The 72,089-nt window shown below is 42.4% G+C and overlaps 3 long non-coding RNA genes and 2 pseudogenes across 4 annotated transcripts; 2 read left to right on the forward strand and 3 right to left on the reverse strand.

The window, feature by feature from the left end:
- The first annotated feature begins 4,105 nt into the window (after window positions 1–4,105).
- LOC134011218 (uncharacterized) lies at window positions 4,106–5,545 on the forward strand. The gene is made up of 2 exons (XR_009928393.1): window positions 4,106–4,406; window positions 4,909–5,545. It is a non-coding gene; the product is annotated as an uncharacterized LOC134011218 (long non-coding RNA).
- Window positions 5,546–7,178: 1,633 nt separating this feature from the next.
- Window positions 7,179–8,765, reverse strand: LOC134011225 (uncharacterized). The gene is made up of 2 exons (XR_009928397.1): window positions 8,318–8,765; window positions 7,179–7,815 (listed from the first exon to the last, which is right to left on the reverse strand). It is a non-coding gene; the product is annotated as an uncharacterized LOC134011225 (long non-coding RNA).
- A 9,960-nt stretch (window positions 8,766–18,725) lies between these two features.
- LOC134011126 (C-X-C chemokine receptor type 4-like) lies at window positions 18,726–22,315 on the reverse strand (annotated as a pseudogene).
- A 2,566-nt stretch (window positions 22,316–24,881) lies between these two features.
- Window positions 24,882–26,291, forward strand: LOC134011382 (putative nuclease HARBI1; annotated as a pseudogene).
- Window positions 26,292–27,032: 741 nt separating this feature from the next.
- LOC134011320 (uncharacterized) lies at window positions 27,033–28,321 on the reverse strand. Of its 2 annotated transcripts, none has more exons than XR_009928410.1 (6): window positions 28,084–28,321; window positions 27,833–27,894; window positions 27,692–27,745; window positions 27,456–27,524; window positions 27,239–27,359; window positions 27,033–27,162 (listed from the first exon to the last, which is right to left on the reverse strand). It is a non-coding gene; the product is annotated as an uncharacterized LOC134011320 (long non-coding RNA). The 2 variants fall into 2 exon arrangements; XR_009928409.1 differs by lacking the exon at window positions 28,084–28,321 and adding an exon at window positions 27,983–28,055.
- Window positions 28,322–72,089: the final 43,768 nt, after the last annotated feature.

Consider the following 72,089-nt stretch of genomic DNA (forward strand, 5'->3'; position numbering starts at 1 on the left):
CACCCTTTTTGGAGTCTCTGGGGGGGGTGCTGGAAAGCGCTCCTCCCGGAGATGCCCTCGTCCTCCTGGGGGACTTCAATGCTCATGTGGGCAATGACAGTGAAACCAGGAGGGTCCGTCGGATTGTCGAACCTCGGATTCAGGAGGAACAATGTGGTTTTCGTCCTGGCCGTGGAACTGTGGATCAGCTGTACACCCTCGGCAGGGTCCTGGAGGGTGCATGGGAGTTCGCCCAACCAGTCTACACATGTTTTGTGGATTTGGAAAAGGCGTTCGACCGTGTCCCTCGGGGGCTCATGTGGGGGGTGCTCCGGGAGTACGGGGTACCGGATTCCCTGATCGGGGCTGTTCGGTCCCTGTACGACCGGTGCCAGAGTTTGGTCCGCATTGCCGGTAGTAAGACGAACTTGTTTCCGGTGAGGGTTGGACTCCGCCAGGGCTGCCCTTTGTCACCGATTATGTTCATAACTTATATGGACAGAATTTCTAGGCGCAGCCGGGGCGTTGAGGGGGTCCGGTTTGGTGACCTCAGGATCGGGTCGCTGCTTTTTGCAGATGATGTGGTCCTGTTGGCTTCATTGGGCCGTGACTTTCAGCTCTCACTGGAGCGGTTCGCAACCGAATGCGAAGCGGCTGGGATTGGAATCAGCACCTCCAAATCTGAGGCCATGGTTATCGACCGGAAAAGGGTGGAGTGCAATCTCCGGGTCGGGGAGGAGATCTTGTCCCAAGCGGAGGAGTTCAAGTATCTCGGGGTCTTGTTCACGAGCGAGGGAAGGATGGAGCGCGAGATCGGCAGGCGGATCGGTGCGGCGTCCGCAGTGATGCGGGCTCTGCATCGGTCCGTCGTGGTGAAGAAGGAGCTGAGTCAAAAGGCGAAGCTCTCTATTTACCAATCGATCTACGTTCCTACCCTCACCTATGGTCACGAACTGTGGGTCGTGACCGAAAGAACGAGATCGCGAATACAAGCGGCCAAAATGAGTTTTCTCCGCAGAGTGTCCGGGCTCTCCCTTAGAGATAGGGTGAGAAGCTCGGTCATCCGGGAGGGGCTCAGAGTAGAACCTCTGCTCCTCCGCGTCGAGAGGGGCCAGTTGAGGTGGCTCTGGCATCTGATAAGGATGCCTCCTGGACGCCTCCCTGGTGAGGTGTTCTGAGCACGTCCCAATGGGAAGAGGCCCCGGGGAAGACCCAGGACACGCTGGAGGGACTATGTCTCTCGGCTGGCCTAGGAACGCATCGGGGTCCCCCAGGAAGAGCTGGTGGAAGTGGCCGGGGAGAGGGAAGTCTGGGCCTCCCTGCTTAGGTTGCTGCCCCCGCGACCCGACCCCCAGAAAATCGGCAGATGATGGATGGATGGATGGACTATAAGGGGAAAACTTAAGGGATGCAGGATTTCTCAATTTCTTTGTTCACCATTCCCTCTTGCACTAAGGGAAATGAAGAGAGCCTTTTCATTCTACACTTCACTCTTAGTATTCTGAAGTGTAAATGAGCAGCAACAAATGTTTTTTAATCCATAATATCTTCATAAATTATGAGAATGGAATGGATGTACATGGGTAAGCACTCCCTGCCTTCACTGCAGCATGACATGAGGCAGAGAGCAACAAGTTAAATCCCCCACGGGGAGTACAGACAGACAACATGGGGGAGAAGGGGACGGTGGTGGGTGGGTACAATTGTGACCGACCATAAAACATACTTTTCACCCACTTTTACTTGAATTTTTTTTTGTATGATTTCAAAGGGTTACTAATGACACATGATTTGGATATTTTCATGTCTGGAAAGAAATCAGGATTACATGGGTTAAATGGATTCCCGTCATCATTTCACCAAGTTTCATGTCTCCCATTGGAGCACTCTAGCGCCACCAGCAGGTAAATTTGGAGGTGTGTTTACACACGTAACTTTTGAACCGTATGCATCATTTGGATCAACACAAGTTCAATGCAGTCCATGGCGTCATTTCCGGTTGTACAGATTTTCCGCCATTTTGAATTTTAAGTAAAAAGGTTTTTTCGCTACTCCTCTTACAATTTTCATCCGATCTTCCCCAGAATTTGCAGACATGATCTTCAGATCAAGCCTCACAAAAGTTATGAATGGATTTTATTTTCGTAATCGTTTGTCAGTTAAAGACAATCAAATTCAGCAACTAAGCCGCCATAAAAGAAGTGAGTCATATATCTCAGCACATCTTTGCTGCATTGACAACAAAATTGGTACATGGACTCGGGACTCTGTATGATTTATCTTCAGACCACAATCAACTTGATATGGCAAATATGTCTGAATGACAGCTGTTTAAACTTAGGCCAAATCTGGCAACTGCTTGCCACAAGTGAAACTACATAGTAACACAGCAATTATCAGCACTGAGAAGAGCTAACTAGGATAAGACGGTGTCCTGACAAGTGAAAGTTCAGAGGTTCAAATCCAGCCACAGCCATCGAGCTTGTCATGATGCTGATTATCTGTTTAGCGAGACTAAGCCACTGCAAAGGAAGCCAGGTACACCACAGTGGCTGTCTAGCTGTAAATAGTAAAAAAATTCTCACACAAATCATCAAAGGATTTTTTATTCTCGAAACCGTTTGTCTGGTACAGCCAATCGAAATCGACAGCAGATCCGGCAAACAGAAACTTGTGTCTTATCTCAACAAATCTTTGATGGATTCCCACCGAACATCCTACGTGTATTCGGAACCCTATTCGGAGGATGTCTAAAGTGTTGTTAGGGTCACTTTACCTGCTTGGCCACCTCATTGCTGATTGCAGCTATATTTTCACATATTTTTATTTTGTTTTGCAATAGGATGTTGTCAAGGAAGATTTGAAGATGCTGTGTGCTTGAATAGTCAAGATGCCGGATTAATACAAGTTATTTATTATGTACGGTACATTACCAAACATTATAAACATTATAAGTTTAAGAAAATCAATTGTGCTAATTATGCAAAACACAGTGAAAACATGAATCCTCACTGATTTGTATAATTATAAGCACACACACACACATATATATACAACCCCAATTCCAAAACAGTTGTGCAGGACATTTTGTAAAATTAAATTAAAAACAGAATACAATGATTTACAAATCTCAGAAACCCATTATGTTATTCACAATAGAACATATAAAACATGTCAAATGTTTAAACTGATGAAATGTACCATTGTAAGAAAATAATAAGGTAATTTTGAATTTGATGGCAGCAACACGTCTCCAAAAAGTTGGGTCGGCGGCTGGAAAAAGTAATTGGAACAGCTGGAGGAACATTTTGCAACTAACTAGGTTAATTGCAAACAGGTCAGTAACATGATTGGGTATAAAAAGAGGATCTTATCAATCCTCCGGTTGTAAAACAAAGCAATGAGTGTTTATTTGAGCCCATCACAACATTACAATCATCTGTTTAGCGAGACTGTGTAAACCACTGCAAAACAATCCAGGTTCACCCAGGGCCAGATTAACCATTAGGGCAACTGGGCACTTGCCCAGGGGCACATGACATCTAAGGGGCCCTGGACAATGTCAACTAAAATGTCATATCACGTTATGAACGCAGTCCTGACTTTCCTTAATGTGAGTACTTTATTGCAACTCGTTCGATCAAAATGTTATGTTAAATCACGTCAAAAACAGTGTTTGTGTTGTCTAGTAGCCAGTGCCGCCGCTCCCATAACGCTCACTACGCGCTGTGCGTAGGGCACCAACTCCTGTATGGAGGACCAAACCTGCCAAAATAAAAAATAAATAAATAAATAAATGTATAAATAAATGTATTTATACATAAAAAAATGTAAATATATGAAAATAAATGTATGAAAACATCTTAATTACGTATTTATTTATTTACATGGCCATTTATTTCTGTATTTATTTATTTTTGTATTTATTTATTTCTGTGTACATTTATTTCTGTATTTATTTATTTCTGTGTACATTTATTTCTGTATTTCCTTGTCCTTAAGCTAATGAGGTAAGCTGTCAATCAATGTATGTCACGGTGTCACCTTAACCCCATTGGTTGATCGGTATCAGAGTGCGAAGATGGACTTTCCATGCCTGGGGTTGCTATGACTACCTTAGTAAACAAAAGACTGCACACACGCAATAGATAGCGAGATATGAGAGTTTTGGCTAGCTAACCTTGCTAAAAAAAGTGCTAGTCAAGATGTTTAACTTTTTCGCGTTGAGGCTCTGGATACCAATTTGTACCATTTAGCTGCCTGCAGAGTCATAAAGAGAAAGAGTTGCGTCAATTGCCTTTACGTTCATGGTACTGTACTGTACTGTAGGCTAGTTAGAACTAGAGCGAGCTAGCATCAGTTTCAAACACAGCAGCATCGTCGTTGAGGAACAGTTGTACTGTACTGTATGATGGAGTTGTGCCAAGGTAAGAGTGTGGAAGTTCTTGGCTCATTTTCTGGCATCTAGTACATTTAACATTTCAGTATCTTAAAGTGCCGAGATTTTTTGATGCTAGCTAGACATGTAGAAGCCAGAACGTAGCAAAAACAATGTGCTACGAAGTGAGTGATGACCTGTTTATGTAATGATCAGTGTAGCTAGATAATTTAGTGCACTATTTATATTTATTGAGAAACTAATGCCTACAAACAAGTTTGTGTGAGAGGAAAGCTGTATTTAATTATTAATCCTAACTGTGGTCGCTTATTTGCACCATAGTCTGGGGGTTGGTACAGTAAGAAATTGGATGATATTATACAGTGTCAAGGAACCATCAAAGAACATAGTACAACATGGTTAATCTATTCATAAAGTGAATGTTTACTAAGCAAACTATGAGTTAGAGACCATTGTAACATTCAGTCCATCATGTGATTATCATTACAGTTTACTGTCTGTTTATGTGTGTGTGTCTATGGCCCTTGCAGTCTGGCATTGCTACTGATGTTGATGTGAGCTGAAAAGGAGGCCCAGTGCCTTGGAGGTGGATGTCAGACCACTGGACGAAGGAGCGCTGGATGGGAGACCACTAGTTGAAGGAGCGCTGGATGGGAGACCACTGGATGAGAGATTTCTGGATGAGGGAAAATGTGATGGAGTGGGCTGTCTTATATTTAAACCACAGTATTTTTGTCATTACTATGCTTTTAATTGTGGTCGTTATTGAGTTATATTGAGTTTGCTCCTGTAGACTTTAGCAAACCACCTCTTTCTCCTCTCACTATCAGCTGGGAAGCCGTAGCCTACATCACGACTCCCTATTTGGAGCATGCAATACATCCCCATGCATCACACCCAACCATTATGAAATCCAAGATGCTAGGTGCAAGACCAAGACAGCGCAGTGTAGACAAAAGCGTTACCTTTATTGTGTCACCCTTTACACTCTTTTCATAGCAGAGACTAAAATAACATGTGTACATATTTGAATAGTCATGTTGACTATCATGTAGTTGTACTGTAGCCTTTCACAACCAAGTCCTTGAGGTTTAATCATTGTGCACTACACATGCATAAAATGATACTATATAGTAGGGAAAGATTAAATAAAGATGCAGAACAAACTACTTGTTTCCAAGTTACATTTAATGACAACACATGAAGGGTATGAAGAGATTTTTAAAGAGATTCTTGAAGACATTCTTAAATTGGAATACAGCTGATTAGAGTAGGACATCATGAGTCTACAATATTTAACTTTTTTAAAGACTCATGATGTCCTACTCTAATCAGCTGATTATCTCCTGTAACGGTTTCCTAAGCCTTTAAATGGTCTCTAAGTCTGGTTCAGTAGGCTACACAGTCATGGGGAAGACTGCTGTCCTGAAGACAATCATTGACACCCTCCACAAGGAGGGTAATCCACTAAAGGTCATTGCTAAAGACGCTGGCTGTTCCCAAAGTGCTGTATCCAAGCATATTAATAGAAAGTTGAGTGGAAGGGAAAATTGTGGTAGAAAAAGGTGCACAAGCAACAGGGATAACTGCAGCCTTGAGAGGATTGTGAAGCAACGGTCATTCAATAATTTGGGGGAAATTCACAAGGAGTGGACTGAGGCTGGAGTCAGTGCATCAAAAGCCACCACGCACAGATGTATCCAGGACATGGGCTACAACTGTCGCATTCCTCGTGTCAAGCCACTCCAGAACCGGAGAAAAGGGAAAGGACTTTGTGCTCTGTGGTCCAAGATCCTCTTTTCAGATTAAAGTAAATGTTGCATTTCACTTGGAAATAAAAGTCCCAGAGTCTGGAGGAAAAGTGGAGAGGCACAGAATCCAAGTTGCTTGAAGTCCAGTTTGAAGTTTCCAAGTGATGATTTGCAGAGCCATGTAATCTGCTGGTAGGTCCACAATTTTATCAAGTCCAAAGTCAATGCAGCCGTCTACCAGGACATTTTAGAGCACTTCATGCTTCCTTCCATTGACAAGCTTTATGGAGATGCTGATTTCATTTTCCAGCACGACTTGGCACCTGCCCACACTGCCAGAAGTAACAGAACCTGGTTTAATGACCATGGTATCACTTGATTGGTCAGCAAACTTGCCTGACCTGAACCCATAGACTCTATGAGTATTGTCAAGAGGAAGATGAGAGACACCAGACCCAACAGTGCAGACGAGCTGAAGGCCGCTATCAAAGCAACCTGGGCTTCCATAACACATCAGCAGTGCCACAGGCTGATCGCCTCCATGCCATATTGATGCAATTATTCATGCAAAAGGAACCCAGACCAAGTATTGAATGCCTATATGAACATACTTTCCAGTCGGCTGACATTTCTGTATTAAAAATCCTTAGGTTTATTGGTCTTGTGTAATATTCTAATTTTCTGAGATACTGAATTTTGGGATTTCATTAGATGAAAGTCAGAATCATCAAAATTAAAATGAACGCTTGAAGTATTTCACTGTGTGTGTAATGCATCTGTATAATATATGAGTTTCAACTTTTGAATTTACTAATCAAAATAAACAAACTTTTCCACAATATTCTAATTTACTGAGGTACACCGATACTCATAGTTCAAGCAGTGCATTTGTAAGGGAGCGTGCTGCACATGTCATTATCAACAGGATTTTGAAAATCAACCGATGCAATAGGAGCTGTATTCCAATTTAAGAATGTCTTCAAGAATCTCTTTAAGAATCTCTTCATACCCTTCATGTGTTGTCATTAAATGTAACTTGGAAACAAGTAGTTTGTTCTGCATCTTTATTTAATCTTTCCCTACTATATAGTATCATTTTATGCATGTGTAGTGCACAATGATTAAACCTCAAGGACTTGGTTGTGAAAGGCTACAGTACAACTACATGATAGTCAACATGACTATTCAAATATGTACACATGTTATTTTAGTCTCTGCTATGAAAAGAGTGTAAAGGGTGACACAATAAAGGTAACGCTTTTGTCTACACCGCGCTGTCTTGGTCTTGCACCTAGCATCTTGGATTTCATAATGGTTGGGTGTGATGCATGGGGATGTATTGCATGCTCCAAATAGGGAGTCGTGATGTAGGCTACGGCTTCCCAGCTGATAGTGAGAGGAGAAAGAGGTGGTTTGCTAAAGTCTACAGGAGCAAACTCAATATAACTCAATAACGACCACAATTAAAAGCATAGTAATGACAAAAATACTGTGGTTTAAATATAAGACAGCCCACTCCATCACATTTTCCCTCATCCAGAAATCTCTCATCCAGTGGTCTCCCATCCAGCGCTCCTTCAACTAGTGGTCTCCCATCCAGCGCTCCTTCGTCCAGTGGTCTGACATCCACCTCCAAGGCACTGGGCCTCCTTTTCAGCTCACATCAACATCAGTAGCAATGCCAGACTGCAAGGGCCATAGACACACACACATAAACAGACAGTAAGCTGTAATGATAATCACATGATGGACTGAATGTTACAATGGTCTCTAACTCATAGTTTGCTTAGTAAACATTCACTTTATGAATAGATTAACCATGTTGTACTATGTTCTTTGATGGTTCCTTGACACTGTATAATATCATCCAATTTCTTACTGTACCAACCCCCAGACTATGGTGCAAATAAGCGACCACAGTTAGGATTAATAATTAAATACAGCTTTCCTCTCACACAAACTTGTTTGTAGGCATTAGTTTCTCAATAAATATAAATAGTGCACTAAATTATCTAGCTACACTGATCATTACATAAACAGGTCATCACTCACTTCGTAGCACATTGTTTTTGCTACGTTCTGGCTTCTACATGTCTAGCTAGCATCAAAAAATCTCGGCACTTTAAGATACTGAAATGTTAAATGTACTAGATGCCAGAAAATGGGCCAAGAACTTCCACATTCTTACCTTGGCACAACTCCATCATACAGTACAGTACAACTGTTCCTCAACGACGATGCTGCTGTGTTTGAAACTGATGCTAGCTCGCTCTAGTTCTAACTAGCCTACAGTACAGTACAGTACCATGAACGTAAAGGCAATTGACGCAACTCTTTCTCTTTATGACTCTGCAGGCAGCTAAATGGTACAAATTGGTATCCAGAGCCTCAACGCGAAAAAGTTAAACATCTTGACTAGCACTTTTTTTAGCAAGGTTAGCTAGCCAAAACTCTCATATCTCGCTATCTATTGCGTGTGTGCAGTCTTTTGTTTACTAAGGTAGTCATAGCAACCCCAGGCATGGAAAGTCCATCTTCGCACTCTGATACCGATCAACCAATGGGGTTAAGGTGACACCGTGACATACATTGATTGACAGCTTACCTCATTAGCTTAAGGACAAGGAAATACAGAAATAAATGTACACAGAAATAAATAAATACAGAAATAAATAAATACAGAAATAAATGTACACAGAAATAAATAAATAAAAAAATAAATAAATACAGAAATAAATGGCCATGTAAATAAATAAATACGTAATTAAGATGTTTTCATACATTTATTTGTATATATTTACATTTTTTTTATGTATAAATACATTTATTTATACATTTATTTATTTATTTTAAATTTTGGCAGGTTTGGTCCTCCATACTCCTGAGGGGGCACCAAAAAATAGCCAACTGAAAAATCATCATAGTTATAATACTTATAATACCGATATTATTTTAGTATAGAAATATTAGACACGTATATTACAAAACAGGCAGAACAAGAGATGTATTTAAATGCTCACAAAAAGTTACGATGGGTTAGGGGATGGGTGCCCCCAAACAAAACAAATAGGCTACACACTCAATTTCCCAAGCTCGCTGTGGGTGCCCTTCCCTCTGTGGGCTGACGAACTTTGACAGTAGGCTAGGTCAACTTTTCTAAAATGGGCTTAAAACGATAACAGGAGTCAGGGGAAGGAAAAAAGAAAGAAAGAGACTGCGAGATGGTGCCCGTGCATCACTTTCAGGTAAGTTTAATCATTGTTAAATAGGGGAAATGTGTTGCTAATTTAATGGTTAGCCTATGCATACACCTCAAACTTGCTGACGTTATTGCTAATGTTAGCACACTCAAATGTTTTAACTTAGTTAGGTGCAAGCTAGATTGAGATTTTACTGTTAAACATTATCTATGCATTTTACAAGTAACTGACGCCAGCTAGCTGTTACTTTCTTACCTACTGTCTGACAAGATTTTACCAATTGAAAAGCGGCTTGTAAAATGTTTATTTTACATAAAGATCAAAAAACTATTATGCGCTCAAATAAAGGCCCCAAAAAATCGGTCGCATTAATTTTTGAAATCCGTAACTAGCATCACATCAAACACGGGGGGGTTGGGGGGGGGGGGCTTAAGCCTTGTTGCCCAGGGCACAGAGAATTGTTAATCCGGCCCTGGGTTCACCACAGTAGCTAGCTACTTGTAGTCTATGCATGGTAGTATCAGATTCACAACCGAGTTAGCTCTAATGAAGTATATTGATTATTCAGGTGGATCCTTTGCCTGTTGCGCAAATTCATTGCAGTAACCTAAGGATTTGAATTTCCCTTCCATGACAAATTATGGCAACCCAAACAACCTTTTTAATGCACTATGAGTAACCTATTCTTTACAGCAGCAACCCAGTCATCCCAATGGGCCTCATAAACCAATATCTTCCTAAGTGATTTCTTACATTTGTTCTTAAGAAATGTCGGAGAAATTTAGAATGTAAGGTTATATTCTGAAAATACTGGTGCTAGCATTCCTTTGTCAGTAGAGAGCAGTCTCCCCACATGACCTATAGATGACACTAGGCTTACGTAAACAAACTGACCTAGGTTGACCATTATCATACTAGAGGTGCAATAAACCTTATCTGTGTTGAGTGAATCATATGGTCAAGCCTTGGGTCGGAGAACTCTGTAAGTTTCCACGTGCACGCGCACTCTGTCTCTGGGATCGATCATATTGACAGCTGATATGCAGGGGAGGAGACTTCTCACCAATAAATGGTCTTACCTGAAGACTTGTGAACCAGACAAACTTTGTAGCACAATGGCGTGTGATGTTTTTGTCTCCTTGTGGGCCGGCCGCAAGCAATAAAGCTTTCTTCCAGGAGGCATCCTTATCAGATGCCCGAGCCACCTCAACTGGCCCCTCTCGACGCGGAGGAGCAGCGGTTCTACTCTGAGCCCCTCCCGGATGACCGAGCTTCTCACCCTATCTCTAAGGGAGAGCCCGGACACTCTGCGGAGAAAACTCATTTCGGCCGCTTGTATTCGCGATCTCGTTCTTTTGGTCACTACCCACAGTTCGTGACCATAGGTGAGGGTAGGAACGTAGATCGACTGGTAAATAGAGAGCTTCGCCTTTCGACTCAGCTCCTTCTTCACCACGACGGGCCGATGCAGAGCCCGCATCACTGCGGACGCCGCACCGATCCGCCTGTCGATCTCACGCTCCATCCTTCCCTCACTCGTGAACAAGACCCCGAGATACTTGAACTCCTCCGCTTGGGACAAGATCTCCTCCCCGACCCGGAGATTGCACTCCACCCTTTTCCGGTCGATAACCATGGCCTCAGATTTGGAGGTGCTGATTCCCATCCCAGCCGCTTCGCATTCGGTTGCGAACCGCTCCAGTGAGAGCTAAAGGTCACGGCCCGATGAAGCCAACAGGACCACATCATCTGCAAAAAGCAACGACCTGATCCTGAGGTCACCAAACCGGACCCCCTCAACGCCCCGGCTGCGCCTAGAAATTCTGTCCATATAAGTTATGAACAGAATCGGTGACAAAGGGCAGCCCTGGCGGAGTCCAACCCTCACCGGGAATAAGTTTGACTTACTACCGGCAATGCGGACCAAACTCTGGCACCGGTCGTACAGGGACCGAACAGCCCCGATCAGGGAGTCCGGTACCCCGTACTCCCGGAGCACCCCCCACATGAGCCCCCGAGGGACACGGTCGAACGCCTTTTCCAAATCCACAAAACATGTGTAGACTGGTTGGGCTAACTCCCATGCACCCTCCAGAACCCTGCCGAGGGTATAGAGCTGGTCCACAGTTCCACGGCCAGGACGAAAACCACATTGCTCCTCCTGAATCCGAGGTTCGACAATCCGACGGACCCTCCTCTCCAGAACCCCTGAATAGACTTTCCCAGGGAGGCTGAGAAGTGTGATCCCCCTAAAGTTGGAGCACACCCTCCGGTCCCCCTTTTTAAAGAGGGGAACCACCACCCCGGTCTGCCAGTCCAGAGGCACTGTCCCCGATGTCCACGCGATGTTGCAGAGTCGTGTCAACCAAGACAGCCCTACAACATCCAGAGCCTTAAGGAACTCCGGGCGGACCTCATCCACCCCAGGGGCCCTGCCACCGCGGAGCTTTTCAACCACCTCGGCGACCTCAGCCCCAGAGATAGAAGGGCCCCCCCAATGTTCCCAGACTCTGCCTCCACATCGGAACGCGTGTTGGTGGGATTAAGGAGGTCTTCAAAGTATTCCTTCCACCGATCCAGGACGTCCCCCATCGAGATCAGCAGCGCACCATCCCCACCATATACAGCGTTGACAGTGCACTGCTTCCCCCTCCTGAGTCGCCGGATGGTGGTCCAGAACCTTTTCGAAGCCGTTCGGAAGTCATTCTCCATGGCCTCGCCGAACTCCTCCCACGCCCGGGTTTTTGCCTCCGCGACCGCCAAAGCGTCATTCCGCTTGGCCTGCCGGTACACATTAGCTGCCTCTGGAGTCCTACTAGCCAACAAAGTCCGATAGGCCTCCTTTTTCAGCTTGACGGCTTCCCTCACCTCCGGCGTCCACCACCGGGTCCGAGGGTTACCGCCGCGACATGCACCGACCGCTTTGCGTCCGCAGCTCCGGTCAGCCGCCTCAACAGTGGAGGCCCGGAACATGGCCCATTCGGACACAATGTCCCCGGCCTCCCCCGAGACATGATCAAAGCTCTCCCGGAGGTGGGAGTTGAAGCTGCGTCTTCCCCCACCATCGTAGCCAAATTACCACCAGGTGGTGATCAGTTGACAGCTCCGCCCCTCTCCTCACCCGAGTGTCCAAGACATTCGGCCTCAGATCCGAGGAGTGTGATCCCCCTAAAGTTGGAGCACACCCTCCGGGCAGGGGCCATTGTTTGTTTTCTTCATGGTAGGTTTTTGAGCCACGCTTTGTCTGTTCCTTCGCCTGGAACCTGTTTGCCTTGGCTGACCCTACCAGGGGCATAAAGCCCCTGACAACATAGCTTCCAGGATCACTAGGACACGCAAACCCCTCCACCGCGGTAAGGTGGTGACTCAGGGAGGGGTTGCATAACCTGCTTTCTGAAATACCCCCCAGGATGAAACCTATTGTTATTGTTAGTATTATTAGGATTCCTCCGTCAGGAGGAAACCTATTGTTATTGGGTGTGCTTTGCCTTCGGCAAGGGCACAACCTTTGTTCTCTCACATATATATTATTATTATTATTCTTTTTGCCCCCCTAAAACTTAGTCAATATTTGGCCTACATAGACAACCTAGGTGTCAAAAGTTTCGTCTTGGTGGCAATTGAGTTGCTTCTATTGGGATTTACGTTCCGTTGCATGGTTTAAGTAGAAATTGCGTTTTTGTGGTGAAAAGTGAAGCTAACGGTGGCTAATTTGCTAGCCACAGTTACTGACGTTACTAACGTCCCTACGTCACTAACGTCACGAAAACACGCGTGACTACCTGTAGCAGAACATTCGTTTCGCATCTGTTAACTTGGGGGATAGCTAGGCTAACTATAGCTTTACTTGCAAGGCAGCTGCAGAAACGCCACAAGCAAAGAGGCCAGGGTGATAACTATTTACTCATTTTACTTTGTGATGTGAAACACAATTGTGAAATGTAATGTACAATATTAGCTGATATTATTAAGGAAGTAGGCCCACATCTACTTTCGGAAACGGTAGTCTACTATTTCACTGAAGTATTAGCATCATGACATTAGCCTCTGTTGCCCGGGCAACACATACTACAGTGGTCTATGATGCATCTGGTTTCAATCGTTAAAATAAACATTCCTCACAAATACATTTTCGTTGTAGGATTTATTATGACATTACATTACAAGTAAACGATTTGTGGGTGAAATTATCATTACCTGTGGTTTCAAACCAGTGTTGCTCACTGCAACGCTGTAGCCTACCCGAGACACTACAAAAACATCTACACAGCTGTAGGAAGTCAAACGGCAACAGAACATGTTCGGCACTCCCCTTACTTAAATCAAAAGTCTATCTAACTACTAACCTGAACTTCATTGCCACAGCCTAATCTTTGTCAATCTGTTCATGAAAATAATTAATTTGAGCCTAAACCGTACAACGAAACGTTAAATCGAATTCAACCAACGCAATCGCTACCAAGACGAACACAGCAGTAGTCTAGTACTGTAATGTAGTAGTACAATTTACCGGGGCAGCTTCTCCACACAGGGCTATATCGCATTTTGCGTTGTTACTGACAATGATCGCTACCAGTGAGCTTTTTATGAATTAGCGATTTTCCACTAAATAAATGTCAAGCTTATTTATGTTTTTGGGGGCATATTTTCAGTTAGCAGATGGTACTGTTTGAATCGCGATTCCATCTTCTACTGCCGCTAACGTCGTAGAATAATCTTCAAACGGGGTTCTTTATTAATGAATGAATGCAATAAGAGTAGGCTAAATGCCTGAAAATATCACGAGAAGGGAAAACTTAAAAGGACGTTTAAGTCATAGAGATTAGGTCAATTTTTAGACCGGTCTGCCAAATTTATTCGTTTTGATTCAGCTATGAGGCTGCTTCTTGCAGGGGAAATGACAAGACATCATATTTCATTCTACACTTTACTCGTGTTTTGAGTTGTAACTGAGCAGCAAAATCTATGTAATCTCTAAAAATAATAAGTAGGCCCTATGCATTTTTATATAAAATATACAGAAATATCAGTTGTAAAAATGTCATTCAAAAACGGACCCCTGTGCAACCGACGCAAGCAAGCACACCCTACAATTTCCCCAGAAATTGTACCCTCTCTAGTTGTTAGTATTATTATTAGGATTCCTCCGTCAGGAAAAAACCTATTGTTATTATTAGTATTATTGGGTGTGCTTTGCATTCGGCAAGGGCGCAACCTTTGTTCTCTCACATATTCTTATTCTTTCTTTTCCCACCCCTAAGCCTCAGTCAATATTTGGACTACATAGACAGCGTATGTGTCAAAAGTTTCGTCTTGGTAGCGATTGAGTTGCATATTTTTATTTACGTTCCGTTGCATGGTTTAAGTTTAAATTAAGTTTTTGTGGCAAAAAAGTGCCTTATGTCAACGAACGGGTACTCAACGTCACAACGTCGGCACACGTTAGCAACGACGCATTAGATACGACGTGCATATAGACTGTTGCACAGCAAGTATCGTATTGTGCCTTGGTGTACTAGCAGCATTATACATTTAAGCAATTCAAGACTTGCATGTACAGTAAGTAATGTCACATTAAAGAATGTATTTAAACTCAAGCTTGTGTGGTGCATCGCTGTCTTCAATGCCACAGCCTAAACTTTATGTCAAAAGAAAGTTTTTAATTTCCGTCGCATTCAAACAATCCCCTCAGTGTAGTTTGGCTAGCAACAGCAGCTAGCACTAGGATACAGTAGCTTGCTCGTAGCACAATTCAGTTTCTCCAGGCAGGGCTCTAGACTGAGACCAAAAAGTCGCTTTTGGCTTTGTTACTGACAATGATCGCTTCCAGCAAACTTTTTTTTAATTAGCCATTCCCCCTAAATAAATATCAAGCTTATTTACGTGTTTGGGGGAATATTTTCAGTCAGCAGATGGTACTAGTACTGTTTGAATCGCGATTCCATCTGAAAAATACTGCCGGTGACAACGTGGTTAGAATAGCTTGTTTCAAAGGGGGTTCAGCTTGTTTATTAAATGGACCCATCTGCAACCGACGCAAGCAAGCACACCCTACAATTTCCCCAGAAATTGTATCCTCTCTAGTTATTATTATTTTTCCTCTTCTCCGTGAAATGGCTCAATAGCTCAAAAAGTCCTCAACCCGATTTTTTCAAATCACGCTGTCGGAGCACAGCTAGATTATCAGCGTCAGCGTTCTTGGGTACCCAGCATTCAGTGCGGCATGTCAAAAAGCGACTTTTTGACATGCCGCATAAGACTTGTGGAAAATAGTTCGGTTACAACAGCCATACGGAGATTTCAGTTGTTGTGTTTGTTCAGTTAGATGTTTGTAATGTTATTGTTTGTTCGTTAATATAATCTTGTTGGTCACCCTGAGTGTGCATGTTGTGTAGTTTAATCGGAACAGAAAGTCTGCAACTTTACTATCACAGGCCATACTCGTAAGGAGCTAAACGTGGGCTGGGCCGTAGCCCTGTTGCCTACGAGGCTATCTTGATTGTGGATTGGCTGAGATTCTGGAAAGAGATCTACTTAAGAAGAGAGTCAATATCTGCGGTTTTTAAGTCGTCTTTGAGAATGTTTGAAAACAATATTGCGGTTAATATGTTTGATTGTGGGAGGCAATTTCTTTACTACATCTAAACCTCATGCGGCTGCTGCAGCATTTCTGCTTTGGCGTGACATGCGCTGGGAGAGAGGGAAACAGCATGGATGGGCATAGTGTGCGGGCAGATGTGTCTTTTATATAGGGTGAAATGGAATGAGAAATGCAATACAAAATGGCTGAAAGGGGTTTATTTATGTAAATGTCCACATTGCTTCAATATCTTTGTGTCAATAAATCAAATATAATTTTCACTGATGGTTTTTCAAACCTTATTGGCTTCAAGGTGACATCATTCTGATTTACCATGCGCAATTTCATGCAATTTTACCTTGAAATGTCAACCGTTTCTTAACCTTTGTCTCAAAGCTGACCAAAGCTAATACTCTTCCCTTTCTATTAATAAAATCTCACCAGTTGGTGTGTTGCAGAGAGGATAGAGAGGATGACTTGTAACCAGGGCCGGTCCTTCCTATAGGCGACATAGGCAGCCGCCTAGGGCGGCATGAAGAGGGGGGCGGCATTTTCCGAAGTGAATCCATTAATTAACCCTCCCGCATTACCAGCAAAGGGCACCAACCGCGCCGCGCCAAATTTGCTAGGACGGGTACTGCTTATAACCTTAAGCTCATGAGTTCAAATCCCCATTCAGCCTATTGTTGTTGGCCAAACATGAAGTAGTTTTGCTCTCTTGTTGTCCAACTCTCGATCTTCTACAGTGTACATGTTTATAATATTTTGCCAGTTTGCGGAGGAACCCGCATCGCTGCTTGCAGCTATATTTATATGGGTTCCTCCGGTAGGAGGGAACCTATTGTTTTTGTTAGTATTCTTATTATTATTAGGGTTCCTCCGGTAGGAGGGAACCTATTGTTTTTGTTAGTATTACAATGCTGGTTCCATGGGAGTCAATGGCAGCCCCTAGACCAGAACTGTTAAAAGTTTTGAAATTTGGCACGTTGAAACTGCAGACCATTACCAAACATGGGTCACTTTAGACAATAGGTGGCGCTACAGGCCACGCCCCAATATGTCAATTTTAAAAGTGATGCCATTTGCAGGCCATAAGTCCCAAAATTCTGAAATTCATTACATATGCCTTATTTCTCATGAGGAACAAAAAAGTCTTAAGAACCTATAACGGCCGCCATATTGGATTTTTCTGTACAATAAAGATTAAGGAAACACGTTTTTTCGCTACTCCTCCTACATATTTGGTCAAATTTTCTTCAAAATTGCCAGAGATTATCTCCAAACTGAGCCTCACAAAAGGCATCCTAGGGATTTCTGATTTTCTATTCTGATTCTGAAAACCGTTTGTCCGGTACAGCAAATCAAAATCGGCAGCAAAGCAACCAAACAGGAAGTTGGATCATATTTCAGCAAATCTTTGAGATATTAACACCAAACTTGGTATGTCACGAGGAAGACACTACCACATGTTACCATGTGCAAAGGCAACTTCATATCTCCAAAAATGATTGAAATAAAGGTAATTGAATTTATCGCTGACGCTAAAATAATGCTTTACACATCCGCCGGTCAAAAAGTGATACTTTGATTCAGTCACAAGTTCAAATGAAGACTCTTCAGAATGCTTAGTACACAAATCTGAGAAAAAGTTGAATGTAAGATGAAAAGTAGATTTATTGTGAATATTTCAAATATGCATGCTTGGCTAATTGCTAGGGCTTTTCCCCCAAATCCTCCCTCTGCTCCTCTGCGTGCGTGCTCCAAATTCTCACACACACAAGGGGCCAGAGCCCTTGACACACGCGCGAGCTTGGGGAGACGCACACACAACATTTCAGGACATTGTGGGCTGACCAAGCCCCCACCTTCACTCCTTGGCCTAATAGCCATTCTAGACTCCACTAAGCAGTGGTGCCCAGAAAAGTTTCATAGGAGTGGCGAAAAAGAGAAGCAGAACAGTGGAACACCATCCCTCTACCATTATCTCTTATTCACTCTCATTTGATTTTATATTAGATTGTATCAAGGCCAATTGGAGAAGAGGCCAAAGGATATTTACAATAGTTTGAACCACAGCTATGTTGTGACAACTTTTCATAATAAAAAATAAAGTGAAACATTTTCTTTATCCTTCGCGCGGTATCAGGGTTGTTTTGACCCACAGCTATGTTGTGACAACTTTTCATGATAAAAAAATAAAGTTAAACATTTTCTTTATCCTTCGCGCTGTCTCAGGGTCCTTGTGACCCCCCTGCCATGTCTGCGTTGTGTATTACAACACCGCCACTAATGTGGCATTGTAATAATGTGTTTTGCTCCTTGTATATTCTAATATAATGAGAAGGAGGAAGCATACACCTGGTCCAAGCCACTAGTCTGAAACCTAGTTTCTTTTTCAATATAATGTTTCAATGCTTTTGACATGCGTTTGTTCAGAAACCATCATGAGTCAAAGTTGAGTCATAGTTGGTGTGTGATGATGATGACAGTCATGTAGACACATCCAAGACTACCACAGCACTAACTGAGGAGGGAAGGGTGAACACCTCCAAAATAAACTAACACACACACACACACAGACAACTCTGAGAGACAGGAAGAGTAACACAAAAAGTGAGAACATTTAATTCGAAATTTTATTGTATATAAACAAACTTAAAAACAACAACATCAGTGACCCACAAACCCTATTTACAGAAAAGTTTATCTTTCAGACAAGGGACAAAGTCATGGATCAGCAGACTACCCTCTTCTCATATCAGACAAAGCATTTACACCCTCATCCAACCCACACCTACATTCACACCCATATTCTGTTAGCTGGAGTGTAGACTAAATGACTCACACTCTACTGTGGTAGTAGAGGTTCCTGGGCGTCTAGGACAGGCGTCGGCAACCCAAAATGTTGAAAGAGCCATATTGGACCAAAAAATAAAATAAAAAAATGTGTGGAGCCGCAAAAAATTAAAAGCCTTATATATGCCTTATAATGAAGGCAACACATGCTGTAAGTGTCTATAGACCAATTATTTGTTTGTAAACATTCGGGATGCGCGCGCAATGTGGCTGCAGAAAACCGGGAAAGGATAGCCTTTATAATGGCTAGAGAAGTACACAGATTATACAACTAGTTCGATTTAAAAAGACCAAAAAGGTCGAGAAGGACAGCCTTTAAGAGAAAAGTCGATTCCCCATTGATCTGTCACATCAGAATTTTGATTTGGGTTACGGAAGACTTGAAATTTGAGTGAGAATGTCGCCCGGCAGACCGCATCTTATGCGGCAGCTATGTCTTCACATCACAAAGTTCATAATTTTACAGTTTTACAGTCAATTATACACCTTAAAAGTCAAGCAGGGCAGCTTTAAAGAGATATGGGAATTCTGCTTTTAGCCAGCTGGTCCGATTATTTTTGTGATTTGTGTAAAACTGGCAATCTGAGTGAGACTGCGTCCCCGTTACACTGTTTTGACGTCGTTAGCCTCAGTCAGACTCGGGTCGCTCACTGGCAGTGTGCACAATGTTGTATTTCACTCCATTCCCCACTATAAACGTCAGGGAGGACTGCATTTTGTAGATACAAGCCTGCTGAAGATAGCCAGCATCTCGGATTTATTTAACCGAGCCTGTTTCATTTGCCTGAGAAAGTGACCTCCGTTAGCCAGGCTAGTTTTGCCCTATCACTTGGTCAGGCTATTTATAGGTATCGGCGGTCAAGTGACTTTTGTGCATGGACAAATGAAACGTAAATGTATTTGTCCAAAGGACAAGTGCCTCAAAAAGTTAATGTCAAGCTCTGAAATCCAGTGGCCAGAGATATATGATGACCTGATCCAAGTGTATACCTGGGAGAAGTCCGTCCTTTGCAGCCGACATGCGCAGTTGAGCATGCTTGACAGTGGTGTGACGTAGGGTGATAATTGGTCTATATTAGCTATATTACTATCAAAAGGATAAGTAGGCTACAAATACATAATGAGCATTCATGCAATCGCACTTTTTCTCTCACTCCCAACTGGGTACTCAGCTGCAAATGTAGCATGCCTTCCCTGGAAATGTCTTTCCACGTTACTCTTTTTGTTATTTGACAACTTTTCATTACAAAGCAAACATGCAGGCAATCCTTCCCCATTGGCAATGAAAGCAAATGATTCGGTCCAAAAACTTTTTATTTTTCCCTTTGGGATCCATGGCCCATATGACACACCCGCCGGTTTGTTTGCAACAGCCACCTGTCTGGCACTACGCCGAGCTGAAAGAAACGTGTGTCGCAGGCTATGACGTAAATCTTTGTTGACAGAAATGTTGAAATAAAATATTTATTATACACATGCACATTTTGCTGTAAAAATGTGTATATTAAATATTTTTTCAACATTTCTGTTTTAATAATTAAAACAAAACATATGTTCACACCATCTTTTTCCATTTTCATATTTTTGAAAAAGCTCCAGGGAGCCACTAGGGCGGCGCTAAAGAGCCGCATGCGGCTCTAGAGCCGCGGGTTGCCGACCCCTGGTCTAGGAGGTGGAATCTTCAGACTGGAGACGATGCGACCGAGTGTTGAGTCCTCCCGTCTGGCGGACCTCTTGAAGTCCGCCCCCAGGAAGGCATACAGCAGCGGGTTTAGACATCAGTGGGCAAATGCCATTGGTTCAGCCACCGCCAGCCACACACCCAGCACCACCTCCAGACTGCAGTCCCTGTGAAGGACCTCTAGGCGCATGAGGGCATCCACAGTGATGCCAGCATCATATGGGAGCCAACACAGGAAGAAGTAGAGGATCAATGCCACAGTGGTACTGACAGCTCTGCGCTTCTGTCTCTGCCCCTGCAGAGGGCCGCTGCGGGTCAGCCTGGACACGATGACACAGTAACACACCAGTAAAACTAGGCCCGGTACCACCAAGCCCACCAACACCAGCTGCAGGTGGAACACTTACACCCAGAGAGGAGCGTTGTCAGCTGGGTATAAGCGCTGGCACACAATCATCCCATCTCCTGCTTCCCAAGTCCTGGCAAACACTGTCTGACACTGCCAAGAGAGGCAACCATGCTCCTGGAAAAGGAGAGGGGTTAGGGAGACAAAGAGGAGATTTGGTGGTTAGATCAGGAGATGGAGAATACAAGTGAAGATGTACCTCTGTACATCTGAGGCGTGGGCACGTTGTGAGAGAGAGAGAGATAAGGGATTATGCTAGAGACCTAGCTCACCTACAAACACCAGTCTCCATGCCAGTACCTGTCTCGTGCGTGAGGTGTGCGCGTCTGTTGCTTTGACCACGGCTAGGTAGCGGTCCAGACTGATGAAGGCCAGGATGAGCACACTCCCATACAGGTTCACCGTGTAGATGACGTGCACGGCCACACAGGTGCCTAATCCAAAACGCCAGTCCGTCAGTGCAGCATCCGCTGCCCAGAACGGGAGCGTCAGCACAAAGAGAAGATCGGCAGCAGAGAGGTGCAGCTGGTAGCGGTCTGTCAGACTCAATTTTGACCTGGGGACAATCAGATAAAACCCTCTGTGTGTCATCTTCTAAATCAGAATCAGAATTTGTTTTATCCGCCATGTAATGTGTTCACATAAACAAGGAATTTACTGTGACAGGTAGGTGCATACAATAAACGAATGTATGGATCTTAATTTTTTTATGATTAAAATGTACAAAGTAACTAACTAAACTTACTAATGAACTAAACTAATATCATCTTTGTCACCGTCTTCATCATCCATCTTTATTCTCACCTGCGCTGGCAGCCAAGCACCATCACCACCAGGCCGTTCCCAGTGATGCCCAGGACAAAGATGAAGTCGTAGACCACAGGGAGGAACACTCTGGAGGTCAGGGGTTATAACTTGATCCAGGTCACACGGATCCTCCAGGGCCACCCCCAAGTCGCCAGAACCAGTGTAGTTTATGTCATAGTCAAACACAATATGCTGTAGGGAGAGAGAGACAGAGAGACAGATAGGAGGGGGGGGGGAGAGATGGCAACAGTCATGAGATACATAGAAAGACACTAGTAGATTAAGTGAGAGAGAATAAGCTGTTTCACAAGCCACCATAACTTGCCTTGGTAAAAAAGGATGACATGATGACTGGTCAAAACTGAAAAGATTCTTGACCAAACATATATTTTTCAAGTTGCACAATCATCTTTCTATTTGCTGAGACCAACTTTCCAGACTATAATGATCCTTTATCCTTTTTATAAATATCCTTTATCTAAAGATAGATTTCAAAGACCCAAAAGAACTAGACAGACCTGCCACATTGTGACTGTGGGACCTTCCATTGGGGAGCAGTTGTAAAATGACCTTCAATGTACACCTACAAATCATAGATACGTAAATACAACAACAAAGCTGAATAAGACCTTGCCGCATACCTCATAGTAGGACATGATTGAGCGGAGCCTGGGTCTCTGTCTCCTCTGCTGAGCGGAGCTGAGTACACTTCTCCCTTCAGTGGAGTTTAATATCTCTCACATTCACCCCCAGAGCCCATACAAGTCTTGGTAGGAGGACTACACTTCCTCTCTCAGTTGGAGAAATACACTGCCTCGTCTCTGTTGGAGAAATGCACTTCCTAATCCCGGTTGGAAGAATAGACTTCCTCATCTCGGTCGGACAAATGAGCGCCTTCCCCCCCATCGTCTCTGTTGGAGAAATGCACTTCCTCATCCCGGTTGGAAGAATAGACTTCCTCATCTCGGTCGGACAAATGAGTTCCCTTCCCCCCATCGTCTCTGTTAGAGAAATGCACTTCCTCATCACGGTTGGAAGAATAGACTTCTTCATCTCGGTCGGACAAATGAGTTCTCTTCCCCCCTCGTCTCTGTTGGAGACATGCACTTCCTCATCCCGGTTGGAAGAATAGACTTCCTCATCTCGGTCGGACAAATGAGCGCCCTTCCCCCCTCGTCTCTGTTGGAGAAATGCACTTCCTCATCCCGGTTGGAAGAATAGACTTCCTCATCTCGGTCGGACAAATGAGCTCCCTTCCCCCCCTCGTCTCTGTTGGAGAAATGCACTTCCTCATCCCGGTTGGAAGAATAAACGTCCTCATCTCGGTCGGACAAATGAGCGCCCTTCCCCCCATTGTCTCTGTCGGAGGAAATGAGCGGCCTTCCCCCTCCCTGCAACTAGGTTGGACGAAATGAACGCCCTTCCCCCCATCGTCTCTGTCGGAGAAAATGAGCGCCCATCCCCCCTGCAACTAAGTTGGACAAATGAGCGCCCTTCCCCCTCCCTGCAACTAGGTTGGACGGAATGAGCGCCCTTCCCCCCCTGCAACTAGGTTGGACGAAATGAGCGCCCATCCCCCCTGCAACTAAGTTGGACAAATGAGCGCCCTTCCCCCTCCCTGCAATTAGGTTGGACGAAATGAGCGCCCTTCCCCCCTGCAACTTGGTTGGACTAAATGAGCGCCTTCCCCCCATCATCTCTGTCGGAGGAAATGAGCGCCCTTCCCCCTCCCTGCAACTTGGTTGGACGAAATGAGCGCCCTTCCCCCCATCGTCTCTGTCGGAGGAAATGAGCGCCCTTTCCCCCCTGCAACTAGGTTGGATGAATTGAGCGCCCTTCCCCACTGCAACTAGGTTGGACGAAATGAGCACCCTTCCCCCCTCATCTAGGTTGGACGAATGAGAGCCCTTCCCCCCCTCGTCTCAGTCGGAGGAATGAGGAAAGAGGAATGTTGTCTGCGTTGTCTATTACACCACTCTTTTGCTGTATCCGCGTTGTCTGCTTGGACACTGAGTGCTTGGACGTTTCAGAGGAGGTGGGATACTGAGAGCTTGGACACTGAGCGCTTGGACATTTCAGAGGAGGTGGGATACTGAGCGCTTGGACACCGAGCGCTTGGACGTTTCAGAGGAGGTGGGATACTGAGCGCTTGGACACCGAGTGCTTGGACGTCTCAGAGTAGGTGGGATACTGAGCGCTTGGACACTGAGGGCTTGGACGTTTCAGAGGAGGTTGTCTGGGGAAGTGCTCCTACTTACATACATTCAGTGGGTTAGGGTCAGGCCAGCAGCCGTTGTCTAGAGTCACGCAGCTATGGCTGACAGCAGATGTTTGCAAATGTCGAGCAGGGTGACTCTGAAGAGGAGGCCGAGGATGTGTCAGAAGAAGAAGACGGGGAAGAGCGCAATGCAGAGAATGTGTCAGAAGAAGAAGGCGAGGAAGAGCGCAACGCAGAGAATGTGTCAGAAGAAGAAGAAGGCGGAGAAGAGCGCAACGCAGACCGCCGCAACCTGTCGGCGCCCGAAGAAGACAAAGCCGACAATGATCCTCATGAGGACCAAGTCCCAGATACTTTCGTGTTGAAAAACGGCTCGGTCTCCGGGTCGTTGTGAAGCAGTCATGGCACATGGTGTGACCACTTTTCATAATACAAAAATAAAGTGAAACATTTTCTTTTATTCCTTGCGTTGTCTACCTAGTCTGTTACACCACTCTCGTGCTGTATCGTGTTCGTTGAGACTCACCGATCCTGGTCTGTTTCACAACTCTCGTGCTGTATCCAAGTCGTTGTGAGTCAAAGTCATGTTGTGAAAACTTTTCACAATAAAAAAATTAAGTGAAATATTTGTATTCCTCGCGTTGTCTACCTGGTCTGTTACATGACTCTCGTGCTGTTTTCAAGTTGTTGAGACTCACCGCACCTAGTCTATTACACCACTCTCGTGCTGTATCGGGTTCGTTGTGACTCGCCGCACCTAGTCTGTTACACAACTCTCGTGCTGTATCCAAGTCATTGTGAGTCACAGTCATGTTGTGAAAACTTTTCACAATAAAAAAATAAAGTGAAATATTTGTATTCCTCGCGTTGTCTACCTGGGGCCTGTACTACGAATCAAGATTTGGCATTAGCGAGGTAACTTCAGGTTCAACCCAGGGTTTTCTGTACTACGACGGAGGATCACTTGTTACCGGGGTAGATCGCCATGGTAACACATGCTGAACGGCTAACCTGGTCGGGAGCAGGTTAAGTTGGAGATCAGAGATCAACCGGTATAAAAACCCCGCCCACAAACTCATTCTTGAGAGGATAATGGCGTCACCGTTCGTGGAAGACTCCGTGGAGCTTGGTGCGCGGATAGTGAGAGGTGCGCTCAGAAGAGCCAGAACTTTTAGAGACCGGCAAAACCCGTTGGCATTCCATGATGACCATCTTTATGAAAGATATAGATTTTCAGCTGAGGGAATGACCTATCTTTGCCAGCTTCTTGAGCCGTATGTTGCAAATGCGACACATCGAAGCCGTGCGCTCACAGTCCCACAGACTGTATGCGTAGCGTTGCGGTATTTCGCAACGGTACATGTACAGTGTGGGTGATGCGGAGAACCTTAGTAAAAACACGGTCTGCCGCGCTATTCGCAAGGTGATGCTTGCTCTAACGGCACACGTGGACACATTTGTTGTGTTCCCAGGGCACCTGCCCACGCAGACAATAAAAGAGGGCTTTTATGAAATAGCAGGTAAATATTCCCTTAAATTTTAACTTCATCTATAAATAATCTTGCATATGAAATATATATATATAATAATATTGAAATTCATCAAACTCTTTAGGCTTCCCAAGGGTGATTGGGGCAATCGATTGCACCCATATCCCCATTGCTGCATCGCTGGGGGAGAATGTAAATCGCAGGTCATTCCACAGCATCAACGTTCAGGTAAAGCATAAAGGACAGGCTACACATGTTTGGTCATACTGGTAAAGGAGGAGTCCTTCTAATGCACATTGATGTTTCCCTCACGTTAATGCTGTTATGTGGATGGATTCTAACACAAGATTATTTTGCAGATGACTTGTGACCAGTGATCAGTGCTTGGTGACCAGCATTGAGGCAAAGTGGCCTGGGTCAGTGCATGACTCCCAGATATTTAGGGAGTCTGCACTGTGCCACAGACTAGAGCAAGGTATGGCAATTGTAACTAACATTTTGTATTGCATTTTGTTATACCTATTATGCTAATATTAATTTTCTTCTTCAGGGCTCTTCAGTGGATTGCTGGTAGGGGACCGAGGGTACGCCTGCCAGACCTTTTTGATGACCCCCTATCCGGACCCCAACACACGGCCACAGAATTCCTTTAACGTGGCCGTCAACCGAACAAGGGTCAAGATAGAGATGACCTTTGGGATCCTGAAAGCACGCTTCAACTGCCTGCGTGGCCTCCGAGTGGCCCCAGACCGGGCTTGTCAAGTGGTGACAGCCTGTGTCGTGCTCCACAATGTGGCCTCCATAAGAAGGGAGAGAGCCCCACCTGTCAGCCAGCAACCCCCAGATGTGGTAGACCCCATCACCCTCGACTACCCTACTGGCAGGGCCGTGAGAGACGCTATAACGCGGCAGTTTTTTGTTTAAGGGGAGACAGGCTAAGCCATTTTTCTTTAGCCATTTTTCTTTACATTTAGTCATGTAGCGGCATTCTTTACCTTTTACTCTTCAGTTGGGCTATTTTGGTTCCATAGCATTTGAGCTATGTACTTGCCCTGGGGGAATGTCCCTGTACTTACTGTAAGTCGCTCTGGATAAGAGCGTCTGCTAAATGACTAAATATAAATGTATTTAATGTTGCCACCATATTCGGATTACGGAGTGATGAAAGATATCCAGAGTGCCCTCTGTAGAAACTCTGTAGAAATCTTAATATGGTGACAAAATGAAACAAGGATTTGCATTCTGTCTTCATCCAATGTTCTGATTTCCGTGCTGGAAATGTATGCAAATTATATTATATTTTACAACTTAATGCATCATTTGCTCATTGAAACATACATTTAGAGGAAACTAGTATTGAAAACAATATTTGACCTAATATTAGTTATCAACTGGGGAGGTTTCATGTTGATATGTTATCCCTATTCACTGGGGTGTCTCCCCTTAACCCTTTTGTATTTGGGTTGCTTTGACCCATTTTCTAATAATTTCCATATCAGAAATTGGGGTTTCTTTCAACCAAAACATTTCAAACCAAAAAGAACGTGTATGGTACCATGCAATGCTCTTCACAAGTTAAATAAATGATTTCACTACTTTCATTGAATTTTGATGTTTTTTTACATTTATTTCAATTTTCACAAACAATAAATAAAACATTGAAAGAAAGAAATGTTGAAAACCCCCTCAAAGGACTATGGCACAAAAGAACTCTTTGGGGACAAGCCACAAAAAAGGTATAAAAAGTCAAAAACATAGAAAACAAAATGCATCCTCCTCATGCGTTCTCCCTTTCCTAGGAACACAGAAAAAGAATGTCAGTGTAACTGTAAGTTGATTGTAAGTCATTCATACATTCAGTCATGTACTACCTTCTTCTCATACTGAAGTTTCTCAATCTCCAGCCTTGTTTTTTTTTATTAATAGAGTCTTATGCTCAATATAGAGCTCCAGGGTCCTCTTGTAGAGGGCCCTCACATTGTCTGCTCCAACCTAAAACAAATAAAGAGCATTGTCCCTTTGCAAGGCACACTTGGAGAAAGTTGAAGGTGTCCATTTGACTACTGTGTTTCAAGGTTCATTGCTTACCCCATGTCTTTGGCTTGACCTTGAGGTGGAGGCCCTAGGCTCAGGGGGAGGAAGAAGTTCCTCTTCCTGCTGAGTTTAACACCAAAGCAATTTAATCAATTGAGTCATATTTTAAATGAGCAATTTAAGGACTTGTGTCTCATGTTCTGACCACCACCATTAGCAAGTCATCACAGCCACACGTTCACACACTCTCAGCATCTGTGTTGGAAGTGGTAAAAATCTGAAAAGCGTACCCCCAAAGCGTTCTCTGAGCAGGCAGACAGAGTTTCCTCATCTAGGGCCTCCACCTGAGAAAGTGAATGGCATATTTGATCAATATTCAGCAACCACATATGGCATACATACTGGCGTATGACTATTAGTTTCACTGTTACCTCTGTATGGCACCGTGGGATGACAGTGGGTGGTGGCAGCAACACCACTGTATTTCCTTTCACTACAGAGAACAGTAATACATTTCACTCCTACAATATTCATAAATAATTGTTGAATGAACATGGTCACATAGATTACTTGAAACATACCCTGTACATATGCCTGGGTGTCATGTAACAGAACAGTTGAGACTCACCGCACCTAGTCTATTACACCACTCTCGTGCTGTATCGGGTTCGTTGAGACTCACCTCACCTAGTCTGTTACACAACTCTCGTGCTGTATCCAAGTGGGGTTTGTTGTGACTCGCCGCACCTAGTCTGTTACACAACTCTCGTGCTGCTTCGGGGTCGTGGTGAGTCACAGTAATGTTATGAAAACTTTTCACAATAAAAAAATAAAGTGAAATATTTGTATTCCTTGCCTTGTCTACCTTGTCTGTTACGTGACCCTCGTGCTGTTTCCAAGTTGTTGAGACTCACCGCACCTAGTCTATTACACCTCTCTCGTGCTGTATAGGGTTTGTTGAGACTCACCTCACCTAGTCTGTTACACAACTCTCCTGCTGTATCCAAGTCGGGTTTGTTGTGACTCGCCGCACCTAGTCTGTTTCACAACTCTTGTGCTGTATCCAAGTCATTGTGAGTCATGTTGTGAAAACTTTTCAAGATAAAAAAAATAAAGTGAAATATTTGTATTCCTCGCGTTGTCTACCTGGGGCCCGTTCTCCGTACGTCGCTAACTCAGTTAGCTGGATTTGATTGTTGACGATTTGTCATTATCTTGGATTGTTCGGTTCTTCGAAGCGCATCCTGGACTTGCTGTCATAGCAACAGGTCCGTAAGCTTAAACCTGCTCGGGAGCAGGTTTATTTTATGTAAACACGATTAGATTGAGGCTTTACAAGCAGAGGTGATACAGGAAGTCTGTCACAGACATGTCTTGTCCGTTTTTACTACAGGAACCTGTTGCAGAAGGTGCAAGAATAATTAGCAGAATTTAACATGAAACCGAATTAATTGCTCATTGCGTGATAGATAGGCTCCTTAAGCACAGCGCGATATTATGCTAGCCTATACTTTTTGAGAGGATAGCCTATAGTTTTTTTGTGAGGGTGTCATTTACATAATACATTTGTTGAAACCACATCATATGACATTAAAGATGATAAATGAAAATATGAAAGTATGAAAAAAAAAAAAACATAGGCCTAGCTTACTGTAATAAGCGATAAAACGCGTCACTCCTCTACATTTAATTTGGTCTGCTACTTTTTGCCAGCCCTCTTTCTTGGATTTTGCAGACTTTGAGGTGTTCCCTGGCGTTCTGATAAAATCTTCAAATTCGGAGTAACCTTCGAGCAAGCTGTTGCTCTGTTGCGGAAAAAACAGGGCGCTCATTTTGGCCACGGTGAGCAGCCATAGACTTATGTGAGCAGCCAATAGCAACGTTGCTGATCAAGGATTCTACTATCGATACATACCCTCTTTTAGACCAACGTATAACTCAATCCAGCTATACTAATCATAAACAACAAGTGTGTTCGAAGAACCGAATTAGCCAGATCATGATAAGCAAGATGATGTCATCTTGGATGTGTCATTTGATCTCGGATGTAATAAGTGACGTACGGAGAACGGGCCCCTAGTCTGCATGCTGTTACCATAGGGCTTACATAATGTACTTCACCTTAACCATTTTTTATATTAAAACACTTCCATTTTGTAGGAGAGTTTAATGGACTTCTGCTTGGGGACAGAGGTTATGCCTGTATGTCATACCTGCTGACACCCTACCCAAAACCAGCAACAGACCCAGAGAGAGCCTTCAACCATGCCCATGCAAAAACCAGGGCACGGATTGAGATGGTCTTTGGCCAACTGAAATCTAGGTTCCAGTGCCTAAAAGGTCTCAGGGTTGCTCCAGACAGGGTCTGTGACATAGCAGTTGCCTGTGCAGTCTTGCACAACATCGCCACCCTCGTCGTGAGACACTGCCCAGAGTGTTGACGGAGGAGCGATGGGAAGACTTGAACCCAGCCCTTCAGGACAGAGGTGGAAGAATGGGGTTTTACAAGAATACCCATTTTAGTCACGGTCACCTTTGTTTAAATTAACCATTTATTTAAAAGCTCAGAATTTCAGTTAAATTTGTTTGAATTCATTTAAGAGGGAATTTTTCCTTGTCTTCCTTGAGGGTTTAGGGGGATTTAGGTGTAGTTATATGGGCATACACTACCGTTCAAAAGTTTGGGGTCGTTAAAAATGTCCTTATTTTTCAAAGAAAAGCTCAGTTTTTTTCAATGAAGATAACGTTAAATTAATCAGAAATACACTATACATTGTTAATGTGGTAAATGACTATTCTAGTTGGAAATGTCTGGTTTTTAATGAAATATCTACATAGGTGTATAGAGGCCCATTTCCAGCAACTATTACTGTATGTGTTCGAATGGTACATTGTGTTTGCTAATTGCCTTAGAAGACTAATGGATGATTAAAAGGATTATAATTAGAATGCCCACTGGTCTGCAATGTTGTAATTGCTGCAAATAGAGCATTATTTGACGAAAGCAAAGTTTGAAGAACAAAATTTATATTTCAAATAAAAATAATTATTTCTAATAATAATAATTAACCTTCTAAATGTCTTGACTATATTTTCTATTATTTGTTAAATAAAAGTGTGAGTTTTCATGGAAAACACAAAATTGTCTGGGTGACCCCAAACTTTTGAACGGTAGTGTATGTAAAGGCCTCTGTGACATTGCTTGTAAAACAGAATATACAAAACAACACATTCAATTTCATTTGATTTATTTATTTTCATCAAGCTGTGAAGACAAAAAAGAAAAGTTATTAAAAAGTCCAAACATGACCTTCTGCAGTGTTTTAAATGTATACATACATCCTTCTCCAGTTTCTTTATCTCCAACTGCAACTTTTTAATTTGTAATCTTTTATACTCCATGTCGAGTTTTTTGCTCTCAATATCAACAATCAAATGCCTCTTGTATATTGCCCGGACATCCTGTGAAAAAGAAGATTGTCAGAGTAGCCGATAATGTCGTCAATAGCAATATTAATAGTTACCTACTTCTTGTTCAGTTAGCCTTGCAATATGAACTAATCTAACAGGGAGACTTGCAGAGACGTAACTGCATCTTAAGAACTGTGTTCCTTTATTGAACAGGTTACATATGGAAGGTTCCTACCCCGTATTCTAACTAATACTAAATCCCCCTTTCTGACTTCAAGATGCAGTCTAAGAAGATACATAACTAAACAATACAACTCATGTTAAGAAAACAGTGAATATTTTTCTTTCAGTCCTCCTGAATGTTTAACTCAACACTTCACATATTCAAGCATAAACAGGTTTATAAACTAAGACTGTTTTGTGTTAATCTCATAACCTTTTAACCTTTATGAAATAGTATTACTGGAAATATAAAATCATATCCAATGTTAACAGTTGACATATTCACTTTCAACACGTTTTTGAACATCATTCAATCATAACTTTAACAAAGTAACAGCAGTCAACATTTGTACAGTTCTCATGTCTTTTTCTTTTTTTTTTTCACGAACAGTCATAGTCATGTAAATACACTGGCGGTACTCTCACTCTGGAAGGGACATGTCTTTCTTTTACTGGTGTCCGCTGCCCAGAGTCACAGGGGATTGCAGGTGTGACAGGTGTGTTCACTGCAGCGGGTGCGGCATACTCGGGTAAGTTGGTGTGTGTCGCTGATGCTATAGGAGTGGGCGAGTGATGGTATCGGTTTCTATTTCTATTTAAGTCTTTTGTCTGCAGCTGGCAGGCTTGCCGTCACAGTATCCACATACAGGCTCACCTCTTCTTCCTGTAGGCCTTCTGCTGTGTTCTCGACTGGCGCTCTGGATAGCACGTCAGCAGTGGCGATGTCCTTGCCTGGCACATGTGAGATGGTGTAAGAGAACCTCATGAGCCTCATACGTAGACGCTGTATACGAGGTGGCAGTTCATCCAGACTCTTTGAGCCTAGCAGGGGAACCAAAGGCTTGTGATCTGTCTCTATTGGGTCGTGTGTCCCCCAATATTGAGAAAATATCAATCTGTCCCCCCCAATATACAGCAGAAAATATGTAAAATATATGTTCTCCTTTTATGAACCCTGTCAATGGATCGGTCTCTTGTTATGTCTTATTTTTCAATTTATTTCTGTTTGTTAAGAAAAACATAAGTGTGTGAATCCCCCCTCCTAATAGGGGTTATGCGCAACATTCTTCCGGGTTCTACAAAACAGATGTAACTACTTCCGGCCGTCCGCTACTGATGTAAACACAGCGTAGTAATGGCCACCTTCGGTGTTTACAGGAGCTAACGTTACCCTTGATTACAATTTCCGATGTACACCGTATTGCCAAACGGACGTCCAGAGCCCCGAGTACTCTGTTAGACAAGGTATTTAAGTTTTACGCCTCCTCATTTATTCATAATTATGAAGGTATGTAATATGTGTACTAGTAGCTTTTGCTAATGGCATCGGATATAGCGATAGTGTTAGCTAACTATCAGTAGTTAGTTTAGACTTGTATGCTATCAGTAGTTTAGTCTTTTATTTTTGCTCGCAGACGATTAAAACAGTCAAACGAAGACTGCATTTTAGCGATGGGGTTATAGTACCAACAGTATAATTACTACGATGTCCTGTGTGTTTATGCTGGTCGACCGTTATGTAATCCATCTGACTGTAGGTCTAATGTGTCGACTGTAGGTCTAATGTAGACTGCTGTTCTGGCAGGTGTTTCAGATTTCTAAAATATTGTTAGAATAATGATAAAAGTACTGAGTGGATGAATGCTGTATCTTCTTGTCCACCAGTTTCAAACAAAGACAGGTTGACCGGTACTATCAGTGTCAGAGCAGCTTGTCACAGGTCCATGCAGAAGAATGAAAAACCACACAGCTTGAGAGTAGGCTAATGTTTAGGGATGGGTTTGGGTATTCTGTTCAATTTTGCAGTCTGTTCCAGTTCAATGACTGCAGCATAGCATGCGTTCATCAAGCCTCTCAGAACGAAAATATTTACATTACAACTGCTTTCATTTGACCATGAGCATGTTCTCGACTATGTAAACATTCTTCTGAGACACTTGATAAATGGCTATAGTCTACCTGTTAGTGGAGAAGTAAGGTAATTGGGGCGAAGTTGATTGACAGTAAATCTTTCTATTGCAACATATTTGGTATGGTATACCTCACCTCGTATTGTAATAGACTTGTAGGAAACCCCTTGTCAACAAACGTACCCCAGCAACTTTACTAGGCCAATTCTTAATTCAGCGGTATCTGAATAGTAGCAAAATTCACTTCAAAAACACTTCAAAGGATACATCAGTCAATGTTTGTCTAATTGACTCTTTGTGTATTTTACACAGATAGTGCTACGTGATTCAGAACCTGTCGTCATGACCTCCAGTCAGTGTTCGTGCAAAGCTGGCACAGCAGTGTGTAATGACACTGCTGCACTGCTCTTTCAGACAGCTCATTACTCAGAGCTCAATATCCAGGTTGTCCCCCCTGTTCATGCCTGCACAGAAACTGAACAACAATAGCACAAGCCCAGAACTACAGTAAGGGTTGAGGCAAATGTACTGTATATGTATGTAAAAGTTAGGCTATGTATGCAGCAATAAAAATGGTAAATTGCTAAAAAAAAGTATTGTGATCTAAGGTCAGAAGCATTTTGAGGTGCAGCGTAATATAGTGGAGACTCAGTTTATTTTCCAAGCGGTAAATGGGACTGCACCCGACTACATCAAGTCTCTCCTCCAGCCTTACACCCCCACCCGCCAACTACGGTCTTCTTCTGACAACCATCTGGTGGTCCCACCGCTCAAGAGTGCCCGGTCCCAACACAAGCTCTTCTCCTGTCTGGCCCCCCAATGGTGGAATCAATTCCCCACCTCCATCAGAGACACTGACTGTCTCCCCACGTTCAAGAAAAGGCTCAAGACGCACTTGTTCCGGTACTTAGGAATGATTGGCTGGACCTGATGTTAGTTTCCTCCAGGATCACAATGACTCTTATTGAGAGACTTGTTGCTCTTGTTGGTTAGTTGTAACTGACTTAAAGTTATTGTACTCGCTGTGAATTATATTATTGTTGCTTGCTTTTTCTACAGGTACACACTTGCACTTCTGAAGTTCATGTTGTTTAATTGTAACTTGTCTAAACATGCTCTTATGGTTCTTCCCTTTGGGACTTATTTGGTTTTTCACAATGTATGCTTCATGTTTTGGCTACCCGCAATGTTTGGGGCTATCTCGTTGTTATGATCAGTGACCTATGCACTTTTGTAAAGCTCTCTCTTGGAAGTCGCTTTGGATAAAAGCGTCTGCTAAATGCATAAATGTAACTATCCCTCCAACGTCAACAGCTGCAAAGTTCCATAGTCTTCGGGTCTTTTACCAAATGATGGAGTGGAAAGGGGGAAGTGAACGTATGGACCAAAAGACTGGGGGTGGCATGTTTTGGATGGGAGATTTATGCCCATAATGACCATCAGGTCATTGGCAGAAGGATGATTGGATGAAGATTGGGCCGATTTATTTGTCATATGAATGGTGTTTCTGCCTATTCAAATTAGAGCATATTCAATAAGTGTGGAGCTCATGTGCATATTCAAATTACTTTCAAAATAAACTTGTAATAAAAAGTTACTTTTCATTTATACTTTTACTATGTTAAGTTTTATTGTGGTAGGAGTAAAGGAAAAAATTAAGCCTATTTGGGTGTATTTTGGGCATATTCGATTAGTGTATAGCTCATTTGCATATTTACATTCATTTTTAAAGAAACTTGTAATGCAAAATTTTGTACTTGTCATGGGTAGTTTCATTGTGTAAAGTTTCATTTTGATAGGAGTAAAGGAAAAAAATAGCCCCATTGGGGTGTAATGTTGCCTGGCCTTATTGGCACACATCTCGTATTGATGAGAATTTAACATATTTCCTCAACTAGGATTTCTTAGGACTTTTAGTATGTTAAGTTACTTGCTCATAGAAATGATCTAAGATGCAAAAAAAATTTTTTACAATTAGTCTGTTGTAAAACGCTACTTTGCCTGGACTAATAGTAACAAAGTTACATACTAGCTAGTTATAACAGTTACACAGAAAGAGACACAATATGACAACGAAGTCCAAGTGGACTCAAAGAACGCAGTGTTCGGCAATCAACTGCAACAACTACCAATGTGACAGTATTTATGCCTTTCATCGCTTTCCCAAAGACCCTGACAGGTAAATTTTGTCGGTAGCGTAATCTTATGCACCTGCTAACTTTAACGTTTTTTTTGTCTAGTAGTAGGCTAGTGAACTTAATTCCTTCTAGGAACTGCAGGTCCTAGCCATAGAAACCAGAATAATGATTTATATGGATATGACAGTAAATTAAAATGAGCTTCTTAAATTAATTTGCTGAATTCATATATTTCATTGATAACTTATTTGTGTATACTGTAGGCTAACGTTGTAATGTGTACTGTAGAGCTAGCGTACCTCCTGGGAAACGGTCTAACGTTAGGCTATTATAACGTTATATAAACTCATCACTTTATTCTTACCTGTCACACTTAGCCTAATGTAGAGAGTAATATAATTTATAAAATGCTTGAACTTCTCTGTCAATATAAGTTCTTTGCATCACCAAGCGCTGCAGATGTGTACGGAAATTAGAAGCGGAAACGATTACATCTGTTTTTCGGTTCGAACGCTGGGCGCTCCGCATAACCCCTATTGTACACTTCTGTGATTTTGTTTGAATCCACCTTGCGTCGTTCTGCGTTGTCATGGTTACCTAACACTTTTTCGTCAGTCAGTTGAGCACAAAGAAAGTAACGTTAGTTAACTTGTTGGAGAGGAGGTAGGGTAATGGAGGATTTGAGGTTACCTAAAAAGCGGAGAAAACTGGACCAGCAGCCAAGCATACGCGTTTTTTTTCAGACAGTAAGTAAGCTAACTTGATACCGAGCTAAATTTGTAAGCAAATAAAACGAGTAGCATCATAAAAGCATGAGTCGCTGTTTTTCTGATAAAATGACAAGTGGTCAGAATGCAGGCAGCTGTCTCTGTGAAATGTAACTATTCCTTTAGATGTGAATTCAAATGGTCAACGTAGTCCTCGAAACTATGTTCTAAATGTGCGAATTTTCATATATAAATATAGAATTGTAGGCAATGCACGTAAAAAAAAAATAATTATATGGGGAATGGTATTCATTTGGACCCCCCCAATGTCTAAACCATGGTTACGTCCTTGCCTATTACCTCTCGATATTCCTCATACACAGTGGTGGAACCAGACTTTTATATATGGGGTGGCCAGGGCTACTTCAGGGAGTCCACAGACCAATACTGAAAATGTGTGTGTAACCTTAGCCTGGCATCTAAGCAGTGTAAATTATTCATATGATTGCTGATGAGAAATATAAATTCAAATTCACTTAAGCCTGAGTTCTTCAGTGTGGCCTAATATGGTCCACTAGGGTTACTTTAATCAAATTCTACATTTACTATGAATAGACTGTGACTCTACATCTGAATTGCAACTCATTTCTTTCTTACACACACTGTACTGTACTCACAAACTGGAGAGACTTTGGTCACTCTGTTTTCATGAATATATAATCTGGGTCTAACCAGGTTAGAGGTTTTACTTTTTTTTTTTACCTTTTTAGTAATTTAGCAGACGCTCTTATCCAGAGCGACTTACAGTAAGTAGTGGGACATTCTCCCCGAGGCAAGTAGGGTGAAGTGCCTTGCCGAAGGACACAACGTAATTTAACACAGCTGGGAATCGAACCAACAACCTTCTGATTAATAGCCCGACTCCCTAACCGCTCAGCCATCTGACCCCACAGGTTAGATCCTTTGATGAATCTTTTACATTAAAACATAACTATTAGTGTATACTCACACAAAAAATGCCACAGCCATCAAAAGAATAACACTCATGAATCAACAACCAACATTTTAAAGTGAGGCTTAATCAGAAAAAAACATCTGTGTAGGCTTACATGTGTGGCCTACAAACACAAGCTAAACTTGGCATGTGACTGACTTCCTAGTATGCTCTGACCTGGTGCCTGTAGCCTTGGGGAGGGAGCTGCTCTGAGGTCTTGGGGTGGTGCAAGGACTGGGATCTATTTCCACCTGATCCTGTTTGCTCAGCTTTTTGAAGAAGTCTGCTATCTCACCCTTTCTTTTAATGTTTGAAGTGAACCCTAAGCAAAAATAACATGTAGGCCTACACATCCAATTACCCACATTTGAGTCCAATCTTAAACATATCCCCATTATTATCTTCAATCAACTACCAGCCTTTAAGTTACTAGATCATGGTTAGCCCTACTCTGAAATACATATTTTAAACAGGCATTATACAATAGCAAACAGCCAGGGTAGCTATCTGACTGCAGTGTTAATCTTTTGTAACGTTAATAGATTGATAAGGCATCTTATCAAGGAATCTTAGCAGTTAAAGTACAAAAATAGTGTAGCGACCCACACCGAAAGACGTGTTATATGTTAGGCTGAGACATTCCCTAAGCCCTCCCCTTTAAGGGGGAACGATACATTTTCCCTTCCTTTTTGCGTTCCCACACTCGCACCATCAACCCAGAGACACATACAAACAGAGTTAAGATCAAGATGTTTCATGAGATTGATGCCAAATAACAAAATAGTGGCTTAGATAAAACACAGAACTTTTGACCATAGACTACAAGTAGAGACTGACTACAGGAAGATTTCGTAGAAGAACTGTTTGGTTTATTTTGAACTTATCCTAGTGAGTTGACGTTGTCTAGCTATGATGTTAAATGTGGACACTTAGCTAAATGTTCACGGCAGATTACATGTTGAAAGAAATTAATAGTAATTTAAACCAGTCAGGATAGGTGACAACTATTGCAAGTGTGATGTTCCCTGTCATGAAATTTGCAAAACTTGTGTAATTACCGTGTTTTATGTGCATGTAAGCTAGCTGTGTTGCAAGTGGTAAATAAAACTCAAAAGTGTACCCCCAAAATGCTCTCTGAGCTGGCAGACACAGTTTCCTGATCATCTAGGACCTCCACTTGAGAAAGTAAATGGCATATTTGATCAATATTCAGCAACCACATATGGCATACATACTGGCGTATGACTATTAGTTTCACTGTTACCTCTGTATGGCACAGTGGGACAACAGTGGGTGGTGGCAGCAACACCACTGTATTTCCTGTCACTGCAGAGAAAAGTAATACATTTCACTCCTACAATATCCATAAATAATTGTTGAATGAACATGGTCACATAGATTACTTGAAACATACATATGCTTGGGTTTCCAAGCTGCTGCCACCAGGGTCTGAAGAAATGCCCCCTTCCACTCCTTCCATCATTGGGCGACCCTGATAGCTGGAGAGGGCCAGCTCCTCAGCAGGAGTGAAGTTCTGTGGAGAAGGGCCCCCCCAGTTTTCTTTGCCTTATTTTTCTTCCTGTTGGCTGCAAGCAATTTCATTGTTCTATAGGCCCTTTGTAGCTATACCAATATCCTACAAAAGGGACTGACTCAGGCAATTCAGCCATGTACTTGTTGGCTTTAAAATATGTGCAAGTATTGCCTACTGCTACTTACCGTTTTGAATTATGGTTTTATATTTATTTTTTATTTGCTCCCACGATTGTTTGCCACTGCCAGGGTTGCAACTAAAACTAGAGAGGGTACAATTTCTGGGGAAATTGTAGGGTGTGCTTGCTTGCGTCGACACAGGGGTCCGTTTTTGAATGACATTTTTACAACTGATATTTCTGTATATTTTATATAAAAATGCATACTTATTATTTATAAAGAAGACATAGATTTAAAAGCATTTTTTTTGCTGCTCATTTACAACTGAAAATACGAGTGAAGTGTAGAATGAAATAGATGTCTTCTCATTTCCCCTGCAAGAGGCAGCCTCATCGTTGAAACAAAACGAATAAATTGGGCAGACCGGTGTAAAAATTGACCTAATCTCTATGATTTAAACGTCATTTTAAGTTTTTCCCTTCTCATGATATTTTCAGGCATTTAGCCTACTCATTGCATTCATTAATAAAGAACCCCCTTTGAAGATTATTCTACGACGTTGCCCGGCAGTAGAAGATGGAATCGCGATTCAAACAGTACCATCTGCTAACGGAAAATATGCCCCCCAAAACGTAAATAAGCTTGACATTTATTTAGTGGAAAATCGCTCATTCATAAAAAGCTCACTGGTAGCGATCATTGTCAGTAACAATGCAAAATGCGATATAGCCCTGTGTGGAGAAGCTGCCCCGGTAAATTGTACTACTACGGTACAGTACTAGTACAGTAGACTGCTGCTGTGTTCGTCTTGGTAGCGATTGCGTTGGTTGAATTGGATTTACTGGTTTGAAACCACAGGTAATGATCATTTCACCCACAAATCGTTTACTTGTAATGTAATGTCATAATAAATCCTACAACGAAAATGTATTTGTGAGGAATGTTTATTTTAAAGATTGAAAACAGATGCATCATCGACCACTGTAGTATGTGTTGCCCGGGCAACAGAGGCTAATGTCATGATGCTAATGCTTCAGTGAAATAGTAGACTACCGTTTCCAAAAGTAGATGTGGGCCTACTTCCTTAATAATATCAGCTAATATTGTACATTACATTTCATAATTGTGTTTCACATCACAAAGTAAAATGAGTAAATAGTTATCACCCTGGCCTCTTTGCTTGTGGTGTTCCTGCAGCTGCCTTGCAGTAAAGCTATAGTTAGCCTAGCTATCCCCCAAGTTAACAGATGTGAAACGAATGTTCTGCTACAGGTAGTCACGCGTGTTTTCGTGACGTAAGTGATGTAGTGACGTTAGTAACATCAGTGACTGTGGCTAGCAAATTAGCCACCGTTAGCTTCACTTTTCACCACAAAAACGCAATTTCTACTTAAACCATGCAACGGAACGTAAATAAAAATACAACCAACGCAATCGCTACCAAGACGAACCTTTTGACACCGCCGTTGTGTATGTAGTCCAAATATTGACTGATCCTTAGGGGGGCGAAAATAAACAATAATAAATAAATAAATATATATGTGAGAGAACAAAAGTTGTGCTCTCGCCGAAGGCTTGAGCACACCCAAATATAGCTGCAAGCAGCAATGAGGTGGCCAAGCAGTCGAATGACCCATAAAACATGTTGTACATCCTCAGAAGAGGGTTACGAGTACACGCAACAAGTTTGGTGTGAATCCATCAAAGATTTGCTGAGATACGACCCAACTTCCTGTTTGCTGGCTTAACGGCACATTTTGATTGGCCGTACCGGGCAAACGGTTTTGAAAATCCAAAAAACATATGATGGCTTTTGTGAGGCTTGGTCTGAAGATGATCTCTGCCAAATTTGGTGAAGATTGGAAAACATTTGTAGGAGGAGTACAGAAAAAACGTTTTTTCAGTAATTCAAAATGGCGGCCGCATCAATTCGGCTGTTATCACAAGTTATCATGTGTCACACACGGAATGTCCCAAGATATCATGACACAAAGGAATCACTTAATAAAGGCAAACGAATCAACAGTTATTGGCCAAAACACATTTTGCATCCTGCGGCCACGCCCAGTGATCACATGACACCAAATTGTTTGGACATCCTCAGATGAGGGTTCCGAGTCATCATACCAAGTTTGGTGTTGATTTCTCAAGGATTGGCTGAGATATGACCCAACTTCCTGTTTGGTGTCTTTGCTGCCGATTTTGATTGGCTGTACCGGACAAACGGTTTTGAAAATCAAAAATCTTTGGATAACTTCTGTGAGGGTTGCTCTGACGATGATGTGTGCCAATTCTGGGGAAGATTAAAGAAAAATTGTAGGAGGAGTAGGTTTTCAAAGGTTTTCAATAAAACCGGAAATGTCGGAAAATCTATATAACCGGAAATTGACGTCATAGGGTGTGTTGAACTCGTCTTGACCCAGGGAATCCAATGGTACCTCATTTTTGAAAATCGGTCATACGGTTCCAAAGTTACGTGTGTAAACACAAGTCCAACTTTGACCAGTTGGTGGCGCTAGAGTGCTTCAATGGGAGACATGAAACTTGGTGAATATAAAGAGGGGACTGTGCTTAATGAGTGTGCCAAAATTCACAACTTTTTACCATACGGTTCTAGGGGCTGCCATAGACTCCAATGGCAGAAGAAGTGTAATAATAATAAGAAAAGGTAGAAACGCTTAAGTGGCTTCGCCGCTTCGCGGCTTGGCCACCAAATATAGCTGCAAGCAGCAATGAGGTGGCCAAGCAGTCGAATGACCCATAAAACATGTTGTACATCCTCAGAAGAGGGTTACGAGTACACGCAACAAGTTTGGTGTGAATCCATCAAAGATTTGCTGAGATACGACCCAACTTCCTGTTTGCTGGCTTAACGGCACATTGTGATTGGCCGTACCGGGCAAACGGTTTTGAAAATCCAAAAAACATATGATGGCTTTTGTGAGGCTTGGTCTGAAGATGATCTCTGCCAAATTTGGTGAAGATTGGAAAACATTTGTAGGAGGAGTACAGAAAAAACGTTTTTTCAGTAATTCAAAATGGCGGCCGCATCAATTCGGCTGTTATCACAAGTTATCATGTGTCACACACGGAATGTCCCAAGATATCATGACACAAAGGAATCACTTAATAAAGGCAAACGAATCAACAGTTATTGGCCAAAACACATTTTGCATCCTGCGGCCACGCCCAGTGATCACATGACACCAAATTGTTTGGACATCCTCAGATGAGGGTTCCGAGTCATCATACCAAGTTTGGTGTTGATTTCTCAAGGATTGGCTGAGATATGACCCAACTTCCTGTTTGGTGTCTTTGCTGCCGATTTTGATTGGCTGTACCGGACAAACGGTTTTGAAAATCAAAAATCTTTGGATAACTTCTGTGAGGGTTGCTCTGACGATGATGTGTGCCAATTCTGGGGAAGATTAAAGAAAAATTGTAGGAGGAGTAGGTTTTCAAAGGTTTTCAATAAAACCGGAAATGTCGGAAAATCTATATAACCGGAAATTGACGTCATAGGGTGTGTTGAACTCGTCTTGACCCAGGGAATCCAATGGTACCTCATTTTTGAAAATCGGTCATACGGTTCCAAAGTTACGTGTGTAAACACAAGTCCAACTTTGACCAGTTGGTGGCGCTAGAGTGCTTCAATGGGAGACATGAAACTTGGTGAATATAAAGAGGGGACTGTGCTTAATGAGTGTGCCAAAATTCACAACTTTTTACCATACGGTTCTAGGGGCTGCCATAGACTCCAATGGCAGAAGAAGTGTAAATATAGCTGCAGGCAGCAATGGCGGGTTCCTCCTCAGCATTGCAAACCATTACAAAATTGACATGACACAGACATGTATTTCATACATGTACACAACATTTCAAGACAATTGGATCAATGGCTGATTTGAAGTCATTTTTTGAAATTCTTCACAAATTGTCACTGTAGAGAAATATCCATGCTGCCGACATTATGGGTTCTTGAGACTTATTTGTTCCCCATTGGCAATAAGGCATGCGTACCAACTTTTAGACATGTTGGACTGACAGGGTTAAAATGCCACCCTTTTGAAAGTGACAACTTTGAAGCGTGTTGTGTCAGGCCACCTGTGCTCTGGTCAGGCCCATCATGCAGAGATCCATTCTTTAAAAGCTTTGATTACAACAATAACTTTATGAAAGTGAGGATACACTTCACTAAAGGAAGTGTGTAGGTTATGTACTACTACTGCTTGCTCTGCCCACACACTTTCCCCATCCATGCGGTTTCCCTCTATCCCAGCGCAGGTCATGCCAAGGCATAAATGCGGCAGCCGTATGAGTATTACAAGTAGCCCAAAAAACATACCATACACAGTCACACTGTTTTCAAAACTGAAACTGGTTACAAGACCATGGCTATTAGAACTCTACCTGAATTGAGCTCTCTCTAGAGTCTCAGTCAAACAACTGTCAAGAGTCATGTAGGGAACTGGACCAAGGTATAGCTAATGTCCAGCTGTTAGCAAGTGTACCTTGTGATGGTACAGCAGCTTAACAATACTTTGTCATGGTCAGACTCTCTGATCCCATTAAACTACACAAAATGCACAATCAGGGTGACCAACAGTATTATCTTAAGTAAAAAACAATAACATTACACACATTTAAGTGAACGAACACAACAACTGAAATCCCTTGCACAGCTGTTGTAACCAAACTATTTTCCACAGCTATTTGCGTTTTTGGTGTGCACTGCATGCTGGGTACCCAAGGGCGCTGACGCTACAATATTTATTATCTAGCTGTCTTCCGGCTGTGTAATATGACGAGATGCTAGCGATGCAAACATGAAAGCTTGTCTCGGGGGGTCATGCATGTGATCTCACTACAAGCTTTTGATTACACGTGAGGACTGTTAGCAAAGTATTTCTATTCGTGTTTTGTTAGTGATTGAATGGTAATGTCAGCTAGCTAAAAACAATGTTAGTTAGCTTGGCTGAAATGGTTTTCATAGCAACAGATATCAACAAATCAGATCTATCTAACTTTATTCAGAAGGGGGGGGGGGGGGGTGGGAACATATAAACTAGAGGTGAAATGGTAGGCATTGTTCTGCCTTGAAGCTGCGTGCGCATCCTCATTGTTTGTAACCACCAACCCATCTATATGTAAAGACAACATCCAAGGTAGCAATTTCGCCAAATTTGACTGCAGATTTTTTACACCATATGTACTTCGTTATGGTTTTTGAGTCAAACAACTTGCTAAATGATTAAATGTCTGTTAAATGTCAAATCCAACTTTAAATGTATAAAAGAGAGAATTAAACCTAGAGGTTGAAAAGGCTACGTTTGTCTAAACTGACATGCACAAACTCAGAGCACTGAGTTTCAACATCCATGTACACATTTTGTCTCTATTTTTTACTCTACTCTTTAACGCATGACTATGTTTAACCCTTGTGTTATCTTCGGGTCATTCTGACCCATCAGTCATTGTGACCCACTGTCGTATTGCGACAAATTTACCTCATACAAAAACAAAGTGAAGCATTTTCTTTTAACTGTCGGGCTGTCTCAGACCCCCCACATTGCAATGGTTAAAAGAAAATTATTTTTATTTGTTTTTGTATTGGGTGAAATTGGGTAAACACAACGATGGTTCGTTGTGAACCTTTGGGTCATGTGACCCGAAGGCAGCACGAGGGTTAACTTAATGTCAGCACCTCTCTGTCATCAATTGTCTCTGGAGTGGGGGATGGGGGCTTCTTATCCAACAAATTACATCCCTGAACTTTTAAAACATATCAATGGCCTACTACAATTGTAAACATCCTTTGGCCTTCCCATGCTGGGAAGAAAACTACAGTTTTTCTTTGATTAAACGTTGACCTTGAATAAACGCTGCACCAAAAATGAACATTGTGTAATAAATGGCACCTTCGATTAAACGCCTCCCCCAAAAAATCAGAAAACGGTTATTTAATTGGTTAAAACACAGTATTTATTACACAAGTAATTTACAAGTGTAGCATACTATTATCCCATGAAACACTGGCAGGCACAAGTGTCTTTCTTGCTACAGATTTATTTGAAGCTTTTTCTCCAAATCCACCATTAAAACTAAACTCACGCTGTAATGAGAAAATAAAGACCACATTAGCTTAATATGAACATGCAATGACATGCGCAGCATGTAAATAACATTCACCAAAGTCAAATACAGACACAAAACAACATACTTTGTTGGCTGCATGCTGTAGCCTACACAAGGGAATAGAGGTTTCCTTAGATTGCTAACAACCTCTATAACAACCCTAAACTTATCACTTAGAGTGAATGTGCATAAAGCTCCAGGACCTGACAACATCCCTGGCTGTGTTCTCAAGGCCTGTGCTCCTGAACTGGCAGAGGTGTTCACTGACATCTTTAACCTCTCCCTGTCGCAGTCTGTCGTCCCCAATAGGTTCAAGGGGGCCACCATCATCCCAGTCTCTAAGAAACCATCAGTGAGCTGTCTCAATGATTACCGCCCTGTTGCCCTGTTGTGATTAAATGCTTTGAGACTTTAGTCAAAGACCACATTACATCCTGCCTGTCACCTGCATTAGACCCACTCCAGTTTGCATATAGGCCGAACAGGTCTACAGATGATGTTGTAGCTTTGGCCTTGAACACTGCTCTCTTTCACTTGGATCAGAACAACATATACGTGCGGATGCTCTTCATCGACTTCAGCTCCGTTTTCAACACCATAGTACCATCCAGGCTCATCATAAAACTACAGGACCGAACATCAGTCCTTCCATGTGCAGCTGGACAGGACACAGGCAGTACGGCTAGGTAACATCACCCCACCAGTCTAACACTCAGCACTGGTGCCCCACAGAGTTGTGTGTTAAGCCCACTGTTGTACTCTCTGTTCACCTATGGTTGTGCAGCCACAAAAAGGTCCAACACTATCATTATGTTTGCTGATGACACCACCATTATCGGCTGCATCAAGAATGGTGATGAGTCTGCCTACAGAGCAGAGTTGGCAACAATGACATCCTGGTGTCAGCATAACAGCCTGTTGCTTAATGTAGCAAAAACCAAGGAGTTGATAGTGGACTACTGGCGGCTGCAGGGAGAACATGCACCCATTCACATCGCGGGCACAGCTGTGGAGAGTCAAAAGTTTCAGATTTTTTGGTATCAACATCAGTGAGGATCTGAGCTGGACACCATATTGGTGTGGTTACAAGGACAGCGAAACAGAGGCTCTTTTTTCAGCGGCGACTGTGGAAATTTGGCATGGACTGCACTATACTGACCAATTTTTACCGGTGCACCATTGAGAGCATACTGACTGGTGGCATTACAACATGGTTTGGCAACAGCACTGCCCAGGACAGGAAGACACTACAAAGAGTGGTCAAATCTGCACAGCGTATTACAAGGACTGCATTACCATCCATTCAGGACCTTTACAGCCAGCGGTGCAGGAGAAAGGCCAAGTGGATCATTTCTGACCCTAGTCATCCCTGCCACAGTCTTTTCTCCCTCCTGCCTTCTGGAAGGCGATACAAGAGTATAAGGTCCTGTACCAGCAGATACAGGGATAGTTTTCTCACACATGCCATCAGGATGCTGAACTGTCCTTGAAATATATTTTTGCACTACAATTTTTCTTATTTTTTCTACCCTTTTTCTCCATTCTTTAGTATTTAATTTTTTTATTCTGCAAGTTGAACGGACATTGAGCACAAAGAATTTCATTACTTATAAATGCTGTTTATGAGTATATGATAATAAACTTGAACTTGAAACTTTTATCAGAGCTTTAAATTGTCTGTGCTTCGCTTGCTGTTGTCGACTCTCTCACTCATGAGCGTCCCAAAAGGCCTTCAAAATAAAGTCACGTAATAATTCTGAATACAATTATATAATTCTAAATTAAGACATTGCTTGAAAAAAAATTATACATTATTATAATGCAATTGCGACAATTGCATTCTGGCCTATAGATAGTTCTACATATTGTATAGAATATGGCGAGGTAGCTGACTTAACCATTCCTGAATGTGCTTTTCATCAACACCAAGTTTGCGTGCTATAGATCTGTTGCTGGTGGTGAGTGCTTTCTGCACAGGTTTCTGTTTGAAAGCTGTAAGAATGTTACGGCATGCTGCGTCAGATTTGTACACAAAGTAGAGACACGCGCGGCATACATTTTACACTGGGCTTTTGTTTGACTTCCTTGTCTATTCTGTGTTTGTCTATGGCTGCACTGCAGCTACAATTCACTGAATCTCTCTTACCAATTAAACGTTGCCCTTGAATGAACGCCACCCTCGAATAAACGCTGCACCACTAACTGCTCTATTAAAAGGGTTCACTATGAAGCAAACCATTCTAACAAAATAATAACAACATTTACAATGATTTCAACAAGAAGTCTCTCTGACTTGACAACTCTCTAAACAAGCAACTTTCCAAAGCAAAAAGCAATCTCTGACCAGTGTGGTAATTTTATGTTGACAACTAAACCGCTGATTGGAAGTGCGCAGCTGATTGCCAATCACGAGATAGGGAGACTGATAGCCAACCGCCAACAAACGCTGACTAGACCATACCTGCATGCAGCGAATAGAAAGAAAGAAGGGAGAAAATAAAAAACACACAACCACAACTATACAGACTGAATTAGGACATTTTAAACATGGGTCCGTAACAAAGACGTTGTTAAAAATGCTCATTCACATTCATTTTTCTCAATTAATCTTATCACTTAAACACACTGGTTTAGCATTTTTTCCCACAAGGAAGTCTAACCTCAACAGTGGATCCTTGGTCCCTGGATCTCTTGCTGGAACATGGCATCTAAAAAACACATAGAAAAACCATCAAAAACTATGAAATGTAACATACCACACTACTGCTTAACAATTTCATAGTCTTACATTATCATAACTTCATACTCAACAGTTGTAGTATACAGACCTTTAAGAAAATATTGAAATGGTTAGGATTCTCAAAACACCAATCTCTGTACTTAAAAAAAATATTTAGACATCCATTATTTACCTTTATTCAATTTACACTGTCTACATTCAAATTTAAGTCTGTAAAATGTAAACAGAGAAACGGACTCGACTATAAATACAAATTAAGACCAATTGAGAACAATTTATCTTGCAAATGGTTTTTACTTTAAATTCATGTTTCACCAAAAGAATCATCACAGTTTAACACAAATAACCAAACCTTACTGTTAAAATACTGCCAAGCCACTGACTCACATTAGAAAATTAAAACAAATAAACATAGCCTAGAAGATGTACCTGTAGGTCAATTACATAATCAAGAGCATGGAGTAGGAATGGATGGATGACAAAATACCCCGCCGAGCCCAATCCATTAAATATTTCCTACCCATAAGTTAATTTCCTGAAATGCAATTCACCAACATTTTGACAATTTCATGCTCCAAACTTTGTGGGAACAGTTTGGAGATGGCCCCTTCCTGTTCTAACATGACTGTGCAACAGTGCACAAAGCAAGGCCCATAAACACATGGATGAGCGAGATTGGTGTGGACGAACTTGAGTGGCCTGCACACAGTCCTGACCTCAACCCAATACAACACCTTTGGGATGAATTAGAGCAGGGACTGCGAGCCAAACCTTCTTGTTCCACATCAATGTTGGACCTCACAAATGCACTTCTGGAAGAATGGTAAAACATTTCCATAAACCTCTTAAACCTTGTGGAAAGCCTTCCTAGACGAGTTGAAACTATTATAGCTACAAAGGGTGGTCCGACATCATATCCTATGGTTTAAGAATGAGATGTCACTCACGTTCATGAGCGTGTAAAGGCAACCGAGCGAATACTTTGGTAATTTAGTGTATAAAATTGATACAAATATAAAATGTTATCAAGAGATAGGAAATCGTGCAGCATGGTACAAAATGCCGATTACAAACGTATTGTAGGTCTATAGGCTTTCAATGGAACTCCTAAACGATCAAACCATGAACCCAAACAAAGCTAGCAAGCAAAACAACCATGGTACCATTGCTACTTGCTTATGCTAGGTAGCTCTAACTGTGCAGCAAACTAGGCTACCTAGCTACAGTTTCAAAAAGAATAACTTACAATGTGAAGACCGTCAGAAAAACTTGGAACGAACAAACAAAATTACATCAACAATGACATGTAGCTAAAGATAGAATAACCCAACCGTAGGTAGGTACAGTACATAAATTTGAAACGACGTCCACAAAAGCAAAAACTAGCCTTAAGGGTTATAGCTTGCTAGGCATTTATCTGACCTCTTTGTCTATTTGTTTGTGTATGGCCGCACTGCAACTACAATTCACTGAATCTGTCTTACTAATTAAACGTTGCCTTCGAATAAAAGCCGCACCACAAATGATCATTGTGTAATACACGCTGCAGTGTTTAATCGAAAGACACATTTGGAACTCACCGTACTAATTTAAATTACATCAACAATGACATGTAAAAATAGAACAACCCAACCGCATAGTCACGCACAGTATACAAATTTCAAACGCGTCTCACAGAAGCAAGTATAATGTTAAAGATTTTACGACTTGCTAGCCTGTAATACTGTCTGTACAAAGAGATATTCTTAGCTCAGCTAGCCTACAGTAGATAGATTAGCTGCTATCCTGTTTACGACAGTATAAAAGTCTTCAAGTTATCATACGAATACAAACGCTAAAATACATGTTTTGTACTGCCATTGTAGGATCTTATTACTCACTGTCAAATGTAACAATGAAAATCTCTGAGGGCTGCAGGAGTTCTCCAACGATAAAATAAAATGGTCGTCTTCTTGTGCGTGTACCAAGCTCGCGCGTGTGTCAAGGGGCTCTGGCCCCTTGTGTGTGAGAATGTGGAGCACGCGCGCACAGGAGCAAAGGGAGAGAGGATTTGGGGAAACAGCCCTAGAAATTAGCCAAGCATGCATGTTTCAAATATTCACTAAAAATCGAGTTTTCATGTTACAGTCAACTTTTTCTCAGATTTGTGTACTCAACATTCTCAAGAGTCTTCATATGAACTAGTGATTGAATCAGAGTATCATTTTTTGGCCGGCGGATGTGTAAAGCATTATTTTAGCATTAGCAATAAATTCAATTTGCTTTATATCAATCATTTTTAGAGGTATGAAGTTGCCTTTGCACATGGTAACATGTTGTAGTGTCTTCCACGTGACATACCAAGTTTGGTGTTGATATCTCAAAGATTTGCTGAGATTTGACCAAACGTCCTGTTTGGTTGCTTTGTTGCAGATTTTGATTGGCTCTACCGGACAAACGGTTTTGAAAATCAGAAATCCCTACGATAACTTTTGTGAGGCTCAGTCTGGATATCATCTATGGCAATTTTGAAGAAAATTCGACCAAAAATGTAGGAGGAGTAGGGAAAAAACGCGTTTCCTTAATCTTTATTGTACAGACAAATTCAATATGGCGGCCGTTATAGCTTCTTGAGGCTTTTTTATTCCTCATGAGAAATAAGGCATATGTAATGAATTTCAGAATTTTGGGACTTATGGCCTGCAAATGGCATCAATTTGAAAATTGACATATTGGGGCGTGGCCTGTAGCGCCACCTATTGTCTCACATGGCCCATGTTTGGTATGGTAGTTACTAATGGTCTGCAGTTTCAACATGCCAAATTTCACAACTTTTTACGGTACTGGTCTAGGGGCTGCCATTGACTCCCATGGGTAAAACATAATAATAATACCACCAAATATAGCTGCAGGCAGCAATGGCGGGTTCCTCCTCAGCATTGCAAACCATTACAAAATTGACATGACACAGACATGTATTTCATACATGTACACAACATTTCAATACAATTGGATCAATGGCTGATTTGAAGTCATTTTTTGAAATTCTTCACAAATTGTCACTGTAGAGAAATATCCATGCTGCCGACATTATGGGTTCTTGAGACTTCTTTGTTCCCCATTGGCAATAAGGCATGCGTACCAACTTTTAGACATGTTGGACTGACAGGGTTAAAATTCCACCCTTTTGAAAGTGACAACTTTGAAGCGTGTTCTGTCAGGCCACCTGTGCTCTGGTCAGGCCCATCATGCAGAGATCCATTCTTTAAAAGCTTTGATTACAACAATAACTTTATGAAAGTCAGAATACACTTTAGTAAAGGACGTGTGTAGTTTATGTACTACTACTGCTTGCTCTGCCCACACACTTTCCCCATCCATGCTGTTTCCCTCTTTGCCAGTGCGGGTGGTGCGGTGGCCGCATGAGGTTTAGGTGTAGTCCAAAAGTTGCCTCCCACAATCAAAACATATTAACCGCAACATTGTTTTCAAACTTTCTCAAAGATGGCTTGAAAACCACAGATATTGACTCTCTTCTTGAGTAGATCTCTTTCCAGAATCTCAGTCAATCCAGAATCAAGATTAGCCTCATAGGCAATTGGTCTGGTCTAGGGCACAGCCCACGTTCAGCTCCTTGCAAGTATAGCCTGTGATAGTAAAATGGCCGACTCTCTGTTCCCATTAAACTACACAGCATGCACACTCAAGGTGACCAACAAGATTATATTAACTAACAAACAATGGCCGGGTTTCCCAGATTCGTTAAGAAGCTCTTAACGCTAAGAGCTTCTTAAGAGCGTTCTAAGAACGCTCTAGAACGCTCTTAGAACGCTCCTAAGAAGCTCTTAGCGTTAAGAGCTTCTTAACGAATCTGGGAAACCCGGCCAATAACATTACAAACATCTAACTGAACGAACACAACAACTGAAATCCCTTGCGTAGCTGTTGTTTTTTTAACATGCCGCACTGCATGCTGGGTACCCAAGAGCGCTGACGCTGATTATCTAGCTGTGCTCCGACTGCGTGATATGACGAGATGCTAGTGGTGCGCTGAGGTCTCAGAGTCTCCTGCCCGAGTTCAAGTTCTGCCCGATTAGCAAGCTATTTTTACTAATGTTTTGTTAGCAATTGAATGGTAATGCAAGCTAGCTAAAAACAATGTTAGTTAGCTTGGCTAAACTGGTTTTCATAGCAACAGAAATCAACAAATCAGATCAGTCGAACTTTATTCAGAAATGGGGGGATGGCGGGAACATTAAAGGTGTAGGTACAGTAAAAGTGAAATGGAACGCGTCTTTCTGCCTTGAAGCTGCGTGCGCATCAACAAGACCCCATCTATATGTAAAGATAACATCCAAGCTAACAATTTCGCCAAATCTGACTGCAGCATTGTATACCATATGTACCGTGTTATGGTTGTTTGAGTTAAACAACTTGCTAAATGAATTAAATGTCAAATCCAACTATAAATGTATAAAAGAGAGTTCCAATCAAATCTGAATTTGTTTTAAACCTAGAGGTTTAAAAGGTTACCTTTGCCTAAACTGACATGCACCAACTCAGTTTCAACAGCCATTTACACATTTAGTCTCTATTTGTTACTCTATTCTTAAGGCATGTTTAACTTAATGTCTGCACCTCTCTGTCACCAACTGTCTCTGCAGTGGGGGCTTCACAGGGTGTCTACAGGTATAAACAAGTTAAATGTAAGACCTTTTAATACCACTTCCAAATGAAATTAAAGACCAAACTTACGATGGAAATACAAATCAAAAGTGGAAATATACAGTCATCTTTCCAAGTAAACACTGATGTCTGTTCAATATGAACAGTATGGTAAAATGACAATAATCGGTTGAGTTTAAGAACATTGACTAAATGTGTGTAATGCGGAAGGATAACACAAAAATGTAATTGCTGTCCTAAATTATACTTATTATTACACTAGGGTGGAAATGGTGGAGCAGAAACTAACAATTCCATGAATCCCATGGAAACAAAGGCAAATGTGTGAGATGTACTGATGTGGAGCACAAATGCTCCAAGAAGCAGTACTTCTCTTGAGTGGTTTTTATTCAGATGAATAATCATTGGATTCAGGTCAAAAGTCTATCACTTGAACTAGTTTCATCACTTAAGACACAAAGTCAGCAGCTTGGCATACTGGCACATGGAAAGGATTAAACATTTAGACTTTCATCAAAGTAATGCTGGCTTGTCCTTTTTCATCAATGTCCTCAAAAAAGCAGGCTGCAGAGCTACTGTGTCTGTGGGGTGACTGTCTCTGGAGGGCTGGCAGGCAGGGGCAAGCAGGGCCTGCAGGCAGGCAGGCAGGCAGGCAGGCCAGCTGGATCAAGCTGTTCTGGGGTCAGGGCTGAAGAGAAGCTGTCCAGCTAGAGAGGGGTAGTCCAGCAAGGGGTCTGTGTGGATCTCACCATCCTCGAGTCTGTTGCATCCTCTGTTGAACTCTGTTGAGCAGGCCTCTGCATGACCCTCCAGACCTGTCAAAGTGAAGAAAGGGTCCATGTCAGTTGTGAAAAATGAAGCTTTTCCCATCTACACTTGATACAGACTTCAGTTTTGACTGTGAAATGCAGTGTCATTACTTGAACTTGAATCCAAATGTGTTGACGTCATGGAGACCCATGCAGTCACTCAAAACACAGGTTCGATTCCAGGCTCTGGCAAGAGTATTTACCTCTAAACTGGTCAATATATACACATCTGACAAAAGACCAGCTCGACCTTTGCTTGTAAACAGTGATTCTGACTGTAAGAGACCTTTAAATAGCCTGACTTACCGAAATTGGCAAAACTAGCCTGGCTAACGTAGGTCGCTTTCTCAGGGCATATGACGAATGAAACAGGCTCGCCTTGAAAAAGTCTCCCTGCCGCATAGGATTATTACAAAGACTTTAACGCCAAAAATCACCATTATGAGCCGACAGGTCTGTGGGGAATTGCTTTTTCTCCTAAAGGCTGCTCTCCTCGACCTTTTTGATGAACAATTCGCCGAGATGCAAAATGACTCACTAATTAAAAACACAGAGGAAAAAAGCTAGAGCTACAGTAGCTACTTTTCGAGTTTGGTTTTCCGTCACTTCAGAATCACGATCTATAAGGTCTAAAAGTGCTAAACCTTCACCATAATTCAAGAGTAGTGTACTTTCACAAACCCAATCATTAATTCTAGCTTAAAATGTGTAAAACCAGGACTTACCGAAAGTGGCTGCCTCCAACACGGCTTTCACGGGAGACGACTTTCACGGGACACGGGAAACAACAATGGCCGCCGAAAAATAATTTGTATTCGTAACAGCGAGCTGCGATTGGAAGCAAAATGAAACAGGGGCTAAAAAACGAGGGTGGGGGCTTGGTCAGCACACATTTTCAAGAAAGCATGCGTGTGTCAAGGGGCTCTGGCCCCTTGTGTGTGAGAGAATGTGGAGCACGCGCGCACAGGAGCAAAGGGAGAGAGGATTTGGGGAAACAGCCCTAGAAATTAGCCAAGCATGCATGTTTCAAATATTCACTAAAAATCGAGTTTTCATGTTACAGTCAACTTTTTCTCAGATTTGTGTACTCAACATTCTCAAGAGTCTTCATATGAACTAGTGATTGAATCAGAGTATCAGTTTTTGGCCGGCGGATGTGTAAAGCATTATTTTAGCATTAGCAATAAATTCAATTTGCTTTATATCAATAATTTTTAGAGGTATGAAGTTGCCTTTGCACATGGTAACATGTTGTAGTGTCTTCCACGTGACATACCAAGTTTGGTGTTGATATCTCAAAGATTTGCTGAGATTTGACCAAACGTCCTGTTTGGTTGCTTTGTTGCAGATTTTGATTGGCTCTACCGGACAAACGGTTTTGAAAATCAGAAATCCCTACGATAACTTTTGTGAGGCTCAGTCTGGATATCATCTATGGCAATTTTGAAGAAAATTCGACCAAAAATGTAGGAGGAGTAGGGAAAAAACGCGTTTCCTTAATCTTTATTGTACAGACAAATCCAATATGGTGGCCGTTATAGCTTCTTGAGGCTTTTTTATTCCTCATGAGAAATAAGGCATATGTAATGAATTTCAGAATTTTGGGACTTATGGCCTGCAAATGGCATCAATTTGAAAATTGACATATTGGGGCGTGGCCTGTAGCGCCACCTATTGTCTCACATGGCCCATGTTTGGTATGGTAGTTACTAATGGTCTGCAGTTTCAACATGCCAAATTTCACAACTTTTTACGGTACTGGTCTAGGGGCTGCCATTGACTCCCATGGGTAAAAAATAATAATACCACCAAATATAGCTGCAGGCAGCAATGGCGGGTTCCTCCTCAGCATTGCAAACCATTACAAAATTGACATGACACAGACATGTATTTCATACATGTACACAACATTTCAAGACAATTGGATCAATGGCTGATTTGAAGTCATTTTTTGAAATTCTTCACAAATTGTCACTGTAGAGAAATATCCATGCTGCCGACATTATGGGTTCTTGAGACTTATTTGTTCCCCATTGGCAATAAGGCATGCGTACCAACTTTTAGACATGTTGGACTGACAGGGTTAAAATGCCACCCTTTTGAAAGTGACAACTTTGAAGCGTGTTGTGTCAGGCCACCTGTGCTCTGGTCAGGCCCATCATGCAGAGATCCATTCTTTAAAAGCTTTGATTACAACAATAACTTTATGAAAGTGAGGATACACTTCACTAAAGGAAGTGTGTAGGTTATGTACTACTACTGCTTGCTCTGCCCACACACTTTCCCCATCCATGCGGTTTCCCTCTATCCCAGCGCAGGTCATGCCAAGGCATAAATGCGGCAGCCGTATGAGTATTACAAGTAGCCCAAAAAACATACCATACACAGTCACACTGTTTTCAAAACTGAAACTGGTTACAAGACCATGGCTATTAGAACTCTACCTGAATTGAGCTCTCTCTAGAGTCTCAGTCAAACAACTGTCAAGAGTCATGTAGGGAACTGGACCAAGGTATAGCTAATGTCCAGCTGTTAGCAAGTGTACCTTGTGATGGTACAGCAGCTTAACAATACTTTGTCATGGTCAGACTCTCTGATCCCATTAAACTACACAACATGCACAATCAGGGTGACCAACAGTATTAACTTAAGTAAAAAACAATAACATTACACACATTTAAGTGAACGAACACAACAACTGAAATCCCTTGCACAGCTGTTGTAACCAAACTATTTTCCACAGCTATTTGCGTTTTTGGTGTGCACTGCATGCTGGGTACCCAAGGGCGCTGACGCTACAATATTTATTATCTAGCTGTCTTCCGGCTGTGTAATATGACGAGATGCTAGCGATGCAAACATGAAAGCTTGTCTCGGGGGGTCATGCATGTGATCTCACTACAAGCTTTTGATTACACGTGAGGACTGTTAGCAAAGTATTTCTATTCGTGTTTTGTTAGTGATTGAATGGTAATGTCAGCTAGCTAAAAACAATGTTAGTTAGCTTGGCTAAAATGGTTTTCATAGCAACAGATATCAACAAATCAGATCAATCTAACTTTATTCAGAAGGGGGGGGTGGGGGGTGGGAACATATAAACTAGAGGTGAAATGGTAGGCATTGTTCTGCCTTGAAGCTGCATGCGCATCCTCATTGTTTGTAACCACCAACCCATCTATATGTAAAGATAACATCCAAGCTAGCAATTTCGCCAAATTTGACTGCAGATTTTTTACACCATATGTACTTCGTTATGGTTTTTGAGTCAAACAACTTGCTAAATGATTAAATGTCTGTTAAATGTCAAATCCAACTTTAAATGTATAAAAGAGAGAATTAAACCTAGAGGTTTAAAAGGCTACGTTTGTCTAAACTGACATGCACAAACTCAGAGCACTGAGTTTCAACATCCATGTACACATTTTGTCTCTATTTTTTACTCTACTCTTTAACGCATGACTATGTTTAACTTAATGTCAGCACCTCTCTGTCATCAATTGTCTCTGGAGTGGGGGATGGGGGCTTCTTATCCAACAAATTACATCCCTGAACTTTTAAAACATATCAATGGCCTACTACAATTGTAAACATCCTTTGGCCTTCCCATGCTGGGAAGAAAACTACAGTTTTTCTTTGATTAAACGTTGACCTTGAATAAACGCTGCACCAAAAATGAACATTGTGTAATAAATGGCACCTTCGATTAAACGCCTCCCCACAAAAATCAGAAAACGGTTATTTAATTGGTTAAATTAAAACACAGTATTTATTACACAAGTAATTTACAAGTGTAGCATACTATTATCCCATGAAACACTGGCAGGCACAAGTGTCTTTCTTGCTACAGATTTATTTGAAGCTTTTTCTCCAAATCCACCGTTAAAACTAAACTCACGCTGTAATGAGAAAATAAAGACCACTTTAGCTTAATATGAACATGCAATGACATGCGCAGCATGTAAATAACATTCACCAAAGTCAAATACAGACACAAAACAACATACTTTGTTGGCTGCATGCTGTAGCCTACACAAGGGAATAGAGGTTTCCTTAGATTGCTAACAACCTCTATAACAACCTTAAACTTATCACTTAGAGTGAATGTGCATAAAGCTCCAGGACCTGACAACATCCCTGGCTGTGTTCTCAAGGCCTGTGCTCCTGAACTGGCAGAGGTTTTCACTGACATCTTTAACCTCTCCCTGTCGCAGTCTGTCGTCCCCAATAGGTTCAAGGGAGCCACCATCATCCCAGTCTCTAAGAAACCATCAGTGAGCTGTCTCAATGATTACCGCCCTGTTGCCCTGTTGTGATGAAATGCTTTGAGACGTTAGTCAAAGACCACATTACATTCTGCCTGTCACCTGCATTAGACCCACTCCAGTTTGCATATAGGCCGAACAGGTCTACAGATGATGTTGTAGCTTTGGCCTTGAACACTGCTCTCTTTCACTTGGATCAGAACAACATATACGTGCGGATGCTCTTCATCGACTTCAGCTCCGTTTTCAACACCATAGTACCATCCAGGCTCATCATGAAACTACAGGACCGGAACATCAGTCCTTCCATGTGCAGCTGGATAGGACACAGGCAGTACGGCTAGGTAACATCACCCCACCAGTCTAACACTCAGCACTGGTGCCCCACAGAGTTGTGTGTTAAGCCCACTGTTGTACTCTCTGTTCACCTATGGTTGTGCAGCCACAAACAGCTCCAACACTATCATTATGTTTGCTGATGACACCACCATTATCGGCTGCATCAAGAATGGTGATGAGTCTGCCTACAGAGCAGAGGTGGCAACAATGACATCCTGGTGTCAGCATAACAGCCTGTTGCTTAATGTAGCAAAAACCAAGGAGTTGATAGTGGACTACAGGCGGCTGCAGGGAGAACATGCACCCATTCACATTGAGGGCACAGCTGTGGAGAGTCAAAAGTTTCAGATTTTTTGGTATCAACATCAGTGAGGATCTGAGCTGGACCACCATATTGGTGTGGTTACAAGGACAGCGAAACAGAGGCTCTTTTTTCAGCGGCGACTGTGGAAATTTGGCATGGACTGCACTATACTGACCAATTTTTACCGGTGCACCATTGTGAGCATACTGACTGGTGGCATTACAACATGGTTTGGCAACAGCACTGCCCAGGACAGGAAGACACTACAAAGAGTGGTCAAATCTGCACAGCGTATTACAAGGACTGCATTACCATCCATTCAGGACCTTTACAGCCAGCGGTGCAGGAGAAAGGCCAAGTGGATCATTTCTGACCCTAGTCATCCCTGCCACAGTCTTTTCTCCCTCCTGCCTTCTGGAAGGCGATACAAGAGTATAAGGTCCTGTACCATCAGATACAGGGATAGTTTTCTCACACATGCCATAAGGATGCTGAACTGTCCTTGAAATATCTTTTTGCACTACAATTTTTCTTATTTTTTCTACCCTTTTTCTCCATCCTTTAGTATTGAATTTTTTTATTCTGCAAGTTGAACGGACATTGAGCACAAAGAATTTCATTACTTATAAATGATTTTTATGAGTATATGATAATAAACTTGAACTTGAAACTTTTATCAGAGCTTTAAATTGTCTGTGCTTCGCTTGCTGTTAGGTTGTCGACTCTCTCACTCATGAGCGTCCCAAAAGGCCTTCAAAATAAAGTCACGTAATAATTCTGAATACAATGATATAATTCTAAATTAAGACATTGCTTGAAAAAAACTTAACCATTCCTGAATGTGCTTTTCATCAACACCAAGTTTGCGTGCTATAGATCTGTTGCTGGTGGTGAGTGCTTTCTGCACAGGTTTCTGTTTGAAAGCTGTAAGAATGTTACGGCATGCTGCGTCAGATTTGTACACAAAGTAGAGACACGCGCGGCATACATTTTACACTGGGCTTTTGTTTGACTTCCTTGTCTATTCTGTGTTTGTCTATGGCTGCACTGCAGCTACAATTCACTGAATCTCTCTTACCAATTAAACGTTGCCCTTGAATGAACGCCACCCTCGAATAAACGCTGCACCACTAACTGCTCTATTAAAAGGGTTCACTATGAAGCAAACCATTCTAACAAAATAATAACAACATTTACAATGATTTCAACAAGAAGTCTCTCTGACTTGACAACTCTCTAAACAAGCAACTTTCCAAAGCAATCTCTGAAACAGCTGACCAGTGTGGTAATTTTATGTTGACAACTAAACCGCTGATTGGAAGTGCGCGGCTGATTGCCAATCACGAGATAGGGAGACTGATAGCCAACCGCCAACAAACGCTGACTAGACCATACCTGCATGCAGCGAATAGAAAGAAAGAGGGGAGAAAAGAAAAAACACACAACCACAACTATACAGACTGAATTAGGACATTTTAAACATGGGTCCGTAACAAAGACGTTGTTAAAAATGCTCATTCACATTCATTTTTCTCAATTAATCTTATCACTTAAACACACTGGTTTAGCATTTTTTCCCACAAGGAAGTCTAACCTCAACAGTGGATCCTTGGTCCCTGGATCTCTTGCTGGAACATGGCATCTAAAAAACATAGAAAAACCATCAAAAACTATGAAATGTAACATTCCACACTACTGCTTAACAATTTCATAGTCTTACATTATCATAACTTCATACTCAACAGTTCTAGTATACAGACCTTTAAGAAAATATTGAAATGGTTAGGATTCTCAAAACACCAATCTCTGTACTTAAAAAAAATATTTAGACATCCATTATTTACCTTTATTCAATTTACACTGTCTACATTCAAATTTAAGTCTGTAAAATGTAAACATAGAGAAACGGACTCGACTATAAATACAAATTAAGACCAATTGAGAACAATTTATCTTGCAAATGGTTTTTACTTTAAATTCATGTTTCACCAAAAGAATCATCACAGTTTAACACAAATAACCAAACCTTACTGTTAAAATACTGCCAAGCCACTGACTCACATTAGAAAATTAAAACAAATAAACATAGCCTAGAAGATGTACCTGTAGGTCAATTACATAATCAAGAGCATGGAGTAGGAATGGATGGATGACAAAATACCCCGCCGAGCCCAATCCATTAAATATTTCCTACCCATAAGTTAATTTCCTGAAATGCAATAATTCACCAACATTTTGACAATTTCATGCTCCAAACTTTGTGGGAACAGTTTGGAGATGGCCCCTTCCTGTTCTAACATGACTGTGCAACAGTGCACAAAGCAAGGCCCATAAACACATGGATGAGCGAGATTGGTGTGGACGAACTTGAGTGGCCTGCACACAGTCCTGACCTCAACCCAATACAACACCTTTGGGATGAATTAGAGCAGGGACTGCGAGCCAAACCTTCTTGTTCCACATCAATGTTGGACCTCACAAATGCACTTCTAGAAGAATGGTAAAACATTTCCATAAACCTCTTAAACCTTGTGGAAAGCCTTCCTAGACGAGTTGAAACTATTATAGCTACAAAGGGTGGTCCGACATCATATCCTATGGTTTAAGAATGAGATGTCACTCACGTTCATGAGCGTGTAAAGGCAACCGAGCGAATACTTTGGCAATTTAGTGTATAAAATTGATACAAATATAAAATGTTATCAAGAGATAGGAAATCGTGCAGCATGGTACAAAATGCCGATTACAAACGTATTGTAGGTCTATAGGCTTTCAATGGAACTCCTAAACGATCAAACCATGAACCCAAACAAAGCTAGCAAGCAAAACAACCATGGTACCATTGCTACTTGCTTATGCTAGGTAGCTCTAACTGTGCAGCAAACTAGGCTACCTAGCTACAGTTTCAAAAGAATAACTTACGATGTGAAGACCGTCAGAAAAACTTGGAACGAACAAACAAAATTACATCAACAATGACATGTAGCTAAAGATAGAATAACCCAACCGTAGGTACGTACAGTACATAAATTTGAAACGCCGTCCACAAAAGCAAAAACTAGCCTTAAGGGTTATAGCTTGCTCGGCATTTGTTTGACCTCCTTGTCTATTTGTTTGTGTATGGCCGCACTGCAACTACAATTCACTGAATCTGTCTTACTAATTAAACGTTGCCTTCGAATAGACGCCGCACCACAAATGATCATTGTGTAATACACGCTGCAGTGTTTAATCGAAAGACACATTTGGAACTCACCGTACTAATTTAAATTACATCAACAATGACATGTAAAAATAGAACAACCCAACCGCATAGTTACGCACAGTATACAAATTTCAAACGCGTCTCACAGAAGCAAGTATAATGTTAAAGATTTTACGACTTGCTAGCCTGTAATACTGTCTGTACAAAGAGATATCCTTAGCTCAGCTAGCCTAGATAGATTAGCTGCTATCCTGTTTACGACAGTATAAAAGTCTTCAAGTTATCATACGAATACAAACGCTAAAATACATGTTTTGTACTGCCATTGTAGGATCTTATTACTCACTGTCAAATGTAACAATGAAAATCTCTGAGGGCTGCAGGAGTTCTCCAACGATAAAATAAAATGGTCGTCTTCTTGTGCGTGTACCAAGCTCGCGCGTGTGTCAAGGGGCTCTAGCCCCTTGTGTGTGTGAGAATGTGGAGCACGCGCGCACAGGAGCAAAGGGAGAGAGGATTTGGGGAAACAGCCCTAGAAATTAGCCAAGCATGCATGTTTCAAATATTCACTAAAAATCGAGTTTTCATGTTACAGTCAACTTTTTCTCAGATTTGTGTACTCAACATTCTCAAGAGTCTTCATATGAACTAGTGATTGAATCAGAGTATAGTTTTTTGGCCGGCGGATGTGTAAAGCATTATTTTAGCATTAGCAATAAATTCAATTTGCTTTATATCAATCATTTTTAGAGGTATGAAGTTGCCTTTGCACATGGTAACATGTTGTAGTGTCTTCCACGTGACATACCAAGTTTGGTGTTGATATCTCAAAGATTTGCTGAGATTTGACCAAACGTCCTGTTTGGTTGCTTTGTTGCAGATTTTGATTGGCTCTACCGGACAAACGGTTTTGAAAATCAGAAATCCCTACGATAACTTTTGTGAGGCTCAGTCTGGATATCATCTATGGCAATTTTGAAGAAAATTCGACCAAAAATGTAGGAGGAGTAGGGAAAAAACGCGTTTCCTTAATCTTTATTGTACAGACAAATTCAATATGGCGGCCGTTATAGCTTCTTGAGGCTTTTTTATTCCTCATGAGAAATAAGGCATATGTAATGAATTTCAGAATTTTGGGACTTATGGCCTGCAAATGGCATCAATTTGAAAATTGACATATTGGGGCGTGGCCTGTAGCGCCACCTATTGTCTCACATGGCCCATGTTTGGTATGGTAGTTACTAATGGTCTGCAGTTTCAACATGCCAAATTTCAAAACTTTTTACGGTACTGGTCTAGGGGCTGCCATTGACTCCCATGGGTAAAACATAATAATAATACCACCAATAACAATAGGGTTCTCCTACCGGAGGAACCCTAATAACAATAGGGTTCTCCTACCGGAGGAACCCTAATAACAATAGGGTTCTCCTACCGGAGGAACCCTAATAATAAGAAAAGGTAGAAACACTTAAGTGGCTTCGCCGCTTCGCGGCTTGGCCACCAATAATAATAACTAGAGAGGGTACAATTTCTGGGGAAATTGTAGGGTGTGCTTGCTTGCGTCGGTTGCACAGGGGTCCGTTTTTGAATGACATTTTTATTTTTTTTGCTGCTCATTTACAACTGAAAATACGAGTGAAGTGTAGAATGAAATAGATGTCTTCTCATTTCCCCTGCAAGAGGCAGCCTCATCGTTGAATCAAAACGAAGAAATTTGGCAGACCGGTGTAAAAATTGACCTAATCTCTATGATTTAAACGTCATTTTAAGTTTTTCCCTTCTCATGATATTTTCAGGCATTTAGCCTACTCATTGCATTCATTCATTAATAAAGAACCCCCTTTGAAGATTATTCTACGACGTTACCCGGCAGTAGAAGATGGAATCGCGATTCAAACAGTACCATCTGCTAACTGAAAATATGCCCCCCAAAACGTAAATAAGCTTGACATTTATTTAGTGGAAAATAGCTCTTTCATAAAAAGCTTACTGGTAGCGATCATTGTCAGTAACAACGCAAAATGCGATATAGCCCTGTGTGGAGAAGCTGCCCCGGTAAATTGTACTACTACGGTACAGTACTAGACTACTGCTGTGTTCGTCTTGGTAGCGATTGCGTTGGTTGAATTGGATTTAACGTTCCGTTGTACGGTTTAAGCTGAAATTAATTATTTTCATTAACAGATTGACAACGTTTAGGCTGTGGCAATGAAGTTCAGGTTAGTAGTTAGATAGACTTTTGATTTAAGTAAGGGGAGTGCCGAACATGTTCTGTCACCGTTTGACTTCCTAAACAGCTGTGTATGTTAGATGTTTTTGTAGTGTGTCTCGCGTAAGCAACAGCGTTGCAGTGAGCTACACTGGTTTGAAACCACAGGTAATGGTAATTTCACCAACAAATCGTTTACTAATGTCTGAATAAATTCTACAACGAAAATGTATATGTGAGGAATGTTTATTTTAACGATTGAAAACAGATAACGCTACATCATAGACCACTGTAGTATGTGCTGCCCGGGCAACACAGGATAATGTCATGATGCTAATACTTCAGTGAAATAGTAGACTACTGTTTCCGAAAGTAGATGTACTTCCTTAATAATATCAGCTTATACTTTACATTACACATGACAATTGTGTGTCATATCACAAAGTAAAATGAGTAAATAGTTATCACCCTGGCCTCTTTGCTTGTGGCGTTCCTGCAGCTGCCTTGCAGTAAAGCTATAGTTAGCCTAGCTATCCCCCAAGTTAACAGATGTGAAACGAATGTTCTGCCAAAGGTAGTCATGCGTGTTTTCGTGACGTTAGTGACGTAGTGACGTTAGTAACGTCAGTGACTGTGGCTAGCAAATTAGCCACCGTTAGCTTCACTTTTCGCCACAAAAACTTAACTTCAGCCTAAACCATGCAACGGAACGTAAATTCCAATAGAAGCAACTCAATCGCTACCAAGACGAAACTTTTGACACCTACGTTGTCTATGTAGGCCAAATATTGACTGAGTTTTAGGGGGGCAAAAAGAAAAAAAAAAAATAATAATAATAATAATATATATGTGAGAGAACAAAGGTTGTGCTCTCGCCGAAGGCTTGAGCACACCCAATAATATATATGTGAGAGAACAAAGGTTGTGCTCTCGCCGAAGGCTTGAGCACACCCAATAAGTATGCAGAATAACAATAGTGTTTTTGCTTGCAGAAAACACACTAATAACAATAGTGTATTTGCTTGCAGCAAACACACTAATAAAATAATAAGTAACAATAGTGTTTTTGCTTGCAGCAAACACACTAATTATGTATAAAATGGCTTACATTACAGACTTTACTGTACTGCTTAAAAGTTTACCTTAAGAAGATCAATGCAACCATGTGAATGTCTAAAATTTAGTAGTTTGTAGGTCGCATGTACAATTGACCACAATTAACATAAACACACAATCCAGCATGTAAAAAGGCAACTGATTGTGTCATAATAATTTAATTATGATGTATCTAATTCCATCTGGGAAGCTTTTATAGTCACGTGTAGTTTGCGGCAACACAACTGAACAGACCATTTACATTTCTGTAATGTGAACCAGAATCATTACTATGGCGTACCATTAGCTAGCACATTTTCTATAACAAGATCCATTAGAAACGCACGTGGACTATAAAATGACAACCAGTCGATACATATATCAGCAGGATTTAAAAATAAATGTGTTTGGAAATCGTTTTCTATGTATTAGTTGTTTGTTCGATTAATTATAATACAATATCTGCTAATCTGTTCTAAACCAAGCAGACCTAAAAAGAATCCCGCCTAATTATCAATACAGGTGCACCTGGCTTATGATATAAAAAGTATAAACACACTATATATCTTGAATAATAATGTAAAAACCGACTTACCTATACAGTGAAACCTTCTTCGACCCTTTAGGGCCATAAGTGTCAGGCCCCTGGCTGTGACGCTGTTTTCTGTTTCTCTTTTCCTTTGTGTTCTCCTCCCTCCCTTTCCCTGTGTGTGCGTGTGTGTGCATGGGCGGAGTCTCCCGGGACAGACAACCATCCTCACCTGTGGCAGATCAGCAATCAACTATCTATGTAGACCCTGCTCACCATCCAAACTCTGCCAGATTGTTAACTCCGCTAGAACATAGAACATTAAAGACTACCTTTTGAAACTTTTTGCCTCAAGAGTCCGTTTTAAGGTCCGACCATTGCTGTGCTGTACCGTAACAGAACAATCTGGCCAAATGGACCAAACGGAAGAACACGCGCTTCAGACGGCCCTGGCCACACAAGGAACCCGAGTGGGCCAGCATGAACAGGTTTTACTCACCGCTGACGTTACTCAGCTTGGCAGCCAGATGATCCACCTCACCGCTCAGGTGTCCACGCTGGCTGCACCACCATCGCCTTCCAGGGATCAACCTGAGGTCCCTGCACGGTCTTCGGACCAGCCCCTCACCGCAGGCGCTCGAGAGCCTCACATCCCGACTCCAGAGCGCTATGCGGGTGATCCCGGAGCCTGTGGCCGGTTTATCCTCCAGTGCTCCCTCGTGTTTGACCAACAACCCAACACCTATCATGCAGATAAGTCCCGTATTGCCTTTTTGTTAAGATTACTCGCTGGCAGAGCAGCGCAATGGGCTACAGCAGTTTGGGAGAGTAACTCTCCTGTGTGTGACTCCTATGCTGTTTTCACTTTGGAAATGTGGAAGATATTTGACCACCCTCTTAAGGGCAAGGAAGCAGCTAAGAGGCTACTGTCACTCACTCAAGGCTCGTCTCCCGTTGCACAATATGCCATAGACTTTCGTATCTTAGCTGCTGAGAGTGGTTGGGATGACACCGCTTTGCAAGACATTTTCATGCGGGGGCTATCTGACAACGTGAAGGACGAGCTAGCTGCCAGAGATGAGACAGATTCACTTGAGGATCTTATCTCCCTAGCCACCCGCCTTGACAACAGGCTTAGAGAAAGGAGAAGGGAGAGAGCCATGCGACAGCCTACGTCTCGTGTTCTCGACTCCCCACCGTTCCTTCCCTCTCTTTCAGCTGCACCTTCTCCTGTGCCTTCCAGTTCTCCTGGACCCTCTGCCGGAGAGGAACCTATGCAGCTTGGTCGGGCTCGTCTTACACCTGCCGAACGCCAACGTCGGCAAAGGTCCGGGCTGTGTCTTTACTGTGGACAAGCCGGACATTACACCAACACGTGCCCCCTGCTGCCAAAAGAGAGGGTTCACCAGTAAGCGGAGAGGTTCTGGTGAGCCACACTTTCTCTCTCCAGTCTTCACTCCCCCAAAGGCTCCAACTCCAGTGCACCCTACTATGGTCACGTGAGTCCATTCCTCTTCTCGCATTAGTCGATTCAGGAGCAGATGACAACTTTATTGACTCCAGCATCGCCTCTTGGGCTAACATCCCTATGGAGCCCTTGGATCGCCCTCAGGATGTCAATGCTCTGAATGGAGAGAGATTAGCCAGAATCACTCACCTCACTGTTCCGCTGACTCTGGTGGTGTCTGGAAACCACAGGGAGGTCACCAAGTTCTTGGTCATTTCTTCACCACATGCCCCAGTGGTTTTGGGGTTTCCCTGGTTAAAGAGACACAACTCACACATTGACTGGACAGCCAACAAGATTGTCAGCTGGAGCGAGTTCTGCCACTCCAGCTGTCTTCGGTCGGCCGTGATCTCCAGCAAACAAGCAGACACCCCGCCACCTAGTCCTCCTGATCTATCTGCTGTGCCCCCTGAATACCATGGTCTCGGTGAGGTGTTCAACAAGCAGAGGGCGCTGTCCCTGCCTCCTCACCGCCCTTATGATTGCGCCATAGAACTGTTTCCTGGTGCCCCGTTGCCTACTAGCCGACTGTACAAGATTTCCCGTCCTGAGAGAGAGGCAATGGAAGGTTACATTAAGGACTCCTTAGCAGCGGGGTTGATTCGTCCTTCCTCCTCACCTGTAGGGGCAGGATTTTTTTTTGTGGAGAAGAAAGACAGGACACTGCGGCCCTGCATAGACTATCGAGGGTTAAACGAGATCACTGTGAAGAACAAATACCCTCTTCCCCTCATTGATTCAGCTTTTGAACCTCTCCCTCAAGCCACCATATTCACAAAACTGGATTTGAGGAACGCGTACCACCTGGTGCGCATCAGACAGGGCGATGAATGGAAGACTGCATTCAATACTCCACTAGGACATTTTGAGTACTTGGTGATGCCTTTTGGCCTTACAAACGCGCCTGCTGTGTTCCAAGCCCTCGTAAATGACGTTCTCCGGGACATGCTGAACAAGTTTGTTTTCGTTTACTTGGATGACATACTTATTTTTTCCAGGACTCTTCAAGATCACATACGGCATGTGACGTTAGTACTGCAGCGCCTCCTAGAGAACAAGCTTTTTGTCAAAGCCGAGAAGTGTGTTTTTCATACTGTTTGTGTTCACTTTCTGGGTTTTGTAATCGAGCAGGGGCAAGTGAAGGCAGATCCCGACAAGGTAAAAGCTGTGGCAGAATGGCCAAGGCCCGAAACCCGAAGACAGCTTCAGCGTTTCCTTGGGTTCGCCAACTTTTACAGGAGGTTTATCAAAGACTACAGCCGAAGGGCTGCCCCACTGACTCGCCTCACCTCCACCCTCCTTCCCTTTAAGTGGTCCAGAGAGGCCAAAGAGGCTTTTTCCATCCTAAAGGGACTGTTTACTTCTGCACCTGTGCTCTCTCACCCTAACCCTTCCAGGCAGTTTGTCGTCGAGGCCGATGCTTCAGACTCCGGTGTGGGAGCAGTCTTGTCCCAGCGTTCACTTGAGGATCAGAAGCTACATCCGTGTGCCTTTTTCTCGCGGCGGCTCTCTCCCGCTGAGGTAAACTATGATATAGGCAATCGTGAACTTCTAGCGGTGGTACTGGCCTTACAGGAATGGAGACACTGGCTTGAAGGAGCAGAGCATCAGTTCATCGTCTGGACAGACCATAAGAACCTCTCCTACCTCAAATCAGCAAAGAGGTTGAACTCTCGACAGGCTGGATGGGTGCTGTTTCTGGGAAGGTTCAACTTCACCCTGACCTATCGCCCTGGATCCCGGAACGTTAAGCCGGACGCCTTGTCACGCCAATCCATGCCTGATGACCCAGAGTCCCAGCCTGGTTCCATTCTGCCCGCCACTTGTGTGGTTGACGACCCGGACGAGTCAAACGCCCTGTCCAAGAATGCCCCATCACCTTACCTGGTCGGTGCAGTACACTGGGAGATCGAGAGAGAGGTCCGCGAGGCTTGTCGTGGAAATTTTGGAATACAGTTATAATGTGTGTGTTTCATATATGAGGAATGTGTTTTAACGGAAGTCTAAAGTTGATTAAGAGTCAACTCCATTTGGTAGAGATGCCATTTGCAGTTTATGACACCTGGGGAGGAAGAGACAGCTGGTCTGGAGACAATGTGGATTCAATTGTATTGTTAACTGATCAAACTGCTCTGACCCTTCCTGTAGACTTGTTTGAAGTGGCCCACACAAAGGACAGTTGACCATTTGACTGGTGAACTCCTGTGGTTTTACTATCTACTGGTTTTGGGAGACAGGCCACATTAAAGAACCGTGGGAACTTGATATGAAGTCACTGTCACTGAGCAGTGCTGACCAATCAACAGAGTTCAGAAGAACCATTTGATCTAAAGTTTATATAAGGCAGGGTTTTGGGGTTGTTCTGTATCACTCTGGCGAACGACCTGTGGCTAGCACCTCCTTCGTTATGACTGATCACAAAGTACTTTGTTAAATCATGATCTGTATAAGCAAAATAAATTGTAATAAACCCACATCTCTTGACTACTCAGATCTACACAGTGCCGCTTGAATTTCCTCCATTACAGGCTCAACTCAACCAACCGGACCCAGGTAGTGGTCCGCCTAATCGTTTGTCCCAGACTCAGTTCGAGTTCAGGTCCTGCAGTGGGGGCATAGTTCCAAACTTACCTGCCATCCTGGGTCCCACCGGACCCTTGTTTTCCTCAAGCAGAGATTCTGGTGGCCCTCTATGAGCCAAGATACTCGTTCTTTTGTTGCTGCCTGTTCTATCTGTGCCCGTAGCAAGTCCAACCATCAAGCTCCAGCGGGCCTCCTCAACCCTTTTCCTATCCCCAGGAGACCGTGGTCCCATGTTGCTGTGGATTTTGTGACCGGGCTCCCGGTATCAGAGGGTAATACAACCATACTAACCGTTGTGGATCGTTTTCCAAAAGCTGTTCATTTCATTCCCCTTCCCAAATTACCTACATCCAGCGAAACCGCCAAACACTTGGTCCTTCATGTGTACAGGCTCCATGGCATTCCCACAGACATTGTGTCAGACAGAGGACCTCAGTTCATCTCTCAAGTTTGGAAAGCTTTTTGTCAAGCCCTGGGAACCTCAGTCAGCCTCTCATCTGGTTACCACCCTCAATCCAATGGTCAAACAGAGCGAGCCAATCAAGACCTGGGATCCGCTCTACGTTGCGTCACGGCCCGCAACCCCTCTACGTGGAGCTCCTGTTTACCCTGGATTGAGTACGCCCACAACTCTCTGGTTTCCTCTGCCACAGGTATGTCACCATTCATGGTGTCTTTGGGTTTTCAACCTCCCCTTTTCCCTGAACAAGAAGGAGACATGGCTGTCCCATCAGTCCAGGCGCACTTGAGACGCTGTCGACGAGTGTGGAGAGCTGCTCGTGCCGCCCTCAAGCGCACAGCAGCCCGTAACCAGCAAATGGCAGACAGACATCGCAGGCCGTCCCCAGCTTACCAGCCTGGACAAAGGGTTTGGCTGTCGTCACGTGACCTTCCCCTTCAAGTGGACTCGAAGAAGCTGGCACCTAAGTTTGTTGGCCCTTTTGTTTTTGATAGGGTCATAAACCCTTCTGTTGTTCGCCTCAAGTTACCTGCCTCCCTGAAGGTCCACCCATCTTTTCACGTTTCCCTCCTCAAGCCGGTTTCATCCAGTCCTCTCAGCCCTCCGGCGGATCCCCCTCCTCTCGCCTGTGTCATTGATGACTACCCGGCTTTCACAGTGAACCGCATTCTGGATGTTCGCCGCCGTGGCAGGGGCTACCAATATCTAGTCGACTGGGAGGGATACGGCCCGGAGAAGTGCTCCTGGGTTCCTCGTTCTTCTGTGTGTGCGTGTGTGTGCATGGGCGGAGTCTCCCGGGACAGACAACCATCCTCACCTGTGGCAGATCAGCAATCAACTATCTATGTAGACCCTGCTCACCATCCAGACTCTGCCAGATTGTTAACTCTGCTAGAACATAGAACATTTAAAGACTACCTTTTGAAACTTTTTGCCTCACGAGTCCGTTTTAAGGTCCGACCATTGCTGTACCGTACACAGCGGCAAAAATCACCATGGTTTTTGTTAGGACAGAATACCTGCTACTAGCGACCAAATTGATGAGTGAGTGTAGTTGCGGAGTCAGGATGATGAATGCATCATCATCTGGTTAAATTACAGCAGAAAAATGAACGACGTCATCGTTTTTTCTTTTGCAAAGTGCGTGGCCTATTAATATAAATAAAGACACACAGTATGTGTATATACATGTATGTGTGTATATATATATATATATATATATATAGCCTTGTGTTATATTGTTACTGTTATGATGACGATGAGTAGCCTATTGCTTTATTATTATTGGGTGTGCTCAAGCCTTCGGCGAGAGCACAACCTTTGTTCTCTCACATATATATTTATTATTGTTTATTTTCGCCCCCCTAAAACTCAGTCAATATTTGGCCTACATACACAACGGCGGTGTCAAAAGGTTCGTCTTGGTAGCAATTGCGTTGCTTCTATTGGAATTTACGTTCCGTTGCATGGTTTAGGCTGAAGTTAAGTTTTTGTGGCGAAAAGTGAAGCTAACGGTGGCTAATTTGCTAGCCACAGTCACTGACCTTACTAACGTCACTACGTCACTAACGTCACGAAAACACGCATGACTACCTTTGGCAGAACATTCGTTTCACATCTGTTAACTTGGGGGATAGCTAGGCTAACTATAGCTTTACTGCAAGGCAGCTGCAGAAACGCCACAAGCAAAGAGGCCAGGGTGATAACTATTTACTTATTTTACTTTGTGATGTGAAACACAATTGTAAAATGTAATGTACAATATTAGCTGATATTATTAAGGAAGTAGGCCCACATCTACTTTCGGAAACGGTAGTCTACTATTTCACTGAGGCATTAGCATGACATTAGCCTCTGTTACCCGGGCAACACATACTACAGTGGTCTATGATGCATCTGTTTTCAATCATTAAAATAAACATTCCTCACATACACATTTTCGTTGTAGGATTTATTATGACATTACAAGTAAATGATTTGTGGGTGAAATTATCATTACCTGTGGTTTCAAACCAGTGTTGCTCACTGCAACGCTGTAGCCTACGCGAGACACTACAAAAACATCGACACAGCTGTAGGAAGTCAAACGGCGACAGAACATGTTCGGCACTCCCCTTACTTAAACCAAAAGTCTTTCAATAGGTGAAACTATCTGACTACTAACCTGAACTTCATTGCCACAGCCTAAACTTTGTCAATCTGTTCATGAAAATAATTCATTTCAGCCTAAACCGTACAACGGAACGTTAAATCGAATTCAACCAACGCAATCGCTACCAAGACGAACACAGCAGTAGTCTAGTACTGTACTGTAGTAGAATTTACAGGGGCAGCTTCTCCACACAGGGCTATATCGCATTTTGCGTTGTTACTGACAATGATCGCTACCAGTGAGCTTTTTATGAATGAGCGATTTTCCACTAAATAAATGTCAAGCTTATTTACGTTTTTGGGGGCATATTTTCAGTAAGCAGATGGTACTGTTTGAATCGCGAGTCTATCTTCTGCCGGTAACGTCGTAGAATAATCTTCAAAGGGGGTTCTTTATTAATAAATGAATGCAATATGAGTAGGCTAAATGCCTGAAAATATCACGAGAAGGGAAAACTTAAAAGGACGTTTAAGTCATAGAGATTAGGTCAATTTTTACACCGGTCTGCCAAATGTATTCGTTTTGATTCAGCTATGAGGCTGCCTCTTGCAGGGGAAATGAGAAGACATCATATTTCATTCTACACTTTACTCGTATTTTGAGTTGTAAATAAGCAGCAAAAAAAAGATGCTTTTAAATCTATGTAATCTTTATAA

This window comes from Osmerus eperlanus, chromosome 24 (assembly GCF_963692335.1).
Source record: "Osmerus eperlanus chromosome 24, fOsmEpe2.1, whole genome shotgun sequence".
NCBI lineage: Eukaryota > Metazoa > Chordata > Actinopteri > Osmeriformes > Osmeridae > Osmerus > Osmerus eperlanus.